This window comes from Diabrotica undecimpunctata, chromosome 8 (genome assembly GCF_040954645.1).
Source record: "Diabrotica undecimpunctata isolate CICGRU chromosome 8, icDiaUnde3, whole genome shotgun sequence".
NCBI classification, from domain to species: Eukaryota; Metazoa; Arthropoda; class Insecta; order Coleoptera; family Chrysomelidae; genus Diabrotica; species Diabrotica undecimpunctata.
The window spans coordinates 112,726,173-112,798,261 of NC_092810.1; the positions used below are offsets into that span (position 1 = coordinate 112,726,173).

General features: G+C 32.8%; 3 protein-coding genes across 3 annotated transcripts in view; 1 reads left to right on the plus strand and 2 right to left on the minus strand.

The window, feature by feature from the left end:
- Positions 1–41,326: 41,326 nt before the first annotated feature.
- On the plus strand, positions 41,327–42,197 carry LOC140448526 (uncharacterized). The gene is made up of 2 exons (XM_072541610.1): positions 41,327–41,723; positions 41,930–42,197. The coding sequence occupies exons 1-2, from the start codon at positions 41,502–41,504 to the stop codon at positions 42,050–42,052; spliced, it is 345 nt and encodes a 114-aa protein (XP_072397711.1). The 5' UTR covers positions 41,327–41,501; the 3' UTR covers positions 42,053–42,197.
- A 7,813-nt stretch (positions 42,198–50,010) lies between these two features.
- Alg2 (alpha-1,3/1,6-mannosyltransferase Alg2) lies at positions 50,011–51,450 on the minus strand. Its single transcript, XM_072541611.1, has one exon. The coding sequence runs from the start codon at positions 51,297–51,299 to the stop codon at positions 50,043–50,045; it is 1,257 nt and encodes a 418-aa protein (XP_072397712.1). The 5' UTR covers positions 51,300–51,450; the 3' UTR covers positions 50,011–50,042.
- A 12,732-nt stretch (positions 51,451–64,182) lies between these two features.
- sfl (N-deacetylase and N-sulfotransferase sfl) overlaps positions 64,183–72,089 on the minus strand; it is a 127,551-nt gene continuing 119,644 nt past the window's right edge. The window contains exon 13 of the mRNA XM_072540766.1: positions 64,183–72,089. This exon is cut by the window's right edge and continues 13,518 nt beyond it. The gene's annotated coding sequence lies outside the window, so the exon portion shown is untranslated.

The following is a 72,089-nucleotide window of genomic DNA, read 5'->3' on the forward strand; positions in this document are numbered from 1 at the left end:
TGCCTTAATGTATTTTATGGATTTTGTCTGCTTCATGTATCTTTTTTATTTTGGGGAGTTGAGATTCCTCTCTCAGGATAATTGTTTACAATTATTTATGTTTTAATTTGATTTTACTTTAGGGATACTTAAATATACATATAGATTTTATGAACAAACTGTTCAGTTTTTTAAGGTTATTGTGTAATTTTTAGGGCATAACATTTAGTTTACCCCAAGATGCATTTTGTTCAATGGTGATCCATTAACCATTAATATTTTTTTCTTTTTCTTAATATTGAGTACTTAGTTAAGTACCTGTAGCTATTCACAGGTTAATAAATGAATACCTGGCGCCCATAAAGAATATTTAATGGTTGGTGGATTCCTTTTTGAACCTCTGAAAGGAAGAAGCAATTTCCCTAAGAGAATACTCTCCTTAGAGATTAGGGGTTCTCTATAAATTTTTACTACCCGTGTTGAGTTTTAGTAGAGCTTTGATTTTTAGTCTAACAATTACGGCTAAAATATTTTTTTAACGTAACACGTGTGTTAATCAAATTTCATCATTATATACGTATAATCATTTCAAAGAACGATTTTATTATTAAATTCACATTATTTTTATTCTTGTGTCTCTTAAAAGAACAAATTTCAATCTAGAATGAGATTTAACAAGCACTTTTAAGCTCATGACACACTTTTACTCACTCGTCTTGTTATCCACCTGGCCTATCATCATACCGTTTGAACTGTAGCCACCAACCGTGAAGAAATTTATGCGATTTTCGATTGTCTTTGCGTCTTTACTTCTGCCAACAATGTGAATATTATGAAATTTTAACTGAAAAAGAAAGACCTTGGCTATGCAGATATAGCTGCGAGAATTCTTGCAAATGCAATACTTACTTAATAGTTGTGCTTCCTATATCCAATGATTTTTTTTACTCGTAGTTTAATATCTTTGACAAAAAGATAACATATTAATAGTGTTAATTTTTAAGATGTGTTCTATACATATATTCTCTAATAATGAAAATATAATGCATATCACAATAATGCATATCATTTTCACACATTGTATATATGTACATATAGTACATAGCACTAGGTTATATACCAAAAACTTGGACAACTGTGGGGATGGTGTACATACACAAAATAGGACGGCAAACCAACAACCTACTTAAGTCCTATAGGCTGATCAGTCTTACATTATTTCTATTGAAGGCAATAGAAAAAAATCTTGATAGACATAAAGGAGGAGCCATTGAGTGATCGTGATCATCCTCTCAATGGCAAAAAGCATGCATATCAAGAAGGAAAATTAACAGAAACAGCACTGTACGAAGTAGTTCATAAAATCAGTCACTAATTTAATAATCGAGAGATTGCAATAACCATCTTTCTAGATATACTTAGAAGGTGCATTTAATAATGCACTACCAAATTGTCTTTAGGATGCAGTAGCATCAAAAGATAGTTGCATACGCTACCGTATGCAACTCGATCAAAGCAATACTGGAAAATAGGCTAATTCTAACAGACCAGCAAGGTGAGGAAATTTTGGCCAAAACTGGGGGAGTGCTTTCTTCCATCCTATATGGATGATTTAGTAATTAGAATAAGAGGAAAATATGCTAATGTTCTATACAGCAAACTCCAAATAACATTAAATGTTCTTAGTAGGTGGTGCGACAAAGAAAAACTTTCTGTCAATCCTAGTAAAACAGTAGTAATAGTGAACAAAACAAGTTCATTATTAATTCAGCCCTACGACTTCAAAGAAGTGTTATCTAAGGCCATAATAAACTTTGCTAAGAAGAACTTCAACCTAGGTATGAGCCACAATAAACCTATTAGATCAAGTTAAAGAGTGGTTAAACGCTCACTCATATTGAACCTAATCGTACCTAACTTGTCTGCTTGAGATCTTCAATCATATATCCCCATCTTCTTCTCCATATGCCATCGTCGGTACAAAGGTCCATCCCTATCATTATGGCAATTCTGATCCTGGAGGCTTCTGCTCGGAATAGTTAAATAGCAAGCAAAACATTCCTTGAGGGGTCTCAACCAAGACAGTCTTCTATTTTCTACGCTGACTTCCTTGTATATCTTAACGTAATGAAAGGAAAATTTAAGAGTTTAACCAAACATAAGTAGAAAATAAACGCTGTGGATATAAAATATCTAAAAAAAATAAAATAAACAACTCGTTACAAATAAAAACGTATACCAGAATGATAGTAAATTGAAGACAATAAAACAAAAATAGTTGAATTGGCAAGGTGAAATAAAAATAAAGAGAGTAAGAACTATATAGGTATACAGTTAATGTCGCACAAAATAAAAATTTGGGAGAGAATCGTAGAGCGAAGGTTGGGGAAAGAGACATCGATAGGAGAAGAACAGTTTTAGTTCATGCCAGGAAAGAGGATAACGGATGCCTTTTTTGCTTTGATACAGTTAACAGAGAAATAGGAGGGGAAGAAAAGAGAGCTACATTTGGTATTTATAGATCTTAAGAAGGCGTACGATACAACAAGAGCTATGGAGATGTATGAGAGAGAAATGGGTCCCTAAGAAGTACGTAAAGCTCGTGAAGGATATGTATGAGGGAGCGTAACTAAAGTAAGGTCTTGTGTCGGATTCACCGGAAGTTTTATAATAACGGCTGGTTTACATCAAGGCTCTTCACTGAGTTTCTACCTGTTTAATCTTGTTATGAATGTACTGAAAGAGAAAGTAGGGGTCCTTGGCTCTTTGGTCCATGCTTTTTGCTGATAATATCGTATAAGTAGAGGGGAGCAAAGAAATGTTGGAGGAGAACTTAAAAAGTTGAAGAAGGGCTATTGAAGAGATGGGACTTAAGGTTAGAAACAGGCTACATAACGAAAAATGGGACACTAGATCGAGAAATTGCCCACAGGATACAGGCTGGTTGGGTTAATTGGAAGCGAATGAGCGGGGTACTCCGTGATCAACAAATCGAGGAAAGGCTGAAAGGAAAGATATACAAAAGTGTGGTTACACCTGCGTTGGTGTTCAACGGTAAAGTGTGGTCTATAAAAAAAGATTTAGAAAAAGAAGATGGAGGTAGCTGAAATGAAAATATTACGGTGGATGTTAGGTAATACTAAAATGAACGGGGTCAGGAACGACTTGATTAGAGAAAGAGCCGTTGTGACTACAGTCTTAAAAAAGACTCAAGAACAGAGACTGCAATGGTTTGGTCATGTTAAATGTAGAAGTGAAAACTATGTGGGATGAAGGATAGAGCTGTTAGAAGTTGATGAAAAGAAAGGTAGAGGAAAACAAAGGAGAACATGAAAGGACTGTATGGCAGAGGACTTGAAAGAGAAAGGTTTAGGTGAAGATGATTCGATGGACATAAATGAGGGGTGAGGAAGAGTAAGGAATATCTGCCCCTAAAAAGAGAAAAGTTGAAGAAGAAGAAGAAGAACTTGAATTGGTAGGGTCACATAAGAAAAATCAAATCTGGGAGATTGCTGACTTCTAACTTAGTCTACAAAAGTATAACCAATGATAGGCCAGTGCCTGACTAATCACCTGTTTTCAAGCGGATCGGTTTTAAACTATTTTTCTCCGTTTTTTGACTTCTTATTCATTTGACCGTCCAAGTGTATAGACGTATTCAGAGCTCCGCTATCTAATCAGTTGTAATTAAGTAGTAATTAAGATATCATTAGTCGTGAGTGATATCAATGGCCATGGCTGTAAGCTATCACGATAAATTCAAGTAAACTTAGGTAAGCGAAATATTTAAATATTTATAATGTTTCCTACTCATACCGAAACGGACGCACTACTAGTCTAACAAAATAATGCGATGATCGCAGAGAATACACAACGTTCACAAAATGAGCAGTGTACACCATGCTTTATAATGCTTTATAATGCATGGTGTCAGTCAGAAGAAAATGTTAAGAGACTTAATATGAGATAAAAGAGATTAGCACAGCTGGAAAAAGCCGAACAACATACAGGGTTAACCGCAAGTGCTGATGAATCACAAAAGAAATAAAAAGCAGATAAACTTGAATACTGTACTGATGAAGAAAACAGGAAAACTAACAAAAAACGTAAAATGGATATCTCATTATCTCCTCCCTCTTCGCAAACATCAAGTACACAAATTGAAAAACCAATCAAAAAACCAAAACCACCACCTCCGGTTGTAGTAGAAGGTTTTCAAAGTGCTGTTGACCGGAGCAAGCTCCTGACTGAGGCTGGCATTACATTCACTATGAAAATCATAAACACTGAAGTAATAAAAATTAATACAGCCAATAGCGATCATTACAGAGCTTTAATAGAAAAATTTAATACCAGTAACTTTTCGTACCACACTTATGAAAATAAGCAAGAGAGGCCAATTAGTTGTTGTTGTTAAGAAATTACATCACACATGGCCACCAGAGGAAATAATAAAAGACCTACAAAAACGACAATATGTATAAACCCATTAAAGCTGACAAGAAATTCAAACGGAAAACTAAAAAACAACTAGATATGTTCATCCTAACATTTAGACAAGATGAAGATATAAATAAAATTTACGGCATAACAGACATACTTAGTACGAGAGTTGAAATCGAGCCATTAAGGAGTTCCAGATTAGTCCCACAATGTAAAAGATGAGAGGCTTACGGACACACGTGGAAATACTGTAAAAAGGAGCCAAGATGTGTAAAATGTATTGGTAAACACCTTACTAAAGATTGCCAAAAACTACCAGAAGATAAACCAAAATGTGGTCATTGTGGAGAAAACCATCCTGCAAACTACCGCGGATGTTATGTAGCTCAAAAATTACAAATAATGAGAAATGAGAGAACAAACAAAGACAATATTATAAAAGCGCCCCATAGAGTTATTGGAAGCAAAAAACTAAAAACGGCAGAGGTCAGTGAAAATAGAAGTTGCAGCGATGTAACAAAGAATGCAAGGAGACATGCATCATTGCAACAAGAAAAAGAAACTGATATTACATTAAAAATGATATTGGAAAAGCTCACCAAGATTGATGACAAAATAACTCTCAAATCGATATCAGAGTTACCCGACTAGAGCATACCGCTAAAGGAGCTATTCGGAAAATCAGAAATGGCTAAAGACCTCCGAATAATGGCGTGGAACGCAAATGGACTGGAGTCATAGGTAAAATTTAGGGGGTATAGAGTATATTCTACTGTACATCCAGATAATGCAGCTGAATGAGGAAGCGCTATCATAATTAAAGATAACATCTTGCATCAGAAGGAATTAAAATATGCAATTAAGCACATACAAGCTACAACAGTCTGTGTGAATATGAAAATATATACCGTAAATATAAGTTCAATATATTGACCTCCTAGACACTCCATTAAAAGAAAACAATATAAAGAGTTTATGAACACTTTAGGAAAAAGTTACATCATTGGTGGCGACTTTAATGCAAAAAATACCCACTGGGGCTCTAGGCTAACTACAACTAAAGAAAAAGAACTATTGTCAGCTGTTGAGGAACAAAAGGGTGAAGTAATCTCTACTGGCAGACCAACATACTGGCCTACCAATAGGAACAAAATTCGAGGCCTGATAGATTTCTTTATTTACAAAAATATCTCAGCTAACTAGTCATGGAGACAACAGAAGGTATTATTGTTAATGGCTAATTGCGAAGAAGTCCTCCAAAATCTAATGATAAAAATAAAACAAACATGTGATTAGTATGGATTAAAACTCAACGTTAAGAAAACTAATAATAGTTAGCAAACAAACCTATATACAGGATGACGGTATAAAAGTTGGAGATGCCGTACTGGACAGAGTATAGAAAGTCATAAATCTCGGCAGTAATATCAATGACAGCTGGGATCCAACTGTAAAAATTAAAAGCCGTATAGAACAAGCCCGAGACACATTTGTAAAAATAAGGAACGTACTTTCCAACCACGTTCGTAATATTGACCTTTGCATTCGAATTATACATTGCTATATTTTTTCACTGCTACTATATGGAGTGGAAGTGTGAACCCTAAGTGAGGCGATGCTTAAAGGCTTGAAAACCTTTGAAATGTGGTTATACAGACGACTACTACCAGTAAGCTGGGCCGACAGAGTTAGAACTGAGGAGGTCCTTAGACGCCTGAACCAAACAACCCAACTGGTCAATATAATAAAGAGACGCAAACTGCTGGAATAGTTCGGTCACCTTATAAGACACCCTTAATATCATCAACTTTTTCATCTGATCATCCAGGGAAAGATCCAAGGTAAAAGTGATCCTGGTAGAAGATGATCATGGCTGCAAAATCTAAGAAAATGGTACTAAAAACCGACTATATTATTATTTAGAGCTGCTGTCAAAAAAGTCACGATAGCGAATATGGTAGCCAACATGATATCCAACGATCGATAACGGTCATGAAACTAGAAGAAGAAAAGAGGAAAAGATAGAAAAGTTAAAAGATAAGAACGAAATCAAAATCAGAAAAGAAACAGGAAAAAGGATACAAATAAAGTTAATAGCTAGACAAAGGAAATCATAGACAAAATAGAATAAGAACTGCAACAACGAATGTAAAAAGACAGTAAAAATCTTGTTAAGTATTAAAACAATTATTTTGAATATACAAATGTATATGAAACAACTTTCTTAAAAATCGATAGATTAACTAAATAAATGTAGATATTATCTTATTAAAAAAATTACTAGTGCAACCTTAAACTTATAAACCATCATCTTTACGAGCAAGGTTGAAACTTGACATTATTCCTAAATGGTATTATTATTACAGGGATATTGTCGAGATCATCTTGCTAGTCAAATTAAGCACGATATAACGATTATTAATTCAAGGCGATAGAAAATCCATCAATAAAAAGACGAATTTTATTAATTGAACCAAGTATCGAGAACTGAAAGAGAAAATAGGAGAGGAAAGATCGACATTTTCGAGAAAAAAATAGGAAGAACTGATAACGTGTATATACTGATAAATATAATTGAGAGCAAAATAATATGGTCAATAATGGTTGATATTCAAGTTCCTCGAAAAATGATAAAAATAGTAAAAAGCACATATATTTCTAACTGTCGGTCATTTTGACATCTGTCAAGTGATTTATGTTAAGTTTGGTTTGACATTTCAGTATGAATAGACTCCACGCCTGAACAACGCTTTCAAATTGAGCAAATTTATTTTGACAATTATGGTTTTGTTCGAAATACGATATATATATATATATATATATATATATATATATATATATATATATATATATATATATATATATATATATATATATGTATAGTATATATATATATATATAATATATATAATATATATATATATATATATAATATATATATATATATATATATATATATATATATATATATATATATATATATATATTGTTATGAAATGTAAAATCGAGAAAAATATTGGTTTGTTTAAAAATATTTCAAAATTAAATAACATTAAAATAATTCAGATAAGTAGGATAATATCCAACAAACATTTCGAAGAAGGAGAGTTATTAATTTCTTGAATTACCTGTACTAAACAAAATATAAGCTTTGCATAAATTATTTCTTTGTTATACTTGAGTGACCCGCATAATTTTAAGTGAAAACAAAAAGACAATTGAACGGGGTTTTCCAAAATACATTAATGCAGTGATTAGAGACAAATAGAAGAGATTTTAGAAAGTGGTTTTTGTTAGTTTTAAGAATTATAGAAAATATTATTTGTAAATAAGTTTTAGGAAATTTTATAATTATAGGTAAAAATTTGTTTGTTATCGAAATGAAAAAATGGGGGAATTGTGACGAGTTTTGATTGGCGGAGATTGAAAAAGGTTGGATAAGTATGTAGGAAAAAGTTTAGCGAGATTGAGGAGAGAGAAAAGATAGGATCAGTTGGTTTCCAAGTCTGTAAGAGGAACAGTGATTGTTCTCTGGCGGTTCCTGAAATGTAGCAAGCAGTAGTGTTGAATGTTAGTGAGTTTTTGTGGAGTTAGTGTATCTGACAGAAGCTGAAGCAGCAAAATATTGTAAGTCATATTTCTCTACTTATATTCCAAGAGTCACTGTTCAGGCCAACGAGAGATTCAGTTTATCGTAAAGAGAAGATATTCCAAGAGTCATTTTTCACTCGGGCCAACGAGAGATTCAGTTTATCGAGAGGAGAAAGGCTATCATAATTTGAATGATTTGTGCTTTTGAAGAAGATCAATAAGGACGATATACTTGCAACAATCTGTGTAAGATTGCTGATTACATAGGGAGCGGTTGAGAGGAGATAATATAGTCTACAAGGAACAAGGATTTGGACCACTCATCATCAGAGAGAGATATTTTGTTTTCTGCAGTTTTTTCTTTTATTGATAACACAATTTTTACACTTAATTTAGAAAGGATATAAATATTTTGATTAGGAGAGTTAGAATAGTTCGGAATTTTGAGATTTCAATTAATATTGTTTGTACCATTAATTTTGATTGTTCACGTACGTAGAACAAAATTTTTGAGAATCATTATATGAGATTTGTTTATTGAAAACTTTTGAGTGTGAATTATTTCATTATTTTTATTTCAATATATAGTGTTAGATCATATGTGTTTTTTATTATTCCGGTATTCTCTGGACCTTACCTTTCACATGTAATAGCATAGATATTGAAGCACGAATTTAACCCTGAGATAAAAGAATTAAAAATTGTGATAGAGTCATAATCATATCATCTAGATAATTTTAATTAATCAAAAAAAATTAATTAGCTAATTATTGCTTGGCGCACCAAGACTTTAAATATCACAATAACTGGCTTCCAAAACGTGGGGCTTAAAAATATCGCAGCTTTACATTTGAAGGAAGGGAAAGAGATCTGGAATAAGTACAGGTGATCCAGAGATAAAAACATATAACATTGAGGGAATTTGAATTTGAAAGTATTTTGACAATTTTTCCAGGGAATATAAATTTGATTTATTGATTGATCGTAGTTAGTGGATATTTACTGCTATTGAATTATTTGATTTTATTTTCTTTACCAATCGTACATTTGATATTTATTTTGAATTATTTGAATTTTACTGATTGCATATTTGATATTTGTCGTGAAAATTTAATACATTTGCGGAGAAATATTGTCGTGTTCTGAAACATATAGAGTGTTGTAAAATTTCACATTTGGCGGGGACAAAAACAGTAACGAAAAGAAACAACATGTCGACCACAAGTAGTCAAAGCAAAATGCAAGAAAGGAAGGAGGATAACAGAGAAGAGGAAACAATTGTTGAAGAAGGATCGGATAATGAAGGAAATGTTACAATAGTTGAGGAGAAAAAAGAATTATCAGGAATAGATAAAATATTACAACTAATGCAACTCCAGTCACAAAAAATGGATAAAATGGATAGAAATCAACAAGAAACATCACAAAAAATGGATGAAACAAAACAAACAATGAAAGAAAACCAACGGGAAACAAGGCAAGCAATAGAACTAAATAACAGGAATATAGAGCAGCGTTTGGAAAACTATGAACAGGAAATTAAAGGATGTGTTGAGGGGATAAAGAAAGAACTAATACAACAGACAGAAGAAATAACTGTAAAGAATGCAAAACAAGAGACAGAGATTAAAGATATCCAAGATACAATGAAGGAGATACGAAATTTCCAGAAAAAGGAAATAGAACAGTTGGAAGAAAAATTTGAAATGGCGCTACAAGAAGACAAGAAAGAAATAGAAAAACAAATTGAGGATATCAGAAAACAACGAGATATGGGAGACAGGAGAGAAGTACTCATCCAAAGTCCGGGTGACATAAAAATACAGTTTGGCGGGGATATTCGGAAAACACACCCAGTACCGTTTGTTAAAAATTTGAAAACCAAATTACAACATATTAGATATTTTGACGATTGCAAAGAAACAATTAGAAACCATTTGAAAGAAGGAGCAGCGTTATGGTATGAAAGCAAGGAAGATGAGTTTGAAAATTGGACAGATTTTGAAAATAAATTTCTCAACTATTTCTGGGGGAAAAATAAACAGAGAGAAATCAACCAAGAGCTACAGAATGGAAAATATCACGAAAAAATGGGAATATCTGAAGAAAGATATGCTTTGCAGATATATAACAATTCAAAATATCTAGAATACAAATATTCTACCGAACAGCTGGTAGAAATGATCAGCAGACATTTTGAGGAAACGTTGGAAGATCACGTGATTTTGAGAAACTATCAAGATATTGATAGTTTGTGCCAATTCCTTCAATTAAAAGAAGCGAAAAGAAAAGAAATGAGAAATAGAAGACAACATGACCAATATGATGGAGCGGAAAGAAGGTATTCATCAAATTATGACCAGAGAAACCGACATCCCAGATCAACAAACGAATATAGGCCGAGAAATTACAATAATTACAATAGACAACAAAATTACGATAACAGGAATGACACACAACAGAGAACATATGAAAATCACAACAGGAATAGAGATGCACAAAATCCTCCAAATAGGAATACTAACGAACAAAGGGACGATAGAAATAACCAGAGCTTCCAACAACAAAATAGAAGGGAGATGAATCATGTAGCAATAGGAAACGACAGACAAATTTCTAATTCTAATCTAATATTTTTAGATGCATTTATAAAACATAAAGCGATTAAAATTGTGATTGATTCTGGATCGGAGATATCGCTAATCAATAAAAAACTAGTAAAAGAATTAAATTTGGACAGATTTGTGTATAAGATTCCTAGGGTTGATTTAGTGGGTGCAAACAATAAAAATTTGACGACAGTAAACGAAGGCTTGGGAGTACAGATAAGAGTGGGAAACAAATTCCATATTATGAAATGTGTGGTGATTGAAGATTTAAATCATGATATGATAGCGGGAATTGATGAATTGAGGAAAAAAGATATCACCATAAATTTTTCGGAAAATAAACTGGAAATCAGAGCAGAACCAGACAACACAGGAGAAGAAAAGCAAACAGATAGGAAAACAAATTCTGGAAGGATCAATGCACAGGAAAACGCAAAGAAATCGATATGACTGTAGAGGATAAACCGAAAGTACAAGAACAAGATCTAACAGAAAAGAAAAAGAGAAGGAAGAAAAAGAAGAAGAGTTCGAAAAGAAAGCAGGAAAATAAGATGGAGACCAGAGAAAAACAGGAAATAGAAGGTACAGAAGAATTGTTGGCAACCGACGATAAAACAGAATGGAAGCAGGAAGAAAAAGAAGGTATCATCAGAGAAGTGAAAGGAATAGAAACATGGTGCTCGGAATACCAAAGGGAATTAGAGGATAAAAAGAAAACAGAAGAAAAAATGGCACTGATGGACGAGAATCCAGAATTTTGTGAAGAAGTATTATGGACAGTGAACACATGTGAACAAAAGGTGGATGAAAGAAAAATAAATTGTGGAAAAAACATGGAGAAGGAAATAGAGAAGATTTTAGGAAACCATGGAGATTTTGTTAATAAAGTAAATCAAGTGGTTAAAAATTATGAACTTTCTTTTAAGGGAAAATACTTGGAAAAATTTAAAACGAAAATATATCCAATCCCGAATAAAGACAGGCAATATACGGGGTATTTTAACATTCACGACATTTGTCAGTATCATAAGTAGATTTTAATAACATAGTGAAATAATTTGATCCTAGAAAACTTTTGTCATTTTTAAAATTTAACAAAGAGTTTTCGGCAGATCAAATGGCGGGGATTTGTTATGATATGTAAAATCGAGAAAAATATTGGTTTGTTTAAAAATATTTCAAAATTAAATAACATTAAAATAATTCAGATAAGTAGGATAATATCCAACAAACATTTCGAAGAAGGAGAGTTATTAATTTCTTGAATTACCTGTACTAAACCAAATATAAGCTTTGCATAAATTATTTCTTTGTTATACTTGAGTGACCCGCATAATTTTAAGTGAAAACAAAAAGACAATTGAACGGGGTTTTCCAAAATACATTAATGCAATGATTAGAGACAAATAGAAGAGATTTTAGAAAGTGGTTTTTGTTAGTTTTAAGAATTATAGAAAATATTATTTGTAAATAAGTTTTAGGAAATTTTATAATTATAGGTAAAAATTTGTTTGTTATCGAAATGAAAAAATGGGGGAATTGTGACGAGTTTTGATTGGCGGAGATTGAAAAAGGTTGGATAAGTATGTAGGAAAAAGTTTAGCGAGATTGAGGAGAGAGAAAAGATAGGATCAGTTGGTTTCCAAGTCTGTAAGAGGAACAGTGATTGTTCTCTGGCGGTTCCTGAAATGTAGCAAGCAGTAGTGTTGAATGTTAGTGAGTTTTTGTGGAGTTAGTGTATCTGACAGAGGCTGAAGCAGCAAAATATTGTAAGTCATATTTCTCTACTTATATTCCAAGAGTCACTGTTCAGGCTAACGAGAGATTCAGTTTATCGTAAAGAGAAGATATTCCAAGAGTCATTTTTCACTCGGGCCAACGAGAGATTCAGTTTATCGAGAGGAGAAAGGCTATCATAATTTGAATGATTTGTGCTTTTGAAGAAGATCAATAAGGACGATATACTTGCAACAATCTGTGTAAGATTGCTGATTACATAGGGAGCGGTTGAGAGGAGATAATATAGTCTACAAGGAACAAGGATTTGGACCACTCATCATCAGAGAGAGATATTTTGTTTTCTGCAGTTTTTTCTTTTATTGATAACACAATTTTTACACTTAATTTAGAAAGGATATAAATATTTTGATTAGGAGAGTTAGAATAGTTCGGAATTTTGAGATTTCAATTAATATTGTTTGTACCATTAATTTTGATTGTTCACGTACGTAGAACAAAATTTTTGAGAATCATTATATGAGATTTGTTTATTGAAAACTTTTGAGTGTGAATTATTTCATTATTTTTATTTCAATATATAGTGTTAGATCATATGTGTTTTTTATTATTCCGGTATTCTCTGGACCTTACCTTTCACATGTAATAGCATAGATATTGAAGCACGAATTTAACCCTGAGATAAAAGAATTAAAAATTGTGATAGAGTCATAATCATATCATCTAGATAATTTTAATTAATCAAAAAAAATTAATTAGCTAATTATTGCTTGGCGCACCAAGACTTTAAATATCACAATAATATATATATATATATATATATATATATATATATATATATATATATATATATATATATATATATATATAGTGGTCTAAATTTTTGCCATGATTACTGACTTTTTCATTCCTTCATTGAACAACCACGATGCGCAGGAGCTGTGGTTTCAACAAAACGGAGCAACATTTCACACAGCTTGTGCCACAGTTGATTTATTAAAGGAAACGATTGGTAACCGCATAGTTTCACGTTTCGGACCCGAGAAGTGGCCTCTAAAATCGTACGATTTAACATCGCTACACTATTTTCTGTGAGGATATCTGAAGTCGCTAGTCTATGCCAATAAACCTGAAAAGATTGACCACCTGAAGGACAACATTCGCCGCGTTATTGCCGATATACGGTCATACATGTTGTAAAAAGTCATCGAAAATTGGACCTCCAGATTCGACTACTTCAAAGCCAACCGTTGGAGTCATATGTCAGAAATTATATTAAAATGTCAAAAGGTTATCTTTTAAATAAAGGCAATTTCCTTTAAACAATAGACAACAATAGAAACAATTTAAACTATAAAAACACCCTAATATGAATATATGCAAGTAAAATATGGGTGAGTAGTTGAAATAATCGATAGACTAGATTATAGCTATAGGAGGAGAAAAAAATATGTTAAAAGGTGAAAGAATTATCAAAATAACGGAAAGAGAGCCAGACCAACGCAATGAAAGAGAAGAAAACCTGGTTGGTTTTGTTCTTCAGAATAACTTAAATGAACAGCTTTTTCCACAAAAAACAACAAAGAAGATAAAAATAGAAATCGTACAAATTTTATACAGGTAGTGATCATCTAATGATACGTACTAAACTTAAAATATACCTAGACAAGGAAAGATATCAATTATTGAGAAAACATTAAATACATACACGACATGGTCACAACCCAGTGACGTCAAAATATATCAACAAGACATTAAAATCAAATACAAGGACACATCCTACTGAAGATATCAAAGTTCTCAGTTGTCACATGCATTACACTGTCACAGGTATCTAAATGCATAAAATATAAAATAATACTAATAGTTTAAAATAATCACAACACTTCATAACATCATAATACTAATTTTCTCGGTTTTTGAATTAATATCTCACCCGAGTAGTGTTACCTATAAATTGAGTATTTAGAATTTATGATTCAGTTATACTATCTAATTCAAATCTAAGTTCATTAAAGTGAAACTTTAATGAAAGTATACTCACTTAACTCATCTCTATACGAAAAGATAGTGACTTTGAATTGCCATGACCTGACAAATAAATATTGGCAAAAAAAGAAATCCCCCTTACTTTGCGAAGCGTATAATCAAAATATAGCACTTTTAAAAAATATAGATAGAACGAACTACATATTAAAAAACTACTCTTCTTTCTTTTTACATACAGATAATATTGTATCAAATTATAGTGAAAACATATATTTAAATAAAAAATATTGTTCTATTCATAACGAGAAATTACAAAGAGGCAATAGCTTTTTATACAGATGCGTCTACATCTCCAGATAGAACCGAATGCGCTTTTTTTATACCATCGGAATATACAGAACATAAATTCAAACTAAACCCGGAAACTTCGATTTATACAGCAAAGGCTATTGCAATATATGAAGCTTTATTATATGTAGCTGAAGTTAATTTGGCCCATATTATAATTTTGTCCGACTCCTTAAATATGGACCATCAAACTTACAAAACTGCCCATACATTTATATTATGGGTATAATATGAATTAAACATATTATTCAAACTCTTTTAACCAAAGGAATCAATGTATATTTTCTCTGGATTTAAGCACATGCAGGATTTGAACATAATGAATATGTCGACTTATTAGCCAAAGAAAGCATTTCAACCGATACTGGTATTCTACATAAAGTAACACTTTCTGATAGTATTGTTTTTTGCAAGTCAACATTGCTTCGAGAGTGGAGCTACCAGTGGAAGAAATACTCTTTTGTGAATCAAAATAGATACTCGTTAATTCAGCCAGCTATTCCCAAATTTCCTTGGTACAAGTCTTGTAGAGCTTCCATCAGGCACATAACTTCCATTATTAGAATACGATTCGGGCACGCATGTTATCCAAAATACTTATTTGAAGTACAGGTTTTGGATGATGACAAATGTGAGCATTGTGGAGAGGAAAGTTATTTAGATCATATATTTTTTGGTTGTTCTAAAAATACAGTCTACTCATCCAAACTTATAAATGATTTATTAAAATATAAAACAGCAGCTCCTTGGCTATATATATTTATTATCACTTTTACCCACTATATTTATTATCACTGGGCTCTGTAGATATTTACAACTCTTTAATTAAATTTTTAAAAGACAGCAAATTATCATTATAATTCTCTAAAAATTATTTAGATAATCTTGTTACCTTTGTTTTAAACCATTTGTATAACTTCCTCCTCTCCGTGACCTAGTGTTGTTGTGTCTTATAAATCAATGCCTTGATAGGTCCCTAGACGAGAAGAGTGTGTTCTCCTAATATCGATGTAATCTTTTATTTTGATAGGGCATTAGGTAAACTATAATGATGGATACTGTCTTAGTCCTTTTGTGTCTGGCTGTATGACGATAAGTCTAAGCCAAAAAAAAAATCGACAGAGTTTATGTTTGTACTCTTATTTATTTTGATATAATGAATTCAATATTTTTGTTTTGCAATTGCTTGTGTTCACAACGTTTTTACAAAATGATATTGAAGAATCTTCCTATATAAATATAAGAAATAAGATTAAAATTAATAACTTTACGAGCATACCTTAAATAAATAATCGTAAAATAAGATGCGGATGCTGAATCAATCTAAAAAAGTAATCTCCTGTGGCATTTTTATGTAAGATGATGTAATTCTATATAGAAATCGATGAAAAATAGCATTGAAACTAGCAGATATATTTTTCATAAGTACGGATGTTATATACCAGTTGTCCCTTAGTTATATATTTTTATGTTAAATAATTTTTTGTATTTTTATATATTTGAAAATTTAAATATTTTTAATAAAAATATATTTCTTTGAAAAAATATTATTTTTGCGAGCAATAATTTATGTATATTTCCGTAAAAAAGTATTCTAAACATAATATACTTATTTGACAACCGAAAATATTCTTAAGCCTGTTTTACAGCTTACAATTGAAGACATGAGTTGATAAAGTTGATATGTCCATTTTTTTCAAAAAATGACTTATTTGTATATTTGGTTACCTAAAGTCGTAATACAACTCCTGAATAACTCAAGATTCTTAAATTGTTAATAATAAGGATTATTTTAATTGATAAAGATACTATGTTCTATGACTAAGTACCCTTTTTTATTAGATAAAGGTGCTATGTCCATATTTAAGGACATAGCACCTTTATCCACTAGATAGTGGAAAATTTTTATTTACGTGGTAGGTGCCATGTGACATTTTAAGGTTATGTTTGTTGTTTATCACATCTTTTAACATGGATTCGAGAAGTAAAAGAATGTTAGAATTAGTAAAAAACAAGAAAATATGTGATTCAAATAAAGGTAAGTCCGAATAGAGAATTTTTTTGTAGATAGAAACTGTATTTTGTACTTCTCTAGAGGTCAATACCAATGCGGTGATTTTGGAGCAGCCAAGCACTAGTGGACTTCAAAAGAAGGTCAACTCTAAAGCAGGTAAGCATATAAAAAATTTTTTACTACCTTTATTAATTAATCATCTCTTTTTAATAACAATTTACCCCCTCTGCAATTCAATTTTTTATTTAAAAAAATATAGATATAATATACATTACTTGAGTTATTATTACATATATAACTACCTATGTACATAAATTAAATTTTTAGACTATATGGATAATTGTACTGATGAAAGTGTTACATCAGGCAGCGAATATTCCCCTTCAAGTGAAGAAGATTCAGAAGAGGATTCTGATAACTCAAATATTTCTTATTCGACGAGTCTCATAAACAAATATCCGGATGTTGATAGAGTCAAACGTAAAATGTTTTCTGATAACCAAGAAATTAAAAAGGTAAAGCTAAAAAAAGTTAATATTAAGAAATAAAAATAGAAATTAGAAATAAGTATAAATTTAATAAATAACTAAGATATTTTTAAGGTTCCGACAAACAGCAGGGAAACCCCGGATAGGATTGACGAAGTGCAGGAGGAAATACCTCGGGAAATACGTATAGAAGACCATAACCAGCAATTCCATGTTACTGCCGATGAAATAAGTAGAAGAGAAATTGTTAAACCAGTTTTAAAAATAACTAAAAAAAGAGTCCGGAAACCTGATAATTGGAAACGAAATAAAGCTGCAAGGTTAAGACAACAAGGTAAAGAATATATTTCTCAAAAGACTGGTAAAGTGATGGAAGAAAAAACAATTAAAAGAGATTTACTGTGTAAAGAAAAATGTAGACTAAACTGTACTGAGAAGTTTAGTATTGCAAGCAGAGAAGAAATTCTAAGAAAATTTTATAAGCTAGATACAAATTCCAAAAATATTTTAATTTTTAAAAGTATTAAGATGCAGGAAGTTAATCGTCACCGCCCTCGTAAAAATATAAAAACGAAAGCTTACAGCTTTAAATATTTTATTACGTGTGATAAAGAAAATACACTAGTGTGTAAAGATGCTTTCTGCTCTTTATACCGAAATGGACGAAAAAAAGTCTTTAAAGCTCAAAATGACTTAAAATCTGTCCAGGTAATGCCCTCACCACATAAGCAAGGGCATCACAAAAATCCAAAAAAAATATCCGATGAAGTAATAAACTGCATTGAAAATCATATCAAGCAGTTTCCTTCAGAAGAATCACATTATTCTAAGACTAAAAACCCACATAAAAAATACCTTTCCCCTTTACTAAATATTAACCGACTTCATCAACTGTATATAGAGGATTGTCATTGTCAAACAAAAAAGCTCGAAACTAAATATTTCGTAAAGGCCTCTTTTTACAGACATGTATTTGAAACAAGGTTTAACTTATCTTTTGGTGTACCAAAAAGTGATACTTGCAGTTTATGCGATGCTGGTAGAAAAGTCTTTAGAGCACTCGAATAATTTTCAACTTGCTTTTGCGCGGCAGAAAGTTGACCGCGAAGCAGTGAAAATTTCCAAAGAAAAATGTTACATAACAATGGATCTTCAACAAACGATGCCAAACGATAGCCAAAGCTATCAACGTCAAAATCTTTTTACTTAAGACAAATGTGGCTATACAACTTTGAAATCCACTGTTTAACCAGTTCTGGTCATAAGTCCTATTTTTTTACATGGACTGAGGATATTGCCAATAGGGGAAGTAATGAAATAGCAAGTTATTTGCTACGATTTTGTCTGCTTCTTAAAGAAGAAAATCCCCAAATTGATCATTTAATAATTTGGTCAGATCAATGTGGGGGACAAAACAAAAACTTCTCCATTATTAACCTTTTTCAATACCTAATATTAAATAAAATATTTAAGATCATTGACCATAAATTTCCCGAAGTTGGTCACAGTTACCTTGACTCTGACAGAGACTTTGGAAGAATAGAAAAGGTTCTTAGAAAACATCAGAATATTTATATACCAGACCAATATCGGGAAATTATTAGATCTGCGAGTACCAAACAAAGTGTATGCCTTAACATGGAACATTTTTTTTATTGCTTTGAAACTCTACCTGCAAAACTTCATTTAAACAAAAGATTCACTAATAGTCTGGACCAAAAAATAAATTTTCGAGATAAAGTGAAGTGGCTAAGAGTAAGTTGTTTTGGAAAATACTTTTACAAAACTAGTTTAGATCCGTTTACCCCATTTATGGAAGTTGACTTACAAAAAAAAAGAGAACTGATAGTACAAAGTAATCAAGTTGTTTTACAAAAGTTACCTAAATGCGGTGGTTTGACTTCTGAAAAAATTTCAAATCTACAAGATCAACTTACGTTTATTCCAGCAGAGTATAAATGGTATTATGATATTGTTTTAGAAGAATGTTTGAAAAACCCTAAGAAAAAACGTAATTCATGTTAAATTTAAATGTTTCTGTGTCTTTGTTTATAAATTTTTAATGTATCTTTCTTTGCTTTTGTTAATCTGCAAATAAAATTTAATTTCCATATTATTTAATAGTTTTTTTTATTATTTTTTTTAAATTTAAATACAACATAGGTGACATAACACTTTTCTCTACTCAAGTTTATACCAACATCTGCATAAAATGTTGGTTGGTTAAGGTGCTATGTCCATTAAAATTAAAATTACTAAAAAAGTTTAAATTCTAGAAAAACAAAAAATATTATATAAAAAGTACAAAACGATTCTAATCTAATAAGATATTGGTAATTTTTATAAAATTTATTAAAAAAAATATATAAGTGAAAATGCGTTTCCTTCAATTGTTTTTCTTTCATGTCTTCAATTATTATACCTGTAAGACGCAAGAAAGTTGCCTGAAGGCATGCTCAGTATGTCGTCAGCTGATTATTTCCTGCAACTTCTTGCAATTGCGCGATAATCAGTTTGGTGCCATTTTCTCTGCAAGTTTTCATGCAAATTTAAGGGAATTTTTAAGAATTTTGATTTATTAATAGTCTTGGCATTTCTTTAAGTTTTCTTGCGAGCTATAAAGCGGTCTTTTAAAGCAGAAGCTCCTAAAATTTTTCTTTTTATTATCTGCAATAATAAATAAAAAACCTGCATCCATCGCGCCGGTTGTTGGAACATCAGTCTTCGCGTTAAGCCTGTGAGATCGAAGTTTTCAAACGCATAGGTATATTCGCAAAAATGAACAAATTTGAATACTTACTTAGATATTATATTTATTTATGTGTATTACTAAAAGCTACCATGAGTAATATAATTTTAAATTTTATTTTTAATTGCACTGAGTTTAAAATTTAACAATATTTATTCAAGAGATTATTTACTAAGAGAGAATTTCACAAATTAGAGACCACATATGACATCAACAAATAATTTTTTTTTAATGAAAAGCAGAGTTTGGTACACAAAGTAATAGTAATATTCAATCTTTTTCTTCCACTGCTTTTTCCTATTTAGGGGTCGCTGTTCCTTACACTTCGTCGCAATCGTACGAAGTGAGGTAGGATATCATCATCATCATCAATGGCGCTACAACTCTTCGTGAGTCTTTGCTGCGTTTATTATTCCCTTTCATGTTTGTTGGTCCTCTGCCAGTAATTCCCATTGTCGCACTCCCATTTTCTCTAGATCTTCTTTGACTGCATCTTTCCACCTTTTTCTAGGCCGCCCTACAGACCTTCTTCCCTCTGGCCTTTCCCAGAACACATTATTTATAAGGCGATTGTCGTTATTGCGTATCACATGCCCTGCCCATCTAAGTCTATTGGCCTTTATATATCTGACTAGATTTTCTTTTCCGAATAGGGACTCTAGCTCGTCATTGTATCTGCCCCTCCATTCTTTTGTCACGCTGTCTCTGCAAGGGCCATATATCATTCGAAGAATTTTACGTTCCCACACCAGCAATTTATTTAGTTCTCTAGGTAGAATATGCAATCTTCTAATTTTTCTTCCTCAGCTTTTCCTCTTTCAGAGATCGCTGTTGCTTACTATTCGTCGCCACTCATTTCTATTCATCGGGTCTTCTTCACCTAAACCTTTCTCTTTCAGTCATCCGCCATACAGTTCTTTCATCTTCTCCTCGGTTTTTCTCTACCTCTTCATTCATCAACTTCTAACAACTCTATCCTTCGTCCCACAAAGTTTTCATCTCTACGTCTTAAATATTTTTTGGGACTGTAGTCATCCCAGCTCTTTCCCTAATTAAATTCGTTTCTGATCGTTTCTGATCCTGTCCCTTCTAGTCTTACCCAACATCTATCGTAACAGTTTCGTTTTAGCTAATTCCATCTCCTTTTCCTGGATCTTCTTTACAGGCCATACTTCACCGCCATACACCAACACAGGTCTTACCACACTCTTGTATATCTTTTCTTTTAGCCCTTCCCCGATTTTTCGATCACAAAGTACCCAGCTCATTCGCTTCCAGTTAAACCAACCAGCCTGTATCCTGTGGGCAATTTCTCAATCTAGTGTTCCATTTTTCGTTATGTAGGAGCCAAGGTATTTAAATTTTCTTACGCGTCTTAGATTTTCTCCAAGCAATTCTAGGTCCCCAACCATTCCTCTTCCGCCAAACCACATATACTTCATTTTCGACTTAATAACCTACAATCTTCTCTCTTCAATAGCCCTTCTCCAACACTCCAATTTCTCCTCCATTTCTTTGTTCTCCCCTACTAACACGATATCATCAGCAAAGAGCATTGACCAAGGAGCCAAGGACCCTTACTTTCTTTGTCAGTACATCTATAACAAGATTAAACAGGTAAGTACTCAGTGAAGAGGCTTGATGCAAACCAACCGTCACTGTAAGACTTTCAGTCATTTCAGCAGCAGTCCTTACTTTGGTGTACGCTTCCTCATACATATCCTTCACGAGCCTTACGTACTTCTCAAGAATCCATTTCTCTCTTATACATCTCCATAGCTCTTGTCTAGGAACTTTATCTACGCCTTCTCAAAATCTATAAATATCAAAAGTAGCTGTCTTTTCTTCTGGCTGTATTTCTCTATCAACTATCTCAATGTAAATAAGGCATCTGTTGTCTTCCTTCCTGGCATAAACTCAAACTGTTCTTCTCATATCGATGTCTCTTTCCTTAAACTTTGCTCTACAGTTCTCTGCAATTTTCATTGTGTACTACATTACCTTTATCCCTCTATAGTTCTTACAGTCCTAAATGTCCCCTTTATCTTTACACAGTGATACTATCAAACTCTCCCTCCATGCATTGGGCATCCTTTCTTCCTCGTATATCCCACTCGTCATTTGCTATAAAATATCGATCCCTTCCTCTCCTAGAGTCTTCCAAACCCCCCAGAGGTTTTCCTCTCAAATTCATACAACTTAACTGTTTGCTTCCCACCAGTCATTTACTGTATCTTTTTCCTCAAGCTTGTCCAGTACACTACTCCTAAGACTATTGCCAAATCATCATCATCATCATCACGTAGCGCTACAACCCTGGGTGGGTCTTGGCTGACTGTACAACTTTTTTCCAATTTGTTCGGTCTTCCATCAACCTAGGGTCAAATGGAATGTTCATTTTCCGGAGATCTGCTTGGTTGTTATCTCTCCATCGCATTCTGGGACGTTCGAGTGGTCTTTTGCCTGTGGGAATCTCTTCCCATACCAGTTTTACAAGTCTATCGTTATGCAGTCTGTGCACGTGGCCTGCCCATCTTAGTCGCTGTGATTTAATTTCTTGGACAATATCGGCGTCATTGTAGAGTGCTTTTAAGATATTGCCAAATCTTTATCTTTAACTTTCACCACTTTACTTCAAGACTTTCATTTCCGTTCTTTGCTCTTTTCTAAATCTAAACATCTCTTTCTAAGATCTATAAATATAACGTTCCATTTCCTTCAAGATTTGCATTTTGCAGATTTTTTTTGCATTTTTGAGATTTTTGCATTGTTCGTTTATTGTTAATTTTTTTCTTTTATCGTTACGGTTTATTCTCTTCTTCTTTTTAATGGATGTGTCGCATAGTCTGTCCTATATTTTTAGTAAACTTCCAGTGTTTTTTTAATGTATATTCTATACAAGCATTCTTTTTTCTTTGCGTTTAAATTTTGTTTCTGCAAAGAACCAATGAGCGTGCTTCGTTTAAGTTTCTGTTTATTTTTCTTGCTTTAATAACCTCTTCTGTTAATATTTTTATATTTTCTTCTTGCGTAATTTTTTTTGTAATATTTTTTGTTCTAATTTGGAATGTAAAAAAGTAATAGTAAAATTATTTGTTACTTTATAAGATGTACTTATATCGTTTTTTGAATTGTAAGACTGTAAGGCCTGTTCAGCTAAATCCATCCATCAGTTGACGCTACAGCCCTTCCTGGCTCCTGGCCTGCCTCAAAACATTCTTCCATCCTTCCCTGTCGAAACTCTGTCTTCACCATTCCCTTCCTTCAATATTAGTTAAATCGTCCTGCACATCGTCCAGGTACCTGAGTTTGTCACCTCGAGGGAACAATTAAGGATCTAACCACCTTCTGATATCCCCGGGTGCTCTGTAGAGGGCTTCGAATATACTGTCGAGAGCTCCTCTACTTAAGTCCATTTTCGGGTTATGGACTTGGAAAATATTTATCTTCGGTGTCTTGCCTTGAAAAAGGCAAGATATTTCTTACATGACAATTTCTTCGTCGAAAATAAAAACACCAAGTTAAGTTGAAACAATTCTCAGCCACAGAGTATATAAAATAAATGCAGGAAGCAGAGCCCCGAGAGCAATAAGCTCTTGGAGAGCCCGTAAAGGACTGACGTCGCTGACCGATTCATTGTAGCGTTGGTTTTTGTGAGTGTGTGTTTATCTTCTGTATTGGATGTGTCTGCTGTCCTGTTTTAGGCTTGTGCCTCTTCAGGACGTGTTTCCTTTTTTGGTGGGTGTGGCACTGGGATTTTTGAGTGTCCACTGGTGTTGCGGTGTGTGTTGGTGGTTGTGCTGCTTTGCTAGTCCTGGACAATCGGGGGCGAAAGTGAGACAAGTGAACGGTTCCTTTCAGAATATTTTTTGGTCTAAAACAGAATTAGTAAATATATGAAAATTATATGTTTATTAATTTAAAAAATCAATTTAATTTTTGAGTGAATGTCGCGACGCGTGAGGGCAGCTGTGGACTGGTACCTCGAAAAACGACGGGGTATCATTGTGCAATGGGATCGGAAAACCACAGAAAACCGATCCCCCCCCCCCCCCCGTCGGTGCTCGCTGACCTGAAAATCGCCAATATTTATATGCGGTGTTCGAGCGATAAATAGGGATTTCCAGGTCAAGAGCCAATGGGAAAATTCGAGGCGGGGCGATGCGCATCGGAATGCGTACTAGTCCACAGACTATGGCATTCGATGACAAGTTTAGTACGCCCTCTTCCCGTTTGTCCGACCGGCCTATTTAGCATTGTTATTTTAGGAGTATCATCCGAAATAATTAATATACACACAATTTTTACGATTAATTACAAATTTTTGATTCTATTACTGCAGATTTATAAATGTTTTCAGTGCTGTAAACCTTATGGTGATGGTATAATAATCAATAGAGGGCAACACTTGTTCAGCTGCACCTAACTCGATGAGCTGCACGGAGCGAACTTTATTTTGTTCCAAAAATGAATACAATTGACAGTTTACATTGTATCAATCTTAACTTTCTATAAATGAAATATTTAAATATATTTAAATTTTGTTTAGTTGATATCAATATTTTAATATTCAAGACAATATTTTATCTATATCAAAAATTTAATAATATTTTCTGTATCTAAATGACATGAAAGGCAAAATTTTGAAAAATGTTTAAGCCTGTATTTAACTCTGTCTTGGTAACTATTATATCGGCATTTTACTAATTTTCTATTCATTTGCAACACAATAAAAATCATCAATAAGCTAACGATGTAAAATTGTGAAACAACTTCTTTACGTTTACCTTTGAATGTCAATTGCAGTTATTTTCTTTATTTGGTCAAAAACCTTCACGACCTATAAGGCAATTTTTTCTTCAATGAAATTTTTTGTTTAGAATGACACGCAGCACGAATCCCAATAAAAATAAACGACGATTATTGACTAAAACATGAATATTCCTTTTTGTCACGTAGTCTTTTCGTTTAAAGACAATTTGAACAAAAATTATATAAGTATGTACAATAATAGCACAACAATTATTGCACAGTACAGATTTAATAATATCATAAATAAAAAGTACTAATGCTAATAAATGCGATAAATTTCTCATCTAAGTTTATTTATACTAAAGACGTATTATTCCATAATTAATCACTGTTTTCAAGTAAAAAATGTAAAAATTATCGAATACACTGTTTCTCTTCGTTTTTATTATTTAAGATAGGGGAAAGTCGGGTAAAATGGTCCCCTAACAAATTTGTCCAGTTGGAACAGCTTGGTTTAGAGACTTTCTAAACAGATATCCAGAGGTTTCTTTTAGAACTCCTGAAGCGACCTTAGCTGCCAGAACGAGAGGCTTTAATAAAGAGGCAGTCGCTAAGTTTTCTGTATTTTAGTTGAAATACAAAATAAAAATAACGTAAATCCTATGAGAATAATATGGATGAGTCTGGTATCCAGACAGTCCTTTGCAAGTTACCCAAAATACATAGACCCTTTTAGCACATAAAAGGCGGAAACAGGTGTTGGTCCCAACAAGCGCCGAAAGGGGACAAAATGTTACCGTTATTTGCTGTGTAAATGCTGCGGGTCAATTCATCCCTCCAGCAATAATAGTCCCTCGCAAAAGAAGGAATGAATTATTATTTTAAGGCGACCCATATGGAACACTTTCTATAGAACTATAGAATACTGTAGAGAAAATGGGATTATAATGCTGTCGTTTTCCCCACATCACAGCAGTATTCCCCCCCCCCCTAATGGCGTATTTTACTGAGAAAGTTATTTTATGAATTAAAAGAAAACCTGGAAAAAGAGTAACTCTGTATAACATACTTAGCTTGTTTGGAAAATCGTATCGAAGAGCTGCTACACTCGACAATGGACTCATTGGATTCTAGAAAACACTCCTCTGCCCTTTTAATTCGAACATATTCCCAGACTAGAAATTTAAACCTTCATGGACAACTGATCGAGTTTAGTGGAAAATAAAATCGTTCATCCCATCCATAAATAAAGGCAAAGAACTGCATCTCCACAAAGAGATGTTTCTTCGCTTCGAAGTACTTTACCTATAAAGAAAAGAAAAATTCGTAATATATCTTTACCAGACGAGTCAAAGGAGTGGGAAGAAAGTGGACAATTTTCCGATAATATCAGCTTTTTTGGAAACAGTTCGAGGAGATTATCGCAAAATAAAATTTATTTACTGCAGCTTCAAATTCGGAAGTTGTTGCTTCAAACCATTAAGTTGATATTACAAGTTCTGCAATTGGTACATTAATCCCAATATCCGAAGTCAGCTCTTCAGAACATAAAGATGACGTTAAAAGGAATGAAACATCGCTGGAAAATACTTTTGTAACTCCATATGATATATATCCACTACATCAGGCAACTCCTCAGACAAGAAGTTCAAGACCTTCGCAAGGTTCAACTGTTTTCACCTTCACACCAAATTATCTTTTGATGAAAGCAAAAAAAAACAGTAAACTCAACTTCACAAGCAGCTAGAAAGGCTGTCAGCAGAAAGGTGTTTAGAAAAAAAATAAAGAAAATAAGAGACTTGATGATGATGATGAAGACGACGCCTGTATATTTTGCTCGGAACTATTCAGTAAATCGTAGGCGAGAGAGTTATGGATTAAGTGCGATTTGTGTTATTGTGTACAGGTGTAACTAGAAAGCAGAAATTGTATATTTGTGATGCCTCATGGACAAGGTCATTTTACCCTAACCATGGTCTAAAACGATCCCTTTACAGCTTTTCAAAAATAATGATATTTTTCTTTTCACTGTAGACTGTATAATTTTTTCAAAGAAATAAGTTCTGCTATACCCCAGTTATTATCTGATGAAACTGTAAATAACTATCTCGGTTTTTGTTATTTCTAGCCTAAAAAGATGTTAGAGGGACCATTTTGCCTCACTTTTCCCTATATTAAGCAAATGGCACTAGAAGTGAAAGATAACTGCATAATAAAAGACTCTCATATAATGCGTATATTGTGACTCTCATCTTATTGAATATCTCTCCTATGTATGTCTCCTAGTTTATAGAAAGCTTTTCTTTCATTCTAATCCAGACCAACTTGAGGAGCATACACGCGCACACAACATTCAACACTTCTTTATCAACTACAAATTTCATTGACTGCGGAAGAGCAGATTTCATGCATTACCAAGAATTGGAATAAAAAACAGAAATGTTTCAAGCTAGTTCTGTTAATATCAAAATCAAGGGCAAGAAACTCTTGCAGTCAGTTGCCCAGTTAAATTATGAAACACTTATTGTGAAAGAAAAACAAATGGCGAACTTAGAAAAATGGTCTATGTCAAGAAAGCTTTCCCGCCCCCTCCATATTTAACATCTACACGAACGACCAGCCAATGTCAGCCCAAGCTGAGAGCTTTGTTTACGCTGACGATCTTTGTATCGCTGTAAAAGGGAAAATCTTCGTACAAATTGAGTCGACAATGGAAGAGGCTTTAAACATAATATCAACCTATTACAAACAAAACTCATTAAAACCAAAGCAAAAACATAACGAGAATGTTATAAACGAAAATGGAGAATTGATGATAAACTTTTTCAAGGGTAACGAACTTAGAATACACAACACATTTTTTGGCCACAAAGACAAACACAAATGTACATTCAATAACACCCGTGGACAAAGGTCTATGGTAGATTACGTTAAAACCAACAGAGATATACATACATTAAAAATAATCAACGTAATATGTCTGAACTCAGAAAATGTAGGTAGCGACCATAGTATTATGTAAAATAAGAATCATCATGAAATAATTCACACCCAACGCGAGCGACGCCAACACAAACAAAAATCAGAGTCGAAGAACTAAAAACGGAATCTACGGAATACTTACAGAAAAAGAATATCAGAGAATATTTCTGGGAATAAAATATTAGAAAACGATAACATTGAGGAAAGTTGGGAAAAACTCAAAAATAACAAACCTAATTACCGCAGCAACAGAATCACTTGGAGAGAGGAAAGTAACAAACACTAACATATCAAAAAAGAAAACCTCATGGTTTAGAGAGGAAGTGAAAACAAAATGTAAAGAAAAGGAGAAAGCCTGTTTTACAATACAGAACACAACAAACACAACAGGCATACAACCACTATAAATGAATCAAAAATGAAACGAATCAAAAATGAAACGAATACTTTAGTTAGACAAATGAAAAGAGAATACTGGCAGAGCTTCTCAAAACAGATGGAACACGGTTTCTACGGAACACAGAAAAAAATATGGAGAATGATTAGAGGACAAAGAAAAGAAATGAACGAACTAATAAAAACAAAACACACTCAGAAGGAAACATGGGCAGGTTACTTTCGATATCTATTTGCTAAAGGTGACGATAAAGAACCACCAACATCAGAGGTAACGGAAAACGAAGAAATAAATATTGAGGAGGAAAAGGTAAAGGAAGCATTAAGTAAATTAAAAAATAAAAAATAGTCAGGAGAGGACAGAATACCAAACAAACTCCTAAATTACGGAGGAGCAGATCTGACCAAACAACTACTAAAACTAATCCAAAAAATAATAGAACAAAACAGAATTCCTCGAGAATGGAGATCAAGCATCCTAATATCTCTCTTCAAAACGGGAGATAAATCTGACCCGAAAAATTACAGAGGAATTAATTTATTAACACCTTGACTGCGGTGTTTAAATACTTAATATACTAGTTCTTGCGTCACATGCCCCCTATGGCATGTAAGTACTTCATGACCTCTAGTACACAGTAGTATAACTTTCGCGTATATTACATACAAAAAACTATTATAGAAGTATTAATCTACGTTCCTCTCAAACAGGACATGCCGCCAACATTCGGTGTAGCACAGACAGCTAAACAAATTTCCTCTTGGAGGTGATTGGATAAAATTAAAGGTGTTTATAAAAACAAAATACTTTATATCAAAATAAAAAGAGCAAACGCATTTAAAATTGATTGGTAATTTCTGCTTCTTCTTATTAATTATGTGCCTTATTAAAACAAGCCAAACAGTATCCAGGTTGACCAGAGCAAACGGAACAAAAAGTTATAATCCTACGACTTTTTTATCCACTTCACGATAACTTAAACCTGAAGATTTTAATACTTGACGACAGCCTCTACATGGGTTTCGTCGTTTCCTTCCAGGTCCTTCAGGTTTAGTAAAATTATGCAATCTTTTTTTTTAAGTGGTTTTTCTTCAGGAGATTATAATAAATTATAAGCTAACTAACGTCTAAATTCTGTAGTGCTCATTTTTGTTTCAGAGCACATATTGAATATAATTTAACTATTAACAATAGCTGTTCCGAGTATCATCTCAAATACTACTTTCCTAAAAAAATTAATAAGAACGAGATACTAAAATTATAACTAATTTTTTTTTCTTACCGGTACCATTTCAAGCTTCAACGTATCACTGTATGGTAAGATGGCATCTAGTCAGAATCGTCTACGCCTTTCTTTGCAGAGTTGTAATCAATTATACATTTCCGTTTCACAATATTCTCTTTTTGCCTATTCTGCTTTCCTGTTGGAATCAACTGTTTAGTATGGGCTGGGACACTTAAAATCATTAACACAGGTCTCTTATCCATCTACTTAATAATTCTTAGTCCATCTTTCTTTTTTCCAATGACCTCTGTTTGCTTCATCTTCTTGGACTTCTCCGGTTAAGAATAGGTGATATTCCTTTGTTTCCTCTTAGAGTCCCACAGTACATCATATTTTATGCTAACAATCTTTTATCGAGAGGTATTCCTGAATAAAAGTTATCAGCAAATAATGTTTTGTCAGCTTTATCTGTGATACACTGAAGTAATTTGAGAACAACTGCTTCAGAGTGTCCTACATTAACTGGTTGTTGATTATTTTTTCCTGTGTAAATTCTTACATTGAATGTATAGCCTTCAGGAGAACAGAGTTTGTATAGTTTCACTCCATATTTATGAGCCTTGTTGGGGATGTACTGACGAAAATGGAGTCTCTCTCTGAAAGGTACCATAAATTCATTTATAACGAGAATTTATTAGAAATCATTATTCTTTGAAAATTTTGAATCAACTTCATAACTAAATTTTCTATTTTGCATAATCTATTAGTGGTATGAGATGTCTCATTATTTTCAAAATAAAGAAGTTTCAATAAAAGAAAAAAGCGGTCTCGAGTTAAAACTTTTGCGATAAATTTATTATAAAATATAATATCATCTTTGGACCAATATAAATTTAAATGTGGTACCTGAGTGAGACCTATTGCGCTTATTACCCCTAGGAAGGCTCTTATTTCAGTTTTGTTTGTGGCTGTTCATAAATTTAACCTGGATTTTCTTGAGTGTCGCATACTTAATTGTTAAACAGCATAAATGTTGGTTTCATTAACAGTAATATCTGATATTTCATCAGTTACGAAATGACTAAAAACGTCTATTGGTTTCTGTACCGCATGTAGTTCAATACCAACTAACGTATTCTTTCTTACTACAAAATCGTCACCATCTACATATTCCAAATGACACCATTCATTACTATCACTATTCTCAGCACTCTGTTCAATATTATCTGATGGAACTTGCTCATATGGTGTAATAATAATTTCGTCATCACTATCAACAGAAGAATTTAAATCGGAGGATAAAGAAGATTTAGGAAAATAACTTTTATCTAGCAATGAATCGTCACTTTCAAAGGGATCTTCGATACTGTCGGCATCAAATGAAGATTGAGTTGATGTCTGCTCATTCTCCATATCGAGTTCATCAGCCTGTTCGTTATCCATGTCGCGTCGTGTTCTATTTCTGTTCGTAAAAACTGTTGTTCGTTTTCATTATTAAAATTTTCATGACTTTCAATCAACCCTATATTATCATGTAATTCATTTAAAATAGTAGTTGTTTCAGAACTTTTTATGAATTGTTCATTTATGAACTTGTTTATGAACTGATTGTTTGCTCATTTGCAACTTCTATCACCTTTTGTTTCACTATATCAATCATATATCTTGCCCTTTTCGACATTTTAAGTACTGCTCACACTTCAATGAACTATAATAAACTGAAACTGAATATATAAATAAATTTTTGTTTGTGCGGTACATGTCTCCGGGGGCATGTCTCACATTACCAAAGTCAGTAGCGAGAATTAAAAATTTGCTATCGATAGCTATTTGTTACACTTAAAACGACGTACAAATACCATTTTTATCGCTACCGCAAGATGCGACGGTTTAACCAATTTTACTACAGCACAGTTGAAAAATTACGCACATGCCCCTGGGGATACGTGACGCAGTCAAGGTGTTAAACACAACACTAGAATTAACAACTAAAGTGATAACTAATAAACTGAATAAAATTATAACAGTAGCAGAAGATCAACAAGGTTTCAGGTCGGGAAGATCATGCACCGACGATATATTTATAATGAGGCAAGTTCAATAGAAATTATTAGAATACAACAAACCGGCATATCTATGTTTCGTGGACCTTAAGAAAGCATTTGAAGGGTCAAATTAAAGGACGTTATCTAGTTATTGTACGCAATAGAGATATCTTTAGGAATAATCAAAGCGATCGAAAGTATCTACCAAAACAACCCAATAAAATAAAAGAAAAACTAACTGACCATATTGAAGCTGGCAATGGGATAAGACAGGGAGATTCCCTGAGTTCTCAACCTGATTAAGGATGAAATATTAAAAAAAGTAAGAACTGAAAAAGAATACCAAATGAGAGAAAAACAACTAAAAATAATCCGCTATGCAGACGATGCAATACTACTCTCGCAAAGTGAAGATGATTTACAACATGTACTGCACCAATTTAATATAACCGCCAGAAAATTTCCTCAGATGTTAATTTTCCCAAAAAAGACAAAATGCATGGTTATAACAGCAAATTTAATAAGATGTAAATTGGAGCTGGAAGGTCAGATAATAGAACAAGTGATGGAGTAAGTTTAAATATCTAGGCATCACATTATCTAGCTAGGGAAAGCTCGAAACTGAAGTGAAGGATCAAGTGCATATAGCAAACAGACTCGCAGGATGCCTGAATGAAACAATATGGAGAAGACCAATTGCCATCAGATCAATAATAACATACGCGACAGAAACACGACTTGACACAGAGAGGATAAAAAGGATGTTAGAAACAGCAGAGATGAAAAATTGTTGGTAAAATACTATGGGACAGAGCTAGAAGTACAGATTTACGACGTAGATGCAAGATATAGAATATCAAGGACTTGGTCAGAAATAGAAGAATTGAATGGAACGGTCATATAAGCCGAATGGCAACAAATAGAGTAGTAAAGACATCAAGAGACGGTTCCCCAATAGGAAGACGATCAGTAGGAAGACCACGAAAACGATGAAACGACAACTTATTGGAGGCACATTAAAAAACAGACAGAGTCATGTCTACACAAAAAGAAGAAGAAGAAGAGTAATAATCTAGGATGGCCAATCCATAAAGATAAAGATATGATAAGTATCTGAAGAATAAAGTCTAGAAAGTCGCCAATAAAGACCGCCAAACTTGCTTCGAAGCTTGGTGACGTAGAAATAAAATATAATTGGGTACAGAGATTTAATATCTACCTATGTTGACCGAAAAATAATTATTACATATATATTTTATATAATTTATTTATACAAAAGCATGAGCGTGAGTATATCTATCTGTATAATGTTTTTGTAACAAAAACAAAACTAGCAACAAAAACAGAATTCAAATGGTAATCTTAATAATGGTATTTAAATAAATAATTCTTATAAATATTTTAAATTAAAAACGATTATTAATGTTGGTCATAAATCTAAATAAACTGGTTTGATCTAAAACTGCCAATCTACTAAATGTTAATATTTGCATTTCCTTATAGCTTATCCTTAAAATGTTGCTCATAACCATACATTCATCAACTTAATTCAAAACATGTTCATTAATTATAGTATATTCTGCAACTTAGTGATGGCATCAAAATACGCTAATTACATCCACATTTTTTGTGTTAATATAGCATTTCCTCATTAAAATATTACTGTAGATACAAAAACGAGAATAGAAAAGAATAGAAATATTATATATTTACTGTTAATATTTAACTAAAGGTATTTTTCAAGAGTCTGTGAATGAGACCTTGAAAGATATTCAACCCAATTCCATAATTAATTACGACGAAACCTGTTTCGTCGATGATCCCTGTAGAAAGAAAGTGGTAGTATAATACGACGAAAGACTCGCACTCCAGAAAGAATTATATATTTTTCAAAACGTTTTACGTCGTGACGTTCGCTGTCAGTGAGGGAGGAAATTTGCTAACGCCTTTTGTTGTGTATAAGATCGAACATCTCCATGACACTTAAACGTCTAATGGCCCAAGCAATGCACGGTATGGCAGAAACTCGAATGGTTCATTTGACCAGCCTCTTTTTGAGAACTGGTTTCAAAGTGTTGTTTTCCTTATTTAATGAAACAATCAACACCAAGAGTTCTGAAAAGTGACCTTATCAGAACTATCAGATAAGTAATTTGTGCAGTCACCTATCTTACAAAGAAATCGAACTGTGAAGAAAATTCAGTAAAATTTGTATTCCTGTCCCTCTCATCCACTTACTTGACTCAGCCACTAGATGTGGCAGTTATCGGTCTATTATATTTTTTTAAAATCACCTGCATTTGCACCCCGATTTATGCATTGAACATGATTCCCATCCATTAAATAGTAAAATAATCGCAACTTCCCAAAAAAGGATCAAAAATACTATTGGCGTTTGCGGATGACTTAGACACAATTGCACAATCCACCAAAGATGCAAAAGAAGTTTTCACCCTATTCGAAAACGGAGCCAAGGAAGTTGGTCTGAAGGTCAACGAGGACAGGACCAAGTACATGGTGGCTACGAAGAACCCAAGACCAAGGGTTAGACAAAACGTAACAAGTAACAATCAATGAATACAACTTTGAAGTCGAATTCAAGTACCTGGGAGTGATCATAACATCTGAAAATAAATATGAAAAGGACGTGGCAGCCAGGATCATTGCAAAAAATAGGGCATATTAATCATTAATGACCGTACTTAAATCGAAAATTATCTCAATACCAGCAAAAATAAGAGTATAGAAGACAATACTTCGTCCCACAATAACGTATGGAAGCGAGACATGGACCTTGAAACAGCAGGAAACGACAAAATTACTGGTACTGGAAAGAAAGATACTGCGGACTATCTATGGGCCTTGCAGAGAAGAAACAACAGGAGAATGGAGAAGTAGACACAATGATGTACTCCAGACAGTATATGAAGATGAAAACATAGTACGCTACATTAAAGCAAACCGAATAAGATGGGCGGGCCACGTACTAAGATCGAGTAACGAAAGACTCCTGAACGCCACATTTTGGGAAAGGCCCGATGGCAGAAGGTCAGTTGGTCAACCAAGAAAGAGATGGAAGGACGCAGTAGCCAGTGATCTACGCAAAATGGGAATACTGCAATGGAAAATAGCTGCTCAGGACCAACAACAATGGAGGAAATAGTAAACGCGGCCAAGACTCACATAGAGTTATAGAGAAAAATGATGATGACGAACTTCCCAAAAAACAGTTCAAGATACTAGTGCACAATTGCCATTGCAGGGTGAAATAATTGCATCATCCCATAAAATAGTTCGAAACCCCAGTACACAATTACCTTTAACGAATGCTGCAAGGGCTCCATCTTTCAATATTGCCAGATCATCGGGACTCAACAAAATAGGCAAAAATACCTCAATTATTGAAGACAAAGAAAATTTGTCTATACCTACAAAACATTTTATAATTTAGCCACGGTCTCTCCTGCTTCAGAGACTGATCTAAAGTGACAAAAAAGAAGCACTCACAAATATTGAATTCAACGCCTATGAAGGCTGAATTGGAAAATCTGGCACTGAAAAAGTCGTTAAAAAAAGAATCTTCCGAAGCACACAAAACTAGAAAAAGTAAAAACACCAAGTTATCCAACAAAAGAAAAGTTTTTGTTGACTCTTCAGATTCAGACGAGGAAGTGGAATCAGTTTGTGACGATGAAGATGCTGTTGAAGAATTTATGGAAGGTGTAGCAAACAACAATAATGAGATCTGTCTCATATGTCGAGAATTCGGCAAAAATAATGAAACTTGGTTCAGTTGTGTTAACTGTGGCAAATGGGCTCATGCACTGTGTAGTGCTGCTAATCAGGCTAAAAACTATATTTGTGGATTGTGTTAATTTACGGTTGTAATTACCAATTAGTTGTGTGAAATTACACGTTTTTATACACTTTTTGTGATTTATTTTTGTATATGATGTCTTGTCACCACAGTACGGTAATAACGGCTACTTTCGTGTAATATCGTACTTGTAGTATTTTAAGTAAAGTGTAAAAAAATAGTATGGATGTTGCAAATAGTTTATATTGTTATGAATTTTGATAGTAGGTAGGTACATTTTTATTGAATATTGCCTAACACACGAAGCAACTTTCGTACATATAATTTTTTTTGAAAAAAAAATTGCTGCTTAGGTGTACGGCAAGTGGTTCCTTTCCCCTAATCAGTCAAAAATATCTATTTTTAAACATTTGGTGTCCCCTCTTTCCTCCAGCGTAAGCGTAACTTAATGCCTGGACAATAATAATAATTTTCACATTGTTTATGTAGAAAAAATAAGGAGTAAAGAAAATAAATAATATGTATATAAATGTGTTACACAATATTATGTACAAATACAAGCTGGCAGTATTTACATATCACAAAATATCAACTCTTTTCATACTGTTAAAAACGTGTCCCAATGAAGAGATGCATTCGTGACTTTAGTGTAATAAATAATTTCCGGGATGTATAAGAATGACTTTATCGATAAAACATTACACAAGAATGTTTGTGTATGCTGACTATACAGTAGATTTAATAATTCTATTTTATTTCTTTAATATGATACTAACTTTTACATGAAATTTTAAGAAACAGAGATGTATAATAGTTTTAGTTTAGTACATTCCATCTGATTGAGGATACAGGGTTGTCGTTCTGATCTTATTGACACCAATCAATTTACAAACGTTTTGGAATTGGGTTGACTCTAGGGTTTTGGAAGTTTTACCCTTGGCCGGAGTGGATCCTCAAGGGAAACACCCTAGAGAATTTTTTAAAAAGTACCTCTGCAACGGTAGCATCTTCTTGATTTGGTATCGCATATTACCCAATAGAACCATTCTCAAACGTTTTGTAGAGTCTTCGTAATACCAAAGTGTTCGCCTGATGCACTGTCATGCAACTGACGCAATACCTCTGACACTTTACTTTTAGGTACAATCAACTGAAGCTTAGATTCTGTACCATCAGCAATCTGCACCATTTTAGTACCAGCAATTCCATTGGCTCCAGTAGGACTTGACTTCTGGACTAAATGCACTAATGTCTTACTAAGAAGGTCTTTCACTTCGTCTCATCCAATCCAATTCCATTGGCTCCAGTAGGACTTGACTTCTGGACTAAATGTACTAATGTCTTACTAAGAAGGTCTTTCACTTCGTCTCATCCAATCCAATACTCTTTTTATACATGAATCATCTGCTTGGGCATCTTGTAGCTGATGAAAGTGCCATTGATCATTAATTGTTGTGAGCATTTTTATCGGAGTTGATTTGATAAAGGTTATGGTATAACATAAAGCTGAAATAATTTGTATGGATTGAACTTCACGAGGTGAAGCTCCTGCCAAAGGAGTACCCACTAAAGACATTCCATCATTTGGACTAATTACAGTAAGGGAGGTTAAAGTCCTCCACGATACAAAGCTTATGATCTGAATTTTCATCCGACAGTTTCTACACATTCTCTGTAAACTCCAAATATTTCTCCGGTTCAATTCGAGGTGGAAAAAATGCAGTACAAATGATAAACTTAGTGCTTCCAATTTCAATTTTAACAAATAAATGCTCAACATTATTACTTGCTAATAAAACTGTGCTAGATATTGTTTTACGGACAGCTGTAAGCACCCCACCTTCTTAAGAAAAAGTACTTATTACTGAGAATCTATCCTTTCGGTGGATGTAGTAGTCAAACATTTGTAGTTCAGCATTGTTTAAGTCTGTTGATTTTTAAAATTTTTTTTATGAGCAAATTTGGTATACCATTTATATACTTTACAGTTAGATTTGGTTCACCCTTACGCTGCCTTTCCTTAAGTTCTGCTTTCAGAGAATTAACCTCTGCATGTTGTTCGTTGGTTAGGTCATGGAATTTATGTTTTATAGTTTTTTTCAGTAGCTATAACTATGGATATGTAAAAGAACATGTGAAAGTTTATATTTATGAAATGATTAATTCATTTCATAAATTCATTTCATACATTTGGTTAATTAAATTTTTAAAGATAATTATTGCATCCGATAAAAAATTTTTAACATCTTTACATGTAAACGAATTAATTATTATACCAGATCATATACGAGAAAAAGTACATCTAAGAGTACAAAGGATTGAAGATCTTCCCTACTTAGTCTGTATCTCAAAGTATCTCTCTTTCTCACTTTTAAATAATGTGGAAAACCAGATACGTTTAATTCACAATATTATAAAAGATCCATAAAAGTGTATAATTTAGCCACCAAGTATCTACAGCGACTATTCAGTTGTTTTGGCATTTTTCAAAGACAATCACAATTCACAACAGTAATTAGTTTTTAAATCTATTAAGGTATATTTAATATGTATTTGTAACAGTGTACAGTTTATTTAAGTTAATATATTGCGAATCAAATTAATACACAAATGAAAAGAAACATGAACAGAATTCTTATATAAGATTGTAAGTTATCGTCATCGCTGTCGGCATTCTGGCCCCATATACCAGAGTATGTACTATGCCACATACTAACTCGATGCCACATACTCAAAGGACAGCCGGAGTGTGACGTCACGGCGGCCATATTGTTATTATTACTTTTCAAACAAAAGTTGAAAAGTCAAGGTTTGCCCAATCTCAAGATTTCTGTAAAGTTAAAATTTTGCTTCCTCTGCTGCTTTTTCTTCTTAAGTATAGTGTTTTTTACGATGATACCATTAAGGCTGATTTATAAACTTTACGTTGGCGTTGGCGCTGGCGCTGACGTTCGCGTTACAACATGGTCAAATGGGAAACTCGTATGTCTATTTATAAACATCGTTCGTTGTTGGCGTTGGCGTTCGGTTCCGTTCAAGATGAACCAACTTTATCTTTTGCCGTTGGTCGTTGTAGCACAGAATACACCAACCCTTCTGTGGTTGTAGTCACGATCACAGAACATAAAAAGAACTGTATCTTTATCATCGCAGCCAATAGCGATACCAAAAAGTGACAAGGTTTGTCAAACAAATCAAACTAAATTAGTCTTTCTACTTCTACACGCGCGGTCGACGTTGGAAATTGACACGGGAGTGAATCGGTGAAATCATTACATATGTAAGATATGAGTAACAGAGAGACAGAAGATATATTTTCTCTCTCTTTCTCTATCGGGAATAAAAATGTTCCTTTTGTATATATATTTAATATTATATATATAATAATATATAGTAATATTATTATTTATGTGATATGTTTGGTATTATTTATTAAATGTTCATAATTATTTTAGGCTTTTGTATTTAAAAATAATAATTACAATAAATCACTGTATGACCGAGAACTGTTAATTTTGAAATACGTTAGTGTCATGTCTAATTGGCAAATTTCTTACGTGTTTGGTTTATACGCTGGGATATGTGAGTTCGAATCCCAATATGAATTTCCTTTTTTATTTTTAAAATATTTAAAAACCCCACGTTAGTCTTATTAAATATATGTAATATACGCAAAAATGCTAAATTTTAAAATAAAATGAAAATTTACAACATAATCCGAGTTTTTGGTTTTTTATTTTTATCTTCCACAAACATTTTTTGAAGTTATACTTCTATACGCGCGTTCGACGTTGGAAATTTGTGTGTATTCGTATATATTGAGTGAATCGGCAAAATCATTACATATGTAAGATATAGGTAAGGGAGAGACAGGAGGAATCTTTTCTCTCTCTTTCTCCCTCGGGAATAAAAATGTTCCTTTTGTTAACATATTTAATATTATTATTTTTTATTAATATTATTATCATGGTAAAGTAAAGTTATGTATATTGTCATTTTTAAATACTTGTGAATATTGCATTTAAATTTGTATTGTATTATCATATTGAATTATGTGGCAGTGTATTGTATTGTATTTTGATATTAATAACAAAATTAACAATGAATTTAACTGCAGAGTTTGTGTAAAAAAGTTTTTTTGTATTCAACTCCTTTTATACATATATAAAAATAAAAATATATATTTCCATTAAAATATTGATTCAATCCTTTATTTACTTACTATACTCCTATTACAGGTCAAATGTTTATATACAGCAAACGATGCACCGTATACCTGTATACCTAATTCTTTTTCTCTTTCTGCTCTCTCTTACCTATAGCAATACATATGTAATAATTGTGCAGATTGACTCCCATATAAATTTGTAACGACGAACGCGTGTATAGAAGTATAACTTCTACCTGCCACACCCGTTTTTTGTTTATGTTTGTATTTCCACGTGTTTATAAAGTGAAATAGTTTAGATGATTTAATTTATATTCCCTATATATTAGAAATTTCATCAGAGCGATAGTTTACATTTATTTTTGGTTTTACCATTTGCAGTAATTTTTCAAATATTGGAACCTGCATCCTGGTATATTTAAAAAAACGGGTGTGGCAGTAGAAGTTATACTTCTATACACACGTTCGCCGTTACAAATTTATATGGGAGTCAATCTGCACAATCATTACATATGTAATGCTATAGGAAAGAGAGAGCAGAAAGAGAAAAAGAATTAGGTATATAGGTATATGGTGCATCGTTTGCTGTATATAAACATTTGACCTGTAATAGGAGTATAGTAAATGAAGGATTGAATCAATATTTTAATGAAAATATATATTTTTATTTTCATATATGTATAAAAGGAGTTGAAAGAAAAAAATTTTTTTTACACATACTCTGCAGTAATATTCATTGTTTATTTTGTTATTAATATAAAAATACAATACAATACACTGCAACATAATTCAATATAATAATACAATACAAATTAAAATGCAATATTCATAAATATTTACAAATGACAATATACATAACTTACTCACGCATATGTTTAATTTACCATGATAATATTATTAATAAAAAAATAATAATATTAGTAAATATTAAATATATTTACAAAAGGAATATTTTTATTCTTGAGAGAGAAAGGGAGAGAAAATAAATCTTCTGTCTCTCTCTTACCTATATTTTACATATATATTGATTTTGCCGATTCACTCCCGTACAAATTTCCAACGTCGAACGCGCGTATAGAAGTATAACTTCAAAAAATGTTTGTGGAAGATAAAAATAAAAAACCAACATCTCGGATTATGTTATAATTTTCATTTTATTTTAAAATTTAGCATTTTTGCGTATATTACATATATTTAATAAGATTAACGTGAGGTTTTTAAATATTTCAAAAATAAAAAAGGAAATTCATATTGGGATTCGAACTCACATATCCCAGCGTATAAACCAAACACGTAAAAAGTTTGCCAATTAGACATGACACTAACGTATTTCAAACTTGACAGTTCTCGGTCATACAGTGATTTATTGTAATTATTATTTTGAAATCTAATAATAAAATACCACAGTCAAAAGAAACCAACAGCACACACAATAATAAAATAATTATGAACATTTAATAAATAATACAAAACATATCACATAAATAATAATATGAATATATATTATTATATATATATATATATATATATATATATATATATATATATATATATATATATATTATATATAATATATATAATATTAAATATATATACAAAAGGAACATTTTTATTCTCGAGAGAAAGAGAGAGAAAATATATCTTCTGTCTCTCTCTCTCTTACTCATATCTTACATATGTAATGATTTCACCGATTCACTCCCGTGCAAATTTCCAACGTCGAGCGCGCGTATAGAAGTATAACTTCAAAAACTGCTATGTATCCCAGTTTTTTATATTTGTATAATAATTAAAATTACCTCTTGTCTTTCTGAAGGCCTCCGTTTGTATTGTCGTTGTCTTTTATTTCGAAGTCTCACGCCAAGGCGAACGCCAGCGCCGACGGCAACGTAAAGTATAAATCAGTCTTTATAATTCTCATAATAGCTGTTTTTCGTATACAGAAATGGACATTAGACATATTACTCTGTCAACGTCAACTTGACATCATTAATTGAATTGACACATGACAGCTTCATGAGAGACTTTAAATCAAAATAAATACAAATTGACCTAACTCTTGTTAGTTGTTAGACTGTTTATTAATTCATATGATCGGTCGATAGAACCATTCCTTTAGTGATCCGAATACCAAATTACAGAAAAAACTTTATTCATTGTCTATTTTAATGGGCGCCACAGAAGATGATCCCTACGCAATACCAAGTAAGAGTAAATTAAAGCTAAAATGTGACACCTCCATCAAGAAAAAAAAGAAAAAGAAGGATAAGATGCTTGAAAAAGTCAATAAAACCTTGGAAAGTGAGAGTAAAGAGAAATCAGAAGAATCAAAACCGAAACAAACAAAAACTAAAGCCGAACTGGCCTTTTTACAACAACAGGAAAAGATGGTGAGTTGTACCATTATTGAATTTGAAATCTACAAGGGGACTTTTTAAGCCTGTATCTATAAACATAACTCTCTCATACTTTCTTCCTTAGTAATGTTTTTAATCATTAGCTGAGTGTTTTTTATTTTATTGTCAAACAAATGCTAGAAAGAGTTAATATTTAAAATACTTATATAAAAGAGTCACTAAAATATTGTATTTTTCAGAAAACCAAAAGAATACTGGAGAAGGCTTCACAAACTCATAAAGAAAGAGTAGAAAAATTTAATCAACATCTAGATGGTCTTACAGAACACTTTGATATTCCCAAAGTTTCCTGGACAAAATAGTACCTGAATATTCCAGTTTTTGTTTCCATTTTAATCTATGGAAACTTCAGTTTTGTTTTTTTTTCCTTTTGTAATTTATTATTATAATTATTGTGGAGATATAGATAAGTATCGATATTACTAATAAAAAAATTATATTATCTGATTTTTTTTGTTATAAATTTGAATATACTGAAGCAATTTAAAGTAGTTAATTCTGCTAAGACTAGCAAAGAGAGCTCAACTTTGGATACATGTGTATGGAAATTCAAAATGAATATAGATGAAGAAGCAGGAAGCTTATATTATAAAATAAAACCTTTTTATACCAAAAGCAAAAAATCTGTGTTTCTGAGTCATATGTGAGTACCGGTCTTATTAGAGTTTTATATATTTGGCATTTTGTTTTTCTTGCGACTTTATCTGATCTTAATTGCCTAATTAGGCCATGGTAACATTTATTTGCAATAAATATTCGCCTCTTCACTTCCCCTGTAACGTTACTATCTGACTAGAGATCCCAAGTATATAAAGTTTTTTACCCCCTCTATGTTGTATTCTCCTATTGTTATATTTTGTAGCTGCCTTATTTCTGCGTTTTTACTTACCTGCATATATTTTGTTTTGGTCTGATTGATTTTAAGACCACTATTTTGTGCAGCTTGTTCTATTTGGTTGTATGCCTCTATCATTTCTCTTCTTGACTTGCGATTATGTCAACATCATCTGCAAATGCTAGTATTTGCACGCTTTTATTAATGATTGTTCCTCGTGTATTGACTGTTGTGTCCCTCAGTATTTTCTCGAGTATGATGTTGAACAAGATGCATGATAGAATGTCTCCCTGGCCTAGTCCCTTTTTCACATCTATTGTTTCCGCTAATTCATTCTGTATCTGGATTCTACTTTCTAAGATATAGATTTGCATTATTTTTGCTCCTATATAGGGGTCGTTAGTTTCCCGCCAATAACTGGAACTGGCAGCTGAAAGCGTTAGTCTATGCTCAACCTCGCTCATGTTATTTTAACGACAAATTTATCACTGAGATAAGAAGTGAAAAATAAGTAACAGCAATTTTTAAAGGTAGGATTTATCATTAGCTAATATTATGTATCATTTTCGTTTGTTTGTACCAGATAGTGTAATGTTGAATAAGTGTGATTGGTTGAAAAAATTGATAGATATTAATTGCTGCAAAATTATAATGAAAGGTCGCTTATTAGACAAAAAAAATTGATATTTTTTAGTTGTCGGTCAGGGTGGCCGAGTACTAGCTTGAATAATTCGGGACTCAAACTTAGTGGCCGACGACCCATCTGAAGTGGTGGGGATAATTTAACTAGTCGGCTAAATCTTTATTTCTTCAAGGTGATACACGGGTAGGGTTTAAATTTGACTTTTTTCTTTTTTTATTAATTTTAGACCATGGCAACCTGTTCCAAAAGAAAGTTTCATCTTTATTCCCTTCAAAAAGTCATTGCAGATATAAGAAACGGCAGAAAAATACGGGAAGTTTGTAGAAGCTACAATATTCCTAGGTCTACGGTACAGGACCAGTGTGGACCATGAGTGGTAGAGTTGGAGAAAAGTGGCAGATGGGCCCTGATCCAGTTTTAACACTAGAGAAGGAGAAATGAATTGTAGAGTAGTTGAATAGTTTAGCCAAATGTGGGTTTCCACTGAAAAAGGAAGAGTTACTTTTATCTATACAGAAAGAAAGAGTTACTTTTATCTATACAGAAAATTGTTAAAGATGGGAATTTAAAAACACCGTTTAGAGATGGAAAACCGGGGCAAACATGGTTTCAGAAATTTTTAGGAAGACATCCAGAAATTACATCCAATAAAAATGCCAGAAGCTATTAATGAAGCTAGGTCAATTTTATCTAACACTCAATACGAGCCTGGTTTAAAGATCTGGAATCCTTTTTAAAAGATAAAGGAGCTGTGAAATATTATCGGATTCTAGTAGAATGCGGCAAAGTCCTTGGACCAAAATATATAAAAACTTTTATGAAATCACCAGAGGAAATACAAAAGAGAATTTAACAGTACTAGTTACGATTTGTGCTGATGGAAGAGTATGCCCACCTGTAGTAGTATTTCCCTATGTGAAACCGCCTCCAGCATTAGTAGAAGCTATGCCCGAGAATTGAATTTTGGAAAAATCAGAATCCGGCTGGATGCGAACTGATATATCTACTTATTTTTGAATTTGTTGCCAATGCATTTAATAAATGGTTGTCACAAGAGAAGATTAAAAAACCTGTAGTGTTTTTAGTAGATGGGCATCGTTCTCACATGTCTTTAAGCAATTTTTAATTGGTATAATTGATAAAAATGGTATAATTTTATATGCATTTCCACCGAACGCGACGCACATACTACAACCGGCGGATGTGTCGGTGTTTAAGCCGCTAAAAGTGTATTGGAAAAATGCTGTGCAAAAATGAAGGAAAATCGTTATCGAAACTAAATTTTTGTCCAGTTTTTCAAAAGACATTGCATCAGTCTCAGATGTCAACAAATATTAAAAACGATTTTAAGGCATGCGGCTTGTTTCCATTTAACCTTGACTATATTGATTACAGAAAATGTGTCCGTGATACTTTGGCGGTAATTAATGAAAACAGTAAAGATCCAATAGTCAAAATAACTCAAAAAGATCTTAACAGTACTCTTTAGTACTAACTTTTATAAAACAAAAATGTTCTGAAGAAGGCATAAATATTACGCCCATTGTAGAAATCGTTAATTTTTTACAATTGCAGACCTATAAAACAAACCTTGAAAGTTCTACAGGAACTGAAAATGACATTGTTAATTGTGCAGAGTATGAAATGGCCGATTTTACAACCTATTAATGTCGAACAAGTGAACGTCAGTAAAAATGAAGTACAGTTTTAAAAGTCTTTGAAGACACTCTGCCATCATTTTCGAATTGCTCTGACAATATGCGAATAATAATTCTACGTTAAACGGTCTCAAAACTTCAAGTCAACTAACAGATCTAACCCTCTTATCTATGCTAACAGTTTTACAGGAGAAAAGTCCTGAAGTACCTAAATATTGCTGTATATGCAACCGAAGAATCACCATTTACTAAACACCTAAAATATCCTCAGCCACTCCAGAAATCTTCTAAACCCCTTCGTGAACGGTTTCCTAGTGCTATATCGTGAGAGGCATGAAGACACGATTATAATAAAAAAGAAAAAACATTAGGAAAACGAGAAGAAAAAGAGATTGGAGAATAGGAAACGAAAACTAAATAATAACACGGTGTACAAAAGAAAGTGGCAACTTAGGTATTAGATAATGAAAGTATTGTGTATAGTCATTAAGTCAAACAAAAATGTGGTGTTTGTTTAGAAAATCTCTACAGCGATGCTGAAGAAGATAGCGAAAAGAATGTTGGCTGTGACGATTGTTCAATCCTTTATCACCTAAAATGTACTAAATTCAAGGGACGTGTCTACAGTGAAGTGGTAGAGGAAGCTTTTAGGTGTGATGTATGTGACAATTAAAAATATAAAAAAATGTATTTTTAAATTGTTTTTAGCCGCTTTTTTATCGATGTGTTGCATTTATTTCATATCTTTGATGATAATTTGTTTTTCTTATTGATGGATCTTGGTGTTACTTTCGAGAGCAGTATGCATTTTTTTATCTAAGTACTAGAAATTATTTCTTGTTTTCTATTTTTTATAATTTAAACTTAACTTAATATGGGTGAGTTTCATTGGAGATTTTCTCTAATACCACACCGTCTGAAGAGAGCTAATAAAATAAGGGCCGACTACTACCAACTTATTTGTGGATGACTATTAAGATGTACTGGCCGACTACTAATAAAATAGACATCCATTAGAACTATTAATAAAATAAATTAAATTTATAGTATATAGTTGCTAAAATTATTAAAGAATTTTAGAAAACTATTCAATCTATGCATTAAAAAAATTGTAACAGCTTATAGTTCTACAGTCATTTGAAATTGACATTGAACAAAACTGGCCGACCACCAGCCAAATCACCCTATATCTTAAATTATTATAAAAAGTTGGCACACAATGGATTATGTAACATACTTGTGAACATTTTTTTTGCAGTATATGTCTAAAGATTATATTTACATGTATAAAAGATAACACAAAGTGATAAATTTATGAATCATTAAAGTGTTTTATCAGAACTTTGGACTAAATTGCATTTTCTGAATATTTTATTTACTCAGCTCCTTAATTAAATGAAATTTGACTACAAGGAAACAACATATATACATAAGTTATCAGGTTGTGAAAATGTTATTTTTATTCATAAACTAGCGGACCCGACAGACTTCGTTCTGTCAAATAGATTTGGAATATGGCAGTTTATTTCTTTAATTCTCCTGAACAGAACCGTCACCATGATGATAGGGCGGTGTGTGAGGGTCAGCTCGGGTGACCTAAGTATCTTCGCTTCCAGAACTTTGGCCACCCTTTTGGAGCCACTAAAAACCCGGACTAGGATATTTGCCAGAGGGCTTCAATCTAAGAGAGGAACTTAAGATTCAAACCTGATTGAAAAATAATCTAGGGATAGTGGAAACCTAAAGGCGACAAATATTTATAAAGCTTCAATGACAGAACATAGAGATAATGAATTATTTGTTATTATTAACATAGGGTTAATAACCGATGTAATAAAGAATAATGAAATAAGACGTATATAAGTATTTTCAGTAATCGCTTTATTGCAAATCAAGTGAATCAGAATTATTAACAAAAATCTGTTTTATTTTTATTGTAGTGCTTTATGATATACGTTTTTTGTTTGATTACCTGGTGAATATACAAACAAATCTGATGGTTTTCCAACACGGGAACAGTCAACATACAATTGACCATGTGAGAAACATGGGTTTTCTACATTAATACCACAAACACCTAATGATTGCCCCTGAGACTTATTTATGGTCATAGCAAAAGCAAGCCGCACTGGAAACTGTAGTCGTTTAAATTCAAATGATAGGAATAAATTTAAATCAGTCGGAATCATTGGGAGGCGTGGTATCAAAACGTCTTCTCCTTTATAATTTCCTTTCCTTTTCATAATTTTAATTGAAGATTGTGAGGTGGCAATTGTAGTAAATTCAGTGAGTTTAAAAATTTAGGCGGATAGTTAACGACATAATCTTGGTTAGTAGCCGAATCAACCGATTTATATATCCTCAATTCGCCTGTAATTTGTTCTTGAATTTTGAAATTTAATTCAGTTACATCTATGTTTTTAGCAACCAATATAGCCCGTTCGCTCGACTAAACATGGTTTCTGTAATTTTGAGCAACATCTGGAAACACCCTTTGAATAAGTTCATCTTTTGATCTAGTTAACTGACAAAAACTTTGAGAAAAGTTAATGCAACCAGTCAAGGTGTCTATAGGAAATTTGCCATTACCAATGTCAATGAGATTTTTAGAGAATATGTCTCCAGATTGGTCATTTTGCAACTCGACACGCATATTCTTGCTTAAGTGTAATGCCTTGACATGTTTCCACAAATTGGAGGACTTTAAACATGCATTGAGTTCATCAGCTGGCGTTGATCGTGGAATCACTGGCAATGTTTGACGATAATCTCCTGCTAATGAAATCATTGCACTGCCAAATGGGTTATGATTGCTCCGTAGATCTTACCTGTTCCCGTGTTGGAAAACCATCAGATTTGTTTGTATATTCACCAGATAATCAAACAAAAAACATTGTATATCATAAAGCACTATAATAAAAATGAAACAGATTTTTGTTAATAATTATGATTCACTTGATTTAAAATAAAGCGATTACTGAAAATACTTATATACATTTTATTTCATTATTCTTTATTACATCGGTTATTCACCCTATGTTAATAATAATAAATAATTAATTATCTTTATATTTTGTCATTGAAGCACCCACTTTATAAATATTTGTCACCTTTAGGTTCCCACTATCCCTTTAGATTATTTTTCAATCGGATTTGAACCTTAAGTTCTCCTCTTAGTTTGAAGACCTCTGGCAAACATCCCAGTCGGGTTTTTTAGTGGGTCCAAAAGGGTGGCCAAAATTGGTGGAAGCGAAGATACTTAGGTCACCCGAGCTGACCCTCACACACCGCCCTATCATCATGGTGACGGTTCTGTTTAGGAGAATTAAAGAAATAAACTGCCACATTCCAAATCTATTTGACAGAACGAAGTCTGTCGGGTCCGCTAGTAATTTAATATAAGCTTTATTGAATAGCAATAAAGTTCAAATTGACCAAACATTTAGTTAGAAAATATCTGTATGGGAAAAAGATTTATGGAAAAATTTTAATTTTATTTATTTATAAAAGATTTTATTTATTTATGGAAAAAAGATCATTGCAGATCTATTTCTAATTAATAACTGTATTAATGTTTTCTGGAAAATCTCAATGTTTTACCCATATACGGAGTGTACAAATAAAGTTGTTTTTTCGTCTTATTTTGCAACCCCCTGTGGAATTTATTAAAAGGAACACACCTACTTTGTTTAGACAACAGTGAGTGCTTGTAATTTAATATAAACTTTATTGAATAGCAATAAAGTTCAAATTGACTCTACATTTTGTTAGAAATTATCTGTATGGAAAAAAGATTTATGGAAAAATTTTATTTTTATTTATTTATAAAAGATTTTATTCATTTATGGAAAAAAGATCATTGCAGATATATTTCTAAGTAATAACTGTATTAATGTTTTCTGGAAAATGTCAATGTTTTACCCATATACGGAGTGTACAAATAAAGTTGTTTTTTCGTCTTAATTTGCAACCCCCTGTGGAATTTATTAAAAGGAACACACTTACTTTGTTTAGACAACAGTGAGTTCTTGTAATTTAATATAAAATTTATTGAATAGCAATAAAGTTCAAATTGACTCTACATTTAGTTAGAAAATATTTGCATGGGAAAAAGAAAAGGGCTGTTTTAGGGTTTTCCCGGAAATTATTCGAATTTTTCTTGCCGTAAAAAAACCATCCTTAGACTTCAAGGAACATTTTAAAAAAAGAATTAAGATTGGTCCATGCGTTGTTGAGTTATGCGCTTACCAACACATTTTACGATTCATTTTTATATTATAGATTAATAAATTCTTTTGTAAAAGTTGTGAATTTTGTCTATTTATGTTTTCTATAATTGTTAAAAGACTGTCAAAAAAAATCTCAAATATTTAAAGTGTTTTTGGTTAATAAAAACAAGTCAATGTCCCAAAGAAAAAGCAATAAAACAGTTGCAACAGTACAGCATAATTATTTTAGAGAGCTTTATCAACAACTTTTAAAAAATTTCATGATGCCTTAATAAATTGTACTTTTCCAGTTCAGCATTTTACAGTAAAAAGGGTAGTTATTATCTAGATATTCCAAAAGTCTTAAAAATTTAAATGGAATGCCTGTATATTTCTGCAGATTTGAGAGGAACTTATTATTCCTAATTCAAACATACCAAGTTTGGTAGCAAAAAAGTTAAAAGAATAAATAAATCACTTGATAGTTAAAGATTATGTCAATTTATTTACTAAGACCAAAGACCAATGAGAGTAATCATTTTAAAATATAATAAACAGAAACGAGTGTCTTGTTGACATAAATCAAACATCAAAGTAATTATTATCAATCATGATTCCTAAAATTAAAACATTGTAATTACTTTTAATAAATTAAGTTTAATGTTTTATGAAATTCAAAATTTAATGAATTAACCTCATGTCATAAGTTTTTGTGCTTGTTTTATACAATGTTTTTTAATTTTAATTTCATTGTATTTACTGATAAAATAATTATAACGAAAGTTAGATATAAGAACAAAGAGTTCTACTTATCCTGCCCTATTAATGACTGCAACCTTAAAATAACACTTAGTTTACATAATTTGTCAGTCAACAATACCCAACTACTTAAATAGTTTAAATAAAAATACAGAAACATTTTCATAATGTTTAATATACCAATTATTGTTAGTTTATCTTGTTTACATCATTTTCCATTAAATTATTAACTACAGCATTAAGATTTTTCTTAAAAATATCATATGAAAATTTCTCATCTAATCTTTTCCTACCATTAGCACCCATTGCTTCCATATTGTCAGATAAAATTCTAGACATAAATTCAGCCATACTATCTCCTGAGGGTTCACTAAGATAGCCAGTTACTCCATGCTCCACTGTTTCTCTAGGCCCTCCACTATTGATGGCTATAACCGGTTTTGATACTAACATTGCTTCCAATGGAACAATACCAAAATGCTCTTTAACTGGTGTGTATAACAAACAAGTACAAGATTTTAGTAACTCAGCCTTTAAGTTATCATTAGGTGATTTAAGAAATATTACTTTATCTTCTAATTGCTTCTCTTTGGTTAAATTAACTAAATCTAGGTATGTAATTGCATTGAGGGCAAATTGTGGATCATAACCCCCAGCTATAATAAGGTAAATCTTCTCCCAGTCTTCTGTGGAAACTATATTTTTTAAGTTGGCTAATGCTAGAATAGCAAATTCCAGCTTTTTAGCTGGATGGAATCTATTTAATGATAAAAATACTATTATCTCACCTGTTTTCTTTATTTGTGGTACTAATTCTTGTATTGGTTTAGCTTCTTTTAAGTTTTCTACTGTTCTTTGGTATGAACTTGCAATTGTAGGATATAAAATTTGAATATCTTTATGTATGCTTGGAAATGTTTTACGAAATATTGAAGCAGTATATTCACTATTAACTAAAATAACATCCGCTTTTCCTGTTGTCTTCATTTCTATCCAATCTATTGGCTTTCTGTAGAATTTTTTTAGTTCACCTCCAGGAGTACTAGCAAGCAAATCGGGATGATGACAGTAATAAATTACTTTCTCACCAGCAATTTTTAAAAATACATTTGCTACTGGTATTGAGTCTGTAATATAAAGGTCCGGCTTGTTATCATTATTAAAGAATAATATATAAATTATAGACATATACACCATACGGAAATAGGCACACAAGGCTTGAAATCTTCCAAAAACACTTTTTGGTAACCAGTCTCCATACACTTCTACGGGATAATCTCCATTTTTTACTTCATCAAATGCATGAGTAGGATCAAAATGATTTGTAAGGAACCTCACTTCATGTCCTAAAAGAGTTAGAGCTCCAGCCAGGTCCAAAACCAGTCTTTCAGCTCCTCCTATTCCAAGATCAGGATGAATAAATGCGATTTTTAACTTTTTAGGCATGACTGTTATGAAATGCTTCTGCACATTAATTCTTCATATGTATATATCAATTTGTAGAAGTTATAAAAAGATAAAAACCATTTTTGTCTTTTAAATGTAAGGTTAACTTTGTACACAGCTGTCAGCTGTTGATAACAATCAATGACAATGACGTATAATATTTTTATACGTCAACGTCATCGCTAACAACAACAACCTGATAATGCTGATGATTGCACAGCGTTGCCAGGTCATCGAAGTCAGAAAATCGTATGCCGTTGTTCAAGTTATCGTATTTTATCGTAGAGATTATCGTAGAACATTAAACATTACCTTCTTATTCTATTAAACAAGAAATTAACAATGTAGAAAAATAATATATTTAATTTTTTATAAAAGAAACAAGCGAAGACAAATAAACAAATAAATTATTTAAAAGAAAAAAACAAGTAAAAAATATTCACTATTACTCCAGTCCAGTCGTCAGAGACGAAAATGCAATTGATAATCTAAAAATCATAAGAACAAGCTGAATTTTGCTGTGAATATCAATTTTGGAACCCCAAAAATATGCAAAAAACTTTATCACACCCGGCTTTCAAATAAAATGTTTCAAATAAAAAATGTAGCTGAGATAATTTTGAACAAAAATGTTTATTAGCACTTTTGTGTAGAATAAAACAACGCTTCATGAAGCAACAAAATGTAAACCACAAGGAAACTAAATTCCTGTAGCTGGCTGTATACCATGTATCACAAATTTTTTTTATTAAAATCCTTTATAAAAGGTAACTAAAAACCCAATCGAGCTATGTCATAAAGACAGAACGTTTTCGGAATCCATATTCCATCATCAGTGTCTAGGTATACATGTTTAAAGCCACTAAATATCTGGGTAAAAACCCGTTAAAAGTGTTAGGTTTAAATTAGATTAAGATCAAATAATGTAAACTTAATTTTAACCTAAACTTTTAACGGGTTTTTACCCAGATATTTAGTGGCTTTAAAAATAGACACTGATCATGGAATATTGATTCCGAAAACGTTCTGTCTTTATGACATAGCCCGATTGCGTTTTTAATTATATATCTTTTATAAAGGACTTTAACCCTGCTGTCCTGTTCGGGTCTATTTGACCCGAAAAAAAAATTTATTTCTTATTTTGCAAATTATTACGTGGCGTAACGTTTTGGTGTTTTGTGACTTTATTACCTAATATGAGGTCTTTCAATTGCATACGAGATAAAAAATCAACTTCCTGATTTTTTTCATAAAAATTAAATTGTTACCTATAGTACGTTCGTGTCTATATGACCCACGTATTTAAACAGTTAAAAATTACCTGTGTACGTATGTTTAGTTAGCAGTATTTTATATATTTTCTAACAGTTTGTCAGTCAGGTACGTCTATAAATAGAAACAAGTTTCTGCAAGCTAGAACTTGTAAAAAATGTGTAATGTAGCTGGACGATGTCATTTAGAAGGGCATGTCACGTAGAAGGAAGTGAGGGTCATAGACAAGTGGTAGGCTGGTAGGACAATGATATGCCAAGCGCATTCATTTATGTTTCAAGTTTCAGTCTATGTTTGCATGTTGATAATATCGCATCGAAGAACACTAACCGAAGATGAGCTTCGCGAGCTCGCGAGCGTATCAAAGAGTAATAAGTGCAACGCGGTTGTTTTCTACGGCCAATGTTATAAATAATGCTCCAGGAGTTACAAGGTACGCATATACACGAATTTTCGATATCAAAAATTCATCAAATCACTCATCAAATTCACTCTTTTTTGACATAGTTGCAAACCAAATTATAAGTATGACCAACATGAAAGGACAGCGTGTTTTTGGAACCAACTGGAAAGAGTTGGATAAAATTGGTTTTCAAGCATACATTGGTCTTTTATTGTTAGCTGGATTTTTAAGTCCCATGGCGAATCAACTAAAAGTGTGTGGAATGAAGAAACGGGTCGTAGTGTATTTCGAGCAACAATGTCCCTGGAAGTATTTACAAAAATTTCGCAAGTAATACGTTTTGATAACACGACTACTAGACAGAATAAGAGACATACTGATAAACTTGCTGCAATACGTGAAATTTGGGAAAAATGGGTAGAAAATCTACCAAAATTTTTAACCCTGATGAAAATGTTACCGTCGACGAGCAATTAGTTGCCTTTAGAGGCCGGTGTCCCTTCAAAGAGTACATTCCAAGCCAACCAGACAAATATGGCATAAAAATTTGGGCTTTATGTGACAGTAAAAGTTCGTATGCTCTAAAATTGCAGATTTATACAGAAAAGGAAGCAGGTGCCGTGCTGGAACAGAAACAGGGAATGCGTGTGGTGTGCGACTTGTGTAGTAATTTGAAAGGACACAATATTACTTGTGATAACTTTTTTACATCATACAATTTAGGACAACTTCTTCTAAAAAAAATTAACAACGCTGGGGACTATAAAAAGAAATAAGCCAGAGCTTCCAGTACAAATTGCGAATAAAGAAGTTCATAGTTCGTCTTTTTACTTCACGCAAGATACCACTGTTGTTAACTATATTCCTAAAAAGAATAAAAATGTTATTCTTATGAGTACTTTGCATCATGATAAGGCTATTAGTGACAGAAATGACAAAAAGCCCCAAATTATTTTGGATTACAATTCCAGTAAGGGAGCAGTGGATACTCTAGATCAGCTTGTTGGTACATATACATGTAAGAGGAAGACAAATCGCTGGCCTATGACTGTTATTTATAATATGCTGGACATTTCTGCCTACAAAGCGTTCGTTTTATGGACATCAATAAATCTCCAATGGAACACCAACAAATTTACAAAACGGCGAATTTTTCTTGAGGAATTGGGAAAAACACTGGTGAAACCACTTACCCTTTCCAGGAAAAATTTACCAAGAACTAAATACTCACAAGAACTGGTAAAAAGAAAACGAACAAAAGCGAGTAGAGAAGATGGAAATTCTAGTGAACCGTCTATAGACAATCCAACTCCGCCTGCTAAACGAGCACGCTGTAAATTTTGCTCTAAAAACGATAACAAGACCAATATTTTAGGTTGTATATGTCACAAACATATTTGTAAAACCTATTCTTTTTATTACTGTCCCAGTTGTAAACTAAATTAAATTTTGTAGGTATTTGTTCTTAGGCTTTTCTGGGAAAGAAAAAAATGCCTTTTATTTTTGTTAATAAGGTTTAATTTACATTAGCAATATAATTTTTGTTTAATTAACTATAATTTTTTGTTAATGTTAATAAAGTTTTGTTTAGCACCATTAGCTTATTTTATTTCGATTAAGGACCGTAAACCATAGTTGAGTCATATTGACCCGAACAGTACATTTTCATAGTTGACTCGAACGGTACAGCAGGGTTAATAAAAAAAAATTTTTCAGCAAAATGTAGTTCTCAGTGGCGCACCTAGTTCGCACCAGTGGCGCACCTAGAATTTTCCTGCGGGATGGAGGGGTTTGGTTTGGCACCGAAATTTTTTTTGCTACCTCCATTTTGAGTCCTTAAAATTAAGGTTTCAGTTTAATTTAAAGTACTAAAGATAGCAGTCCCTTCACAATGCTATCTTTAGCTAAACACTACCTTCTCTTATCTATATATTATCTCTGTCGTTGTTCCGTTTGATGTTTCTCTTCTTCTTTTTTCTTTTTAATTACTGTTCGGATATAATTGTGTTAATTCAAATAACAAATGCATTTGTTAATTACAATTCCAATAATATTTGTTAATACTCTCAAAGATCATTTTGTAATTTAACCGAGTCAGAATTCTATTTGCCGAACACTGTGTTAAAACCGTCAGATGGGAACCCAACAATATTTTCCAGGGAAATATTTTTTTTCTAAAAACACAATCCGGATTTCTGTGTATAGCATTTCGGCAGTCGCACCTTCATTTGGTTTATCCGGTTCTTCACTAAAAATTTGCACAAGTTTCCAGAATAACGTAATAATTCTTCTTTCTTTCGGATGAAAGAATCTAATACAAATGCATAATGTTTTCTAACAGAAGCAATGTTCATCCACAATTTATGCTATATTTTTGTTTTCTTGGATGATGGCCGAATGCATAAAACTACTAAATATAGAAACAACGAAGAAAGAAGAGCAATAAGACAGCGGAATAGCATATTGTGGGATAGAAATATATCAATATAAAATAAACACAAATAAAATGTAATAAACAGCATCATAAAAAGTATAACCACTTAGAGCAGTGAGGTGTGGTCACACAAGAGGCAAATGACATAAATTTTTGGAAACGTGCTGCTGGTAAATAAAGGTTGGGGTTGAAATTAATAGAATTGCAGAAATTATGATTGTTTGGCATGCAACAACCGAATTAAAATAAGCCAATTAAGATGCTATAGCCGCGTACATAGAATGAGATAAGAAGATCGTTTACCTAAACAGACACTAAATTGGACACTACGAAGTAAAAGAAAGAGAAGCAAATCTAGACTAAGTTGGAGAGAAGGTATTGGCAGAGAGATCAGACAAGGAGAAATCGACTTCAAAATTTGATGATACCTATTTCTAAATCTATATCTCCTTCTTCTTCAAAAGGTGCCTATCTTCCAGTGATGTTGGCGACCACATTAACCCATCTTATTCTATTCACAGTAGCTCGAAATAGATCAGTTGACGTTAGACCAGCCCATTTCCTAGGATTAGCGAACTAGAATAAACGTCTACGTCCAGGGCCTCTCTTGCCTTCAACCTTGCCTTGTAGAATCAACTGTAGAAGTGGGTATTTACTATTACCTACGCATAATGTGGCCGAAGTAAGCCAATTTTTTATTCTTAACGTGTTAATAATTTCTTTGTCTTTTCTTAGCCTCTGGAGAATAGTTGTTAGTTGTGTGATGTGTATATGAGACCTTAAAATACGTCGGTATTTTTTATCATAAATTCTAGATCATAAGAATCTTGAGCTAGGACGACTTGGTTATCCGTAAAATTCAGGGAGAACACTACGTCATTTCCTATGGGGATTCCCATTCCCTGGCAGTGGTTTTTCTAATTTTGGAACGCTGCCTCAATAAATAAATTAAACAGTAAGGGTGACATACTGCATCCTTGTTTTAATCCTTTAGTTACTTTTATTGGCTCTGATAGTCTATATCCGATATTTAGGTAAGTAGCATTATCCCTGCACACTTCTGTGATTATTCCTAAAAGGTATGGACTAATGTCGAGTTGTTGTAAAGTTTGCCACACTTTAAGTCTTGGAACTGTATCATATGCCTTTTCTAGGTCGATGAAGGCTAGATGTACTTCAGTACCAACCGCTATTCTTTTTTCTATTATTTGTTGGAGTATAAACAAGTTATCAGTGCAAGATCAAAGATCAAAGATTCAAACGTCAATAAACTTATTTTAACCTTCAGATGCGGCTTATTCACATTAAAATAATAATTAGATCTTATCTCTGTCGTTGGTCCGGTTGGTGTTTCTCTTTTTCTTCTTTCTTTTTAATGACTGCTCGGATGTAATTGTGAACACTATTCCATCTCTCCGCACTTCCCGTCATCTTCACGATCATCTCTCTTACGTATAGGCATTTATCTTTATCTGTCTTTCTGAACCTATGAAGATACGCCCTAAAACAGACAATATACCCAGTTCCTTAGGCTCGGGATCAGCATCTTGGTCCACTGGGCAACATCTTCCTTGTTGTTTCACTCTTCTTGCCATCTTTTCATTGATCTTTCTCTTTCTTCTTTTTTTTATAGCTGTTGTCAAATGCTCTCTTCTCTCATAGAGATGTCTCTTTTCTGCTTACTGTTAACACATGCAGAGGAACACAACCCGTGATAGTCTACAAGGCCGCCGCAGAATCAGTCCTGTAGGCGCATGCTACTCGCAACAGACTCGTTCTGTCTACTTTTGTCATAAGCCTAATATTAGGTATCTATATCTAAACATAATGAACAATTGAATAATTGAATGAATATTCAATTAGCGTTTTGGATTTTTTGTATTGTGTGTGAAAGACAAGTTATATTTTCCTACTATTCTTTATATATTCTTTACTTTATATGCTTAGGGAGGCGGGGGTTTTAACCCCCAAAACCCCCCTGGGTGCACCACAGGTTCGAAGGTAAAAGTAAAATTCTTTTAAAAAAACGGATTAAGATTTTCTTGACAATGTCATAATACCGAAGTCCCCAAACTGGTATACACTTAGAAACAATACTTAAAACTAGTGATTTAAAAAGATGAACTATGGAGTTCCTAGAAAAGATTTTACTTCTTGTAAGAAGTGGTAACACGGAAGGGATGGCAAGTTATGCTTTTGACGTTATTGAGACTGCAATATCTCGACATAGACTAGAAGAGGCGAAAGCAACACCGTAATAGGTGAACTTATTAGTGACATCAATTGTGTGATTTTTATACAAAAATTCTGAACCTACATACTTGTGTCCCTGCTTGGAAAAATGCATAATTTTAGTTTTCTGTGTGTTTACTTCTAGTTTATTTAAGTTAGCATAACTATGCAAAATATTGAGTTAATTCCTTACATCTATTTACGAGTCTGCAAGGATAATGTTATCTGCCTACCACAACATTAATCCTTCAGTATTTCCAACTATGTATTCCAGTATTTCAAGAGATGCCGCGCCAGCCTTTGTCTTTGAAGTAATACTCTGTCAGACAGAAACATTGATAATAAAAGAGGGCTTAATACTTTCTGATTCGACGAAAAATGGCGATGTATAAGAGCCATTAGTTCGGACACGTGTAGTGGCATTCGCGTAAAAATTTTATAAGTCAACGATATGCCAAAAACATTACGTTTTCGAAGCCGGAGCTGTATTTGTATAGCGGAGGAGAGTATGTATACATTGTCAGTGTAGCCTCTATTTGACCGAAATCCTGACTGACATTCTGGAAAATTGCTCGCACCATGGCTTGAGACAGTTACATAAAATATGCATAAACACTTTCCTTAAACAACTTATTAACGCAATGCCTCGGTATAATTATTAGGGTCTTCCGTTGGTTATTTTTTATGTATCATTGTTGTGTTTATATTACGCCAGGATGAAGGAACTTACTTTTTCTCAAGTATTTTATTAAAAAGTGAAGGGAGATGGGGTTGTTATGGAGATGTTTTAGGAATTCATAAGCGGCCCCGTCATAACCAGGAGATTTGTTGCATTTGCAGCTGTTGAGAACTGTGTATAACTATATATAACCTAATATGGAAGAGAAAAGTAATACCCAGAGAATGGACAAATGCAGTAATTATACCTATATACAAGAAAGGAAACACAAGAGACTGTAGGAACTATAGAGGTATATCACTACTATGTGTAGCAGCAAAAGTATACGAAACCATAATAGTGTTGTGAATTTATTACAAGGTTCAATATTTATAACACTTACGGATTTAATTTATTTCTTTATTTATATTAACTTATCTGACAATAATTTATTATATCCGTACGTAACAAATTCGCGAGCGCGGGTGTTGAGAATTAACTGCCCTCCATATAAAAATGTTGTATTTATATACGAAATCCTGATATACTAGAACAGCATCGAAAGATCGCATTGTCTTGCATCGAAAAATCGAGAAGCATCTAGTTGGAGAATTCACCATAATTTGAATCTAGAACCTCCGGCGAAATTTCTACAACAAAACAGAATATTAGTCATCATATATTTTACAGTTATTTTTAGGCCAGGATTTTTATCGTAACAATAGAAAGGAAAATTAGAAAAGAAATAGAACATAAATTAGAGGATGTACAAAGTGGATTCAGAAAAGGACACAAACACAAGGCCATATATTCACCATGCAACAAGTAATAGAAAAAGCCTTAAAGAAAAATAAAGAAATATATCTGAGCTTTATAGACATGGAAAAAGCATTCGACTCAGTCGAAAGAAAAGATATATGGGAAAGCCTAAAGAAGAAACAAGTAAGTGAAGAATAGATAGAAGCAACAAAGAGTATATACATGAAAACAACAAATACAGTAAGAATGTTAAATATACAGTCAGAACCATTTGAAACAACTCAAGGAGTTAGACAAGGGGGAAGTCTCAGCCCAGTGCTATTCATAAATGTAATAGATGGGATAGTGAAAGAAAACATTTAAGAAATACTGCATCGGTTGGAACAGAATGCAAATGATAAATGCTGAGATGTGTATATTTGCAGACGACATAGTATTAATTGCGGAAACTGCAGAAAAACTGAAATACAACTTAGAGAAATGGAATCTAGAAGCAAGCAAATACAACTTAAACGTAAACAAAGAGAAGACTCAGATAATGAAAATATCAAGGAAACAAGGGACGGAAGATCAAATAGAAGTAATAATAGACCAACAAAAAATAATACAGACAAATTCATACAAATACTTAGGAACAGTAATCAACAACAAAGGAGATATCGAGGACGATATTAACAACAGAATGGAAAACACAGGAAAACTATTCCAAGCACTAAATAGAGGATTCCTTAATAACAAAGAAATATCAACAAAGACCAAGATGACAATATACAAAACAATATATAGACCTACAGTGACATATGGAGCAGAAAATTGGATATTAAACAAAAGACATCAGAGCAGAATTCAGGCAGCAGAGATGAAATACCTCAGAAGAACGATAGGAGTAAAAAGAACTGATAGAATCAGAAATGAAGAAATAAGAGAAAGACTCAAAATCAAACCGATACTCGAGTCAATCAAAGAGAAAAAATTGGCATGGTTCGGACATCTAACCCGGATGGACAATAATAGACAAGTAAAAAAAGTGTGGGACGCCAAACCAATAGGGAAGAACAGAAGAGGAAGACCCATTAAAGAATGGAACAGTGACATCTCGCAGATACTGCAGAGTAAGGGTAAGACTTGACAGGAAGCAACACAGACGGCATCCAATAGGAAGGAATGGAGAAAGTTCGTTAAGAGCTAGGACACCTCAGAAGACTGTCAAATATTGTAATTTAATGAATTGTATTATAAACGGCCCAACACCGAAAGGTACAAATGGGTCTACTGATTAAGTAAAGTAAGAGAACCGTGTATACTTTCTCGGAAGTAATTTAAATGTCGAAATAAAGGTGATTTGCGTCAAAGAAAGATGTACCTATTTTCGCTAATAATTATGTGTTGAGAATTTCTGAAAAATTGTTCCCATAAACAACCGATATTTCGATATTACGTTGATTGCCACGTATCCTTTTCATAGAGGTACAAAACGTTTTAGCGTTTCTACAGTTAGAAAGGTTTGTTATAATTTCTCTATCATGCAGTTTTTTCTTTCTCCTCAGTAAATTTTTGTATCCTTTTTTGGAAGAGATATATGAGTTGAGATACTCTGAGGAAAAATAATTTTGTTTGCAGGTTATTCCCTTATTATTATTGAAGTTATACTTCTATACGCGCGCCCCACGTTGGAAATTTGTATGGGAGTGAATCTGTGAAATCATTACATATGTAAGATAATGAGTAAGAGAGAGACAGAAGATATATTTTCTCTCTCTTCCTCTCTCGAATATAAAAATGTTCCTTTTGTATATATATTTAATATTATATATATATATATATATATATATATATATATATATATATATTATATATATAATAAAATACTTATTAATATTATTATTTATGTGATATGTTTTGTATTATTTATTAAATGTTCATAATTACATTAGTCTTTTGTATTTAAAAATAATAATCTCAATAAATCACTGTATGACCCAGAACTGTCAATTTTGAAATACGTTTGTGTCATCTCCTCGGTAGTATAGTAGTCAGTTCTCCCGCTTGTCACGCGGGAGACCGGGGTTCGATTCCTGGTCGGGGAGGACTTTTTTATTAATATTATTACATGGTAAATTAAACATATGCGTAAGTAGAAAAGTTATGTATATTATTGTCATTTTTAAATACTTATGAATATTGCATTTTAATTTGGATTGTATTATTATATTGAATTATGTTGCACTGTATTGTAGTGTATTTTTTTTATATATATTATTGTCATTTTTAAATACTTATGAATATTTCATTTTAATTTGTATTGTATTATTATATTGAATTATGTTGCAGTGTATTGTACTGTATTTTTATATTAACAACAAAATAAACAATGAATTTTACTGCAGAGTATGTGTAAAAAAATTTTTGCATTCAACTCCTTTCATACATATATGAAAATAAAAATATACATTTTCATCAAAATATTGATTCAATCCTTCATTTACTATACTCCTATTACAGGTCAAATGTTGTTTATTAATTGTTAGTAAGTTGTTATTAATTCCGTTTCTCTTTTTGCTATGTCTTACCTATAGCATTACATATGTAATGATTGTGCAGATTGACTCCCAAATAAATTTGTAACGGCGAATGCATGTATAGAAGTGTAACTTCTACCGGCAGTCCCACTGGACTGCCACACCCGTTTTTTTACTATTTATTTTGCAAATATGAAGTTTCAGTTCAGTGGCAGTTTCGTTTACCGCGTCAAGAAAATTATTATAAGCAACGTCCATGATAGGTATAAATGTAACTCTAGGGGAATTCAGTATTTATAATTTATAAGACATATACTGTTCCTCCGGAAGTTTCAAAACGCATGATTTAATGGTATTATTATGATTTAAAGTAGAAACTTCACTATAATAATATTTGTATGATTGTATGAACCTGTAAATCGTCTACGTCCTACGACATTTAAGTAAAACTGTTCATCCAAATCACATTACCAAATTACACTTTTCCCTAGAGAATTAGCAAAAGTGAACTGAGCAAGAGAGTCTGAAAACGTTCTCCCGTTTATTAAATAAAAACAGTTTGTATCCATATAGTCAAAAAAGTTTTGCCTCTTGTATTTAAAACCTTGTCACAGCTGGATCTTATATCAAACAAATTAGTATTTTCGAGTAGTTCGCTAGGTAAAGAATAGATCTGAAATAAGTGAGTTAAAATCGCCACCAATGATTATATGTATGTCATTATATTTTTCCGTAACATCAGTTAAAGCTAATTGAAATATCTCGATAATAGTGTTTAAATTAAACTATGCTTAAAATATACATTGCAGTTGATAAATTTATGTGTTACAAGACTAACAACATAGAAAATACACCATGGCGACTGTTCCATCCAATATGAGTTAAATTTGGTACTAATAAGTATCGTAAGTCCCCCTCTTGCTCTTCCAGTTGTTTTTTCTTTAGTAGCCTTCTATATGCCTATGAATCTTATTATCATCATCATCATCCAGCTCCATTTTCACATCCATTGTTGGATATAGGCCTCCTCCAAACGTCTCCAGTTCTCTCTTTCTCTAGCTGCTGCAATCCAGTTTGTTTCTATTCCCCTTACGTCGTCGGTCCATCGGGTGGGTGGTCTGCCTCGACTTCGCTTGTCGGCTCTTGGTCTCCATTCCAATAATCTCTTCCTCCATCTTCCATTCTAGCAACATGTCCAGCCCACCTCCACTTTTGTTTATTGATTAGCAGTATATCGTCTACGCCAGTTCGTCGGCGTATCTCCTCATTTCTCACGCGATCTTTCAAGGTCAGGCCCAGCATTGATCTCTCCATTCGCCTTTGTGTTACCCTCAGTTTTTCGGCAGTAGCTTTCGTTAAAGTTAGGGTCTCTGCTCCGTAGGTTAAGACTGGTAAGATGCATTGGTTAAATGCCTTCATTTTCAGGTGAATTGGGGTATTTGTTTTAAAAATGTCTCTCATCCTTCCATATGCCGCCCATCCCAACGTGATTCGTCTATTTAGCTCGTAGGTTTGGTTGTCTCTGGTTATTCTAATTTCATGACCCAAGTATGTGTATTTATCGATTAATTCTACCTTGTTGTTATTGATCTGTATCTCTTCGCTGGGAACCATATTGGTCATCATTTTGGTTTTCTCGAAATTTATCTCCAGCCCAGTTTCTTGTAGTATGTCATTCAGTTCTTGGAGCATGTCTTTGATCTCTCCCAGATTATCTGACAGAAGCACGATGTCGTCCGCAAAACGTAGATGGTTTAATCTTATTATATAGCCTATGAATTATATCATGAGATGAAAAATAATCCAAGGTAATTTCTAGACGATAAGTGAGCCAAGTTTCTGTAATACATAAAATACTAAGATTTCCAATTTCGTTACAAATTTCATCCAAGTTGTTGAACCTCCAACACGTTTCAGAATGTGATATTAATCATGTTATCAAAATATTTTAATACTTTTGGGGCCAGATTCACGTACTGGAGAATTTAACTCTTCACCTATTAGCAATCGGAATAATAAGAGGTCTTCTTCTTCGCGTGCCATATCAAAATTATCCCACGTTGGTGATCACCATTGCGAAGGCTTCTCGATCTTCTGCAAATATGGAATAATTGTCTTGCATTTGATATCTGTGTCCATTCACGAATGTTTTCATAAAAATGTGTTCACGAATAAGAGGTATGTCTCTAAAATATACTTTATTGTGACTTGTTGTCCATTTTTGTTCCTATCCTCGAGCTCGTGACGGAGATCGATCACAATTAACTTGTTTCAAATATTTAAAGATATTAATATATGTTCGAACTATAAAGACACACGTCTGAACACTACGGTGTCACGACGACTACTCAATTATTCGGGTTTGGTTAACTACGTTATGAACGCAGTGATCTTGCAGTGGGATCTGAGACTACTAGCCTGGAAAATTTTGACAGTCATTATTAGAAACATAAATATTTCTTCATGTTTTCGTTTATGCTTGTTGAATTGAATTTTTCCATATATACCTTCTGCCGTCATATATACAATATTTTTAAAAGCCACCAATCTCTCCTCAAGGTTTTACATAAAAGACATTTTGAAATAATACTAATAAATTACTCATTATATTTTATTGTCATATTTACGTCTTTTTTTAACAACTATTGACAGATATATTTACATAAAAAGAAATATATATTTAGAATTACAATCAATAACATTAATATCTCACAAATACATAAATTTCAAAGATAGTTTATACAGTGTCTATATCAAAAGAAATTTAATTCTAATGCTTAGTTTAATATCATTAGTACAGGTCGAAAACTTTTATAATCATAAATTTCTTGCAATACAGGAAAAACGCACTGTATATATTTTGACATAAAACACGCAATTCCTTATATGTTTTTAAAACAATTTGTAATTAGTATATTTAGTAACTGTAAAATCTGTAAAACCCGCCAATAACCTTTAATAATTAATGCGGCAATTCTAAATTAAAAAAAAAAAAATGTTGAATGAAGTATATTGTCAGATATTTTGCTCTGTGTAAAAAATAGAAGTAGAATTTGTTCGTATAAACTACTATTTGCTTGAAACTAGCTGATGCTCAATGTATTTCTTCCTGAATGGGTAGCCGCTTTTTAAGTTTATTGGGTTATCTGTTTCCATCTATAAAGCATACATACAGGCTCTTCTACCCTACATCTTGTCATTTCATATTCATCATACCAGGGTGAAGAAGACCGCTGTTTACTTCTACAGTGACGGCAATAAGAATAAGCAGTTGTAGCGCGGTAACTCGGAGTTAGTCTGGTTAAAATCAAGGCAAAGCTTGAGTAGAGCAACCCTTAAGGTAATATTGGACTTTCAGTCTTTTGTTGATGCAGTTATGGTCCGTTTAAATTTTTGTAGTCCTACTCCGTTTCCTTTCCTGAAGATAACACGAACTTTTGAATCGAATCGAAGTCAGGCCTTTGATTACAATGCACAGTTTTTTCAAGTATAAATCTTTGGGACCTTAATGGCCTAGTAATGGAGACAGAACCCTTTTTGGTACGACCATCACTATCTGCTCAGTCAGACAGTTCCTAGAAGCACCCAGATTTTATGTTGTTCCGTATCTTAGCAGAAACGACCTGAAATAAACTGATTTAGCTTGATAATGTCACTTTTAGCATCAGTTGTATTTGTACTATATTTAAAAGCTATTCTTCTATAAACTTTTTCTTCTATACGTGCCATATCTGCGATGGAGATTAGCAATCATCATGGCTATTCTGATGTCAGATGCGGTTGCTCCGAATAGTTTGATTGATGTGTATCTATTCAATTCCCTCAAGTTAAGCTGTCTTTTTGTCAATATCATTTTTTCTACGCACTCCTCTACGTAAACTTCTTTACATGCACCATTTAGTTTCAAGCCATGGTAGTAATTATTTTACAACCTGACAATACCTTCTGCTATATTTTGTTGATTAACAATTTAAAATATAGAAAATAAAATATATTATGTTGAAGTTGTGATAATAATATGATCAAAGAAGACATATGATGTATTATTTAATTGATCTAATGAATATTGACTGATTATACGCGGGATGTGACATATTCTAAACAAAAATGACACTGAAGTGCAGTACTATTCCTACGTTTTCGATGCTTCACATGTTCTGGATGTAGTTTAAAGTTTAAATAGAGATAATAAAGTGACAATCATTTCGTGAAATTTCTTTCTTTAAAGACAACCGTTGAAAAAATATTCGTTGTAAAAGATACTTCAACACGTATATACTACTATAAGTAAGTGTTGGTTAATTGATCCGATAAAATAATTCATATCGATAAATATTTATTATAAGACTATTGCGATGATGTGAAAATTATATAAATTCACTTTATCTTTTATTGTTCTTGTAAATTAGGGCTGTATAGCATTTTTTTATTATTAATAATAATCCAGTCGTCAGAGGTTGACCTCTAAAAATTATACGAACAAGCTGAATTTTGCTGAGAATATTAATTTTGGGACTCCAAAAAGATGCAAAAAAGTTTACCATTTCTACCCACCGGCTTCCCCCTAAAACACCTTGTAACCGGCGGGAGGGGGGGTCGATTTACCGAAAAAAGTGTAGCTGAGATCATTTTAACTAAAATGTTTATTAGCACTTTTTATGAAGAATGAACCGTTCTCACAGAAACAACATTTAAAGCGACCGACAGTTATGAATCTCATTTCACAAAAAGAGGTTTCTCAGCAAATATTCAGCTTGTTCGTATGATTTTTAGAGGTTTAGAGTCCAGTAGTGTTTTCGTCTCCGACGACTGGAGTATAATAATTAATTCTCGGATATTTAATATAATTATCTCTACATAAAGTTAAAATTTATTCGATACTGGGTATTTCTATAAAATCATATCGTAAAAATTATTCATCAAAAAGGATTTTAATTTTAAAATATATCCAAATTATTAACTCTAGAGTCTCAAACCCTTCCAGTGGGCATCAATGAGTGATTGTCACCAGGCCACTTGATTCAGTTGGGAATTCCAATTCACAAAAGAAAATCCAAAAGAGTAGCGAAGAGACCACGCCGTGATGGAAGGGCACTTCAATACCCAGTCGTATTCGCCAATTCTTCCAGATTTTTTAGCATTTTCTCTATATGCGGGGTTATGCCGGGAGTCACCATCCATTCCGTAGCTTTTTGTGAAACAGGAACAAACAAATCGAACAAGGAAGAGGAGGAACGTAATATGTCATTCGGAAACTATAAAATGGGACCTCGTCACAAGCTATACTTACAAATGTAAAGACAAACTACTGAAAATTAGATAAGAAAAAAAATGTTACTCTGCAAGAACCGAAAACGTTTTAAACATGAGCGGGGCAGCGAGAAAAACATTAAAGTGCATGTTGAAGTAAAGCCTTGGCATAAAAGAGGCTCGAGTCATGATTTTGGCAAAAAGTAGTCTGTCGCCTGCTGAGCCATGGAACTGACCTGTTATTATTGCTTATACTTGAAAAAGAACAAATTATGTTTCACTGCCAAACATATTAAGGGTTACATGGACTGATGTCAGCTTACTGAAAGTAACAAACATATCAACAGCAACATATACGAGCTAACAAGAAAGACAAGCATCAGCCCAGATTCTTATTTCCCTCCAATCCCAACTACACATTTCGTTAAAACAGACTACTGGGTTGGGTTAGGTTCAATATGAATTGGTCCTTAACAACCCTTCCACAGACTACTAATTTCTTGCACAATGTGAAGTTGTATGCTATTTGAACGGTATAATCTATTGCGTACATTAGCAATTCAAATAACTAATTAGTTGAATGCAAAAGACCAAAAAATTAAATAAACTATGACAAGGAAAATACTTCTAGTTGAAGGTAAAATAAAAACTCAATAAGGATGACAGACCGCACAAATTAATCTATACACTGAACCAAGAACATATGGAACAATTATGACAATTCGATTCAAATGGTTGCTTTACTTTGAGCAAGATCATAGAATGCATTTGTGCAAGGAACTAGGCCAAAAAATAAAATAACCGATGTATTAGGTCTAAATGGACATTATATTGAAAATTACATTTTATATTTGTTTCCGAATCTTTCTATAGGCATTTTTCTTCTTCTTCAAGTTCCGCTCCTATCGGAGATTGGAAATCATTCTGGCTATTATAATTTTGTTGGATACGCGCTTGAATAGTTCAATTGAACTACATCCAAACCATTCACGGAGATTGCGTAGCCACGAGATTTTACGTCTTCCTACGCTTCTTCTGCCTTTGATTTTACCTGCATTATATTCTTTAGTAGTTCGTATTTTTCACCTCTCATGATGTGCCCCAAGTATTCCAATTTCCTGATTTTTATGGAATTTAAAACTTCGCATTGTTTTCCTAGTTGTTCGAGAACTTGTTCGTTTGTTTTGTGATCCATCCATGATATTTTCAAAATACGTTGGTAACACCACATTTCGAATGCTTCTAGGTTTTTAATGTTGGATCTTTTAAGTGTCCAAGCTTCAACCCCATACAGAAGGGTAGAGAAAATATAACATCGAAGCATTCTTATTCGGAGCGATATATTGATATCGAGATTACAAAAAAGTTTTCTCATTCTATTAAAAGTTGATCGTGCAATTTCAATGTGGCATCTTATTTATTTTGTCTGATCAGTATCTTCTGTGATCCAAGCTCCAAGGTATTTGTACGAAGATATTTGTTCAATTTCTGTATTATCTAGTACTAGCTTAACCTTGATATTTTGTGCTTTTGTAAACTCCATGAACTTGGTCTATAGGCCTAAATAGTCTTAAAACAACGAGTTTTATATATGTAGGACAACGCCGTTTGTAGAGAGAGAGTTATAAATAAATTCTTATGCATCTCAACAAGCTCAAATCGAGGTTGATAGAAAATATCTTAACGACAAAGGTGGGTGACAATGGGATGGGAAATTAACACGTTTAAGAATGATTTACCACAAGGATCAGTACTTGCACCACTCCTCTTTAGCCTATCCATATATTAGACAATAAAAAAACATCAACAAAGTTTGGCTACGCCGACAACTTAGATGTATCCCAGAAGTTAACGATCTGAATCTCCCAAAAACTCTGCAGCTCGATAGTGAGTGTGTCGGCATCCTCATTCAGATCATATTCCACAGCTCTTGTTTTTTTGAACTTTTGGCAATTGAATATATGATGACAACGATTAGTGCAGGAATCAAATCCACTCCAATATAATGGCTTCCATTTCCAATGGCGACATTTCACAGCTATACCTTAGTTGAGAAATGGTTCAGTAAGATACTTAGCAAAAGAGAACTATCAACATACAATTATATTTAAGACAATAACAGAAAAACCACCAACAAAACCCGCAGGAATTTAACGCAATCAACTAGTGGATTTACAATGAAACGAAGCTTGTCTTGGATAACAAGAGTCCCCTAACTTATCACGCAGAACCTGGTGCACGCTAAATCGCATTATGACAGCACAGTCGATGTGTACAAACTTTTATTATACGGGGCAAATTATCCTCTCGATCTTGACTTCGATAACAAAACCATTAAACACATAACAGAAGAAAGAAAGATAAATTATGTAACTAATCTTGATGTTTGTTTGTTTTATTTAACTAAAAGTTTGTACAAACAATGATTTTATAGAACACCCCGTATATAAGTCTCTAACCGCCACGTCTATAAGATTAGTATTCGTGTACATGAAATTTTTTATCGATATACAAAAAACCTCTCTAAATGTTAATTCGTTATTTCTCATTAAAAAAAAATCTAATTCATCATGTGCATTTATACTAATCTGAAAATTAAATGTTAACATGTGCAAATACTCTGACCTTTTGGAATCTGTCAAGAGATGTCGCTATTTCTAGTTTACCGTCAAGTATTTACAACAATGGCACACACAATTATATACAGTTTCTAAATATATAAATTCCTTGTAATCGTAAGCTGAAAATTTTATTTTGTTAAAATGCTGCTGGTATGTAGGGTATTAAAGTTGAAAAAAATTATATCAATAATATAACATAGGAAAATTTTTAACTTTTATCAAAGTGATTTATTTGATTGGTGACTTTTCCCCTCTGTATATCTAATATTTTTGTGTTAATGGTATGAAATTTTAAATAATAGCATATTAGTTATTGGAAAAACCTTTCCAATGAGAGAAATTTCAACTTAAGTTACAAACGAAAATATTCAACCAGCACCACAAACAGCAAAAAAGGGCTGACTGATAATATATTACACAAGATGAACAAAAGCAGGCTGCTGAAAGGTGGAAATCCCACAGAGGACCAAAAAATTCACAGGGAAATAAAAACACATTGATATAAAAAAGCCTATGGAAGTCCATTAAGCCGATAAGTGCAAAGAAATGAAAGAACTAGATCAAAAACATAACACGTTCAACTTACATCGTAGGACTAAAGAATTAAGAAACGACATATGCTACAATCGATCCTAAACTAACAGGGTAGACTTATTTCAGAGATATTATGAGAAAAAAGGTCAATTTGGAACGACTACATTATACAACTTTTTGAAGATATCACGGTTGACAAGAATTTACTAGAATCCTGTGAAAACGGTCCCAAAATCGTAAGAAGTAAGGTAAAATATGCAATCTTCTTCCTCAGCTTTTCCCCTTTCAGGGGTCGCTGTTGTTTACTCTTCGTCGCCACTCATTTCTGTCCATCGGGCCTTCTTCAACTAAACCTTTCTCTCTTAAGTGTCATACATCTACGTAGCTCTTGTCTAGGAACTGTGTCGAACGCCTTCTCCAGATCTATAACTACCAAATGTAGCTTTCAAATGTGGTAGAATATAGAATCGAAGGACTTAAAACAAACAAAACCTGATGACATATATCCAGAAATACTGAAATTGATTGAAGACGACAATTTAAATCTATTAACAGATGTATTCAATCGAATTTATGAAAGGGAGAGATCCCAGAAGACTGGCTAGAACCGATCTTCGTTTTACTACCTAAAAAAGTCGCAATTGGAACGATTTTAGATTGTTCAATTTAATGTGTCACAATGTCTGATAGCCCGATATTTCAGAAGTGTGGATCAAATTTAAATGCAGATTAGTTCGGTTTCCGGATTATATTGAGCACGGGGGAAGCTCTTTTTACGTTACAAATTTAAACCAGCACTACAAGGCCCTAGGCTTCGATAGTCTTGACTAGTTTTTTCCACTTTTTACGGTCCTTCACTTGTACTTTCCAGTCTCTTGTTCCCATTTCTTCTATGTCGGTCAGGACGGCATCAAATCAGTTCCTTCGTGATCTCCCTCTTCTTTTCTTCCCTTGTTCTCCTGCTTGCAGGACTCTTAGGACTTACAAATACCGTTTGAAAATGCCACGATCAAAGTAAATATGTTTACTTATGTTTTGTTAATTGAGGGTACTTTGATAAAGTTAACCACGGCAAACTTTTACAACTACTAAAAGAATTAGACAATAAAGCCTAAGGCTAGGTAAAAACCTGTACTAGCAGCAAACAAGTAAAAATCAGATTTGAAAACAACTTGTCAAAACAAATACCTATTAATAGAGGAGTGCGACAGGGCTGTGTCTAGTCGTCTATATTATTTAATTCAGAAACCTTAGACCGTTGTCTAGTTGTAGTTGTATAATCGAATACTCCGAATACCCTGTAAAAGTTATCAAACAAGATATCATACCTAGGGCATGTTCTTACAGGAGACTGATACATAATCATTCAGTTTATCTTCTTCATGTAGTGCCTATCCGTTTCGGATGTTGGCGACCATCATGGCAATCTGTATTTTGCAAACTGCTGCTCTAAAAAGATTTGTGGTTGTTGTGTTGAACCACGTACGTAGATTTTTCATCCAGGAAATCCTTCGCCTTCCTGGTCCTCGTTTTCCTTCTACTTTTCCTTGTAGAATTAACTGCAGCAACCAATATCTTTCGCTGTTCCTCATGACGTAACCAAGGTATTCGATTTTGGCTGTTTTTATTGTGGTTACCTTAACGTGGTTAACCTTATAATGAAGTGATGACCCAAAGAAGAAGTAAATCTATACTATTACCTACAATAATTAAAAATACAATCCAACAAGTATTATAGTTTTATCTCAACAACAAACCAAAACTTTCAGATTACGAAAACTGCAACATTCAGTCATAGAGATATGTTTAAAATAGACTATAACAAAGGTATAAAATTTAAATAGTAGCTTAACTGGAATTTTAAAAAAATATGAAATCATATTTCAGTAAACTTATACCAAAAGTGAGTTTAATACGTCAAATTCAAATACGTTTTAGATATTTACATGTAGGGTTTAAATTGCAAAAGCACCAGTATATGTTTAAAGAAATATGTATGATTTTAGTAATGTTCAGAACTGAAGTGGAGAGAATGTTCATACTAATCCACCATTTGTATGTAAGGAACTTGGAGTACAGAAAAATTTAACCAACGAATATAAGACGCA

Excerpts from the sequence above, each read along its gene's own strand:
- Alg2 (XM_072541611.1), bottom strand. The coding sequence starts at position 51,299 with ATGCCTAAAAAGTTAAAAATCGCATTTATTCATCCTGATCTTGGAATA.
- LOC140448526 (XM_072541610.1), top strand. The coding sequence starts at position 41,502 with ATGGGCGCCACAGAAGATGATCCCTACGCAATACCAAGTAAGAGTAAA. Across the intron at positions 41,724-41,929 it reads TACAACAACAGGAAAAGATG|AAAACCAAAAGAATACTGGA; the intron begins GTGAGTTGTACC and ends TGTATTTTTCAG.